This window comes from Petromyzon marinus, chromosome 47 (genome assembly GCF_048934315.1).
Source record: "Petromyzon marinus isolate PM22_M1 ecotype Great Lakes invasive population chromosome 47, UKy_Petmar_22M1.pri1.0, whole genome shotgun sequence".
NCBI lineage: Eukaryota > Metazoa > Chordata > Hyperoartia > Petromyzontiformes > Petromyzontidae > Petromyzon > Petromyzon marinus.
Window position 1 is genome coordinate 3038702 of NC_133713.1, and position 72089 is coordinate 3110790.

Genomic DNA, 72089 nt, shown 5'->3' on the forward strand with positions numbered 1-72089 from the left:
TTTGGAGAGCTAAAAATTTGGTGTCAATGCCACCTACCACCGACCTGATTTTAAACAGCAGAGAGCCCGATTCTCCTAACATGTGAAGACAGTGCCACGCTAGTTGCTTCTTTTGGGTCAAGCAAACCTAGCGATCCATGAAGCCCACCGACATTGGCAGTAACCCAATTTTCATCACGAGAAGAACCAACCACAACAGCTCGCTGGTTCCCAACTTCACACGCACAATTCACCAAGACCAGGACCAGCTTGCCACCGATTGTATTATTCATCATATTTTTAAAGGGATTTATTTCGGTTTATCAGCAAAAATGGGCCGACCACAGGGCCCCTTGGTGAGGAACACGCACTCCTGGAACGGGGCATGGCCGGCCACGAGGATCCTCGTCCACGCAGCCATGAACGCTTGGAAGTCCACGCTGGCGCTTTGGTTCTCGTGAAGATCCCCCATGATCTTGCGCACTTCATCCGGGTCGCAGGCGCCCTGCAGTCGTGACAGCGAACAATTTCTGTTGTTACAGGCAATGCACCATCCCCTCTACTCAATGCTGCATCAACAGCAATCAACATGCTATGGTGGCCATCATCAGCCCAGTCGCAATAAACCTCTAGCAGTGGCTACACGCGCTCAGTTGTCCGAGCCACGGACCCAGCGCCGTCGAGGCTCCAGTCCGCGCGGGTTCCCGCAGTGCGCGGTCTCCGAGCAGTGACTGCGCGAGGAAAAGCGGTCACGGTGACGCGCACGGCTCGAGTAACGCGTGGGCAGTGCCAGCGCGGAGCCCGCAGGAAACCCACCGCCAGGTAGGGCCGCATGTGCTTCACGAGCAGATTCTGCAGCGCGTGCTTCCTCATGGAGACGCTCCCCGCGCCTCCTTCACAGTTGGCGCAGAACTCGCACACGAAGATGTCCATCACAGCGCTCAGATCCTCCATGGCGGTGGCAGACGAAGACGAGCACAAGATGCTTTGGGGGAAAGAACAATACGACCAGTTTTGACCTTGGACTTGGGACAAGTGCTGTTAGCGAGCACCTATTAATGCCAGCAAAACATGGGGGGGGGGGGGTAGCCAGCACTCGGGCTGAACGATTAATCGATGTCATATCCAAATCGCAATTTGAAACAATGCTGTTAGGAAATCGAAAATGCTGCAATTTTTTGCGATTTGAAAAGTCCTACTACTTTATTGGAATCGTTTTATTATTACAACTTTAGCAATTGTTCTATTTCCATTGAAACATTTTAATATTTACATGTTGGAAGCAATTCATATTTTTAAGTTCTCATACTTGCATTAGAATGTAGGAGCAGTTCATGTTTTGACGGTATCATGTGGTAATGCTCCACCACATGTTTATATCCATTTACACAGCGAATATTGAACTTAAGCTTGACTTTTAAAAATGCAATCGCAAGTCAAATCGCAATCGGTCAGAAAAATCCCATTAGATAATTTTCCCCAAATCGTTCAGCCCGAGCCAGCACTACACCCGGTCACCTTGGTTTCTTAAGCAGGCGAGGTTTAAAACCACACCACGTCTTTATTTTGCGGCAGTCGACCAAGGGAACGCCCAGGACTGGTTAATACTTTGCGGGTGTTGGCTCAAAGTGGGTATCCAACTCGAGTAGCCGGGTTCATGATCCCAGCGCGCCAACCACTACACTACCGCTCTCATCATTGCACACGCGTATACAGTACACTGCACACGGGCTAAACTCTACGCAGCAACCCTCCACAGGACACGAGTATTGCTTTCAGGAGACAACAGCCGCGAGACAAAACGGCTTTCTAACAGCTGCCTTCATCTCGCCCCAACGCTCGAGTAGAAGCAGCGCAGAGAAGATTCACAGCGAGAAATCCGCGGATGCCGTCTCCACGAGGCCCCCTCCGCATTCAAGATGCCAAGAGACGAAACTCACCGCGATGTAAAGGCGCAACAACAAAGACGACGATGAGCAACCACGGACTCCCTCTCGCGGGGGTGGGGGGGGGCGTTAAATCCTCACCTCTGCTGGTGACGTAACTCATCATTGTATACAGGTGTGCTGTTGACGTTAATAATAATAATAATTATATTGACCTATTGTGTTGATGTCACATGGCTCATCGAGTCTCCGTGTGCGAATCTAACCAATCCAGTGCATCCACTCATTCAGCCGAATCCTTTGGGCATGCGGGGTAATGATGATGATGACGAGAAGGTTGGCTTAGTTTGTCTTTCTCTGTGATTTTCACCATTGTCGTGAAGATGCCACTCACCGTTCTTTTACCGGGACGAGTTACGATTACTTTTAAATGTATCATCTACTTGAGCCGATTTAGGCAACAAATAACTCAGTCAATATTTATTTTAGTGGAATATTTTGCATTTCTCGTGACGCAGTTGTTTTTGTACAGATTGCTATTTGCTTTATTCTATAGTTTAATCATTTTTCTTGTCATTTCGGTGATCCAGGGCACTTGCAAATGAGACTTTATCCTGGTCTCTTGGAGTTTTCATCTCACCTGGTTAAACAAAATACATTTCACTTTTCTAACGTTTTGATTCGTGCTTGTTGATTGACCATACTTCACTGTGGTAAATCAGTGTTGGTGAATGGGATGAGGGGCGTGGGAGGCATGACCGTTTCAGTTGTTGCGTCATGCCCCTTCAATAGGAATACAGATCTCGCACTCTATAGCCCCTCTCATAGACACTGCACTGGGATTGACGCTTTGCGGCTACACTTCGAGTGGAAATAAAGCAGCGCTCTGAGCAGTGGAGCCACCGGTGTTGCGGGGAATATCGCAACCCGAGTGCGGCATTTGCTTTCCGCAACAAAATGTCGAAATCATTCGCCGGGAAACGAATGCCAATTCACACGCCAGATCCGCAATATCCAACCCATTTGCCCTTCGGTGTTATTATCACCATTCCTCACGAACATAGCAATGAGAACCCCGCGTGCATTAATTACAGACGCTCGTAAAAACAGTTTTGGGGTTAGATCGCGTAAGAACAAGCGGCCTGGAAGCGTATTATGAATTCATCTTACGATTACAATTCTTCATAGAGGAAACATACTAATTAACTGATTACTCATCTATTATATAATTGCAATAACCCCCCCCCCCCGCTCCGCTTCTGGTCTCTGCACCTGATTGGGTTCAGTGGTGACGTTGTCCTGCCTTATTTAAGATCGGAAGCAGGTGGATTGCTTCACTATTCCTTCAAATTGCCCGATGATGTTGGATGTAATTACCAGCGAAACGTCGCACTCAGATTGTAAACGTTGTGGATTTACTCTGCAACACATCGGTTGGCTGAAATAATAACTAATTGGCGTTTTGTTTACGTGACAAATCCCTTGCTAATTGGTTGTGTGGGGTGGTAGAGGACTACGACGCATCTATACTTACACGATCTAACCTAAAAGCCTTTATTATGAATCATATTGGTCGCGAAAGCCTCCATGTTAAATTAGACGCTGCTGGCACGATTTTTCTTTGATGCAGGACTCATTTACACTGCCACATTGGTTCGTTTTACCAAATTCAGTTTTCAAATAAACTCCACGTTCATTTAACCACCTCTATTTCACGAGTGACTTCGCTCCGCTTTCAATAACTAGCCGAGTTCCGTAAACATTCTGTGATGTTTCCCAGCTGTGTGCCTCGAGCGGAGCTCTCCAGGTGCATTGCGACCTTGTGCATGACTTTTTTCTTAGCTCGTTTACCACGAGCCCAGCTTTGGGGGCTTTCACTCCCGATTCTCGCGTTTTTCACATCAATTCCCACCGCACGTTAGATTGGATCACGAACTACTAGAGGTGGTCACCCCCCCCCCCCCCCCCCTATGCCTTTGTTTCTACCAAATGTTTGAGAAACATTATAATGCCCGGTGAATACCTTTGATTAAAGGGTGAATCCCTTCAAATATCAATGGAGCCTATATCTGCACGTCGGCATAGCCCCTATGAAGGCCTGTACTGCACAAGAGGGGGGTGGGTGGCTCGCACCACGCCCGGCCGCCTTTCTCTCCCCAGTGGCGACGTTAACACACCACACCGGGTACGGATTTGAGGCTGAGTCGACCTAGGGGAGGCCCAATGACCGGTTCAGATAATCGTCACTGGCGTTGGCCGTGAGCGGGTATCGAACTCGGGTCGCCGGGTTGGTAGCACAGCGTGCTAACCGCTACACTACCACTCCCCACACGCAGTGCAACAACAACCACCGCCATTCGCCAAGAAGTGGCGGTTACGTCACCACAGCGTTTGTGCCAGGCCATGTGCACGTTAAGGCCACGTGAAGTGTCGAATGCTCACTGGCGTCTGGCAGGTCACAGTGTACAAAGACAAATATTCCCCCGTATAGCCTTAGCAGACTGTGTCGGGGAGGCCGACCCCCGGCTCCGCGCTCACGTGGGATCCGCTGCTCCCCTCTTCCGTGTCCTGGGGAGGGTTACTGCTCACCGACTCCCCCCCCCCACCGCCGCAGCCCCTCGGGGCATGATTCGTGGCTGGCGCTTAGCCACCTGGGGTCAATTTACACAATCTCTGCGCACACTCACTCACACCCACTCACTCGAAATCCGACGTCACTCCTCTCACCAATCGCGCGCGCGGGACTGGGGGTCGGGGGTCAGAGGGACAGGGACGTCACTCGCACACGCGCCGCCGATTGGGGGGTTGTCTTGGAGATTTATTTAAAGGGTTGTATGAACAATCTCACGGGTACACCGCCCGTTCGCCTCACGCACACGCTAAACAAAGGCCGCACGAATAATCTCGCGTGTACGCCGCCCGTTTGCCTCACGCACACGTTAAACACAAGGGCGTATGAGTAATCTCACGTGCCCCTGTACGAGTCCGCCGCCGCTCACCACACGCACACGCTAACCACGAGCTACACGCATGGGCGAGCGCAAACACGTGGGTAAATACACACTCGTGCACAAACACAGGGTACAACGACGCACACCACCATGCGTCCGTTCCACCCTCGCAGAAACCACACGACAAGGTTCATTGATCACCAACAGTTTATTCTCAGCGAGTCCGAGGCTAGATTACCCGAGTCAGTTTGAGTCAGCAGGGCAGGTCTAACCTATCTCCCGATGGTCTAAGGCCTGATCTGTCCCGCCTCTTTCGAATCACTCTCCTAAGAGAATCTCACAATGACCTCAATATCTCACTCTCGGGTACTCACGGTTCGACTCGTACGGAGCTGCTGGGTCGGATCCTCGCTGCACTTCGACTCGTCACATGGACGTTCGAGTGGCTGGGAAGTCGACGATCCCGAGCGCTGGCTTGTATCTGTCCTACCAATCAGAGGACCGGCCCTGTTTTTCCCGCCGTTCGTGACTCCATCCCCCCCTACCTGCCTGCTGACCCGTGTTTGTTGTGTTTTCTACCCGCGGTGGCTCAGCAGCCCCGTCGTGACCAAGTCACGGCGCTGCGGTGCACGTTAGCCTCGGGGGAGATCGCCCAATTCCTTGGTCGCAGGAAACTGTGAAGTTTGGTCCCATGAGAGGGCTTCTGGGTGAAAACCTGTCGGCCAGGTGACCTCCCCTCGGGGCTCTATGTGGGTGTGTGTGTGTGTGTTCATATGGGGGCTCTATGTGGGGGTGTGTGTGTGTTCATGTGGGGGCTCTATGTGGGGGTGTGTGTGTGTTCATGTGGGGGCTCTATGCGGGTGTGTGTGTGTTCATGTGGGGGCTCTATGTGGGGGTGTGTGTGTGTTCATGTGGGGGCTCTATGTGGGTGTGTGTGTGTTCATGTGGGGGCTCTATGTGTGTGTGTGTGTTCATGTGGGGGGGTGGTGAGGGAAGAGCAGCGTCGGCAGGACGGCTTCGCTGCTGCGGCATCACAGTTGCAGGCACGGCTCCGACGGAGCGGCTTCGCTGCTGTGACACCACAACTGTAGGGGCAAGTTCTGTTAGCGAGCCCCTATGAAGGCCGGAACGGTACACGAGGGGGTGGGTGGTCAGCACCACACCCGACTGCCTTTGTCTCCCTAGTGGCAATGTTTACACACCGCACCAGGTACTCATTCGACCTAGGGAGGCCAGGACCGGGAATCGAACCCGGGTCACCAGTCGTGGTTTAGTGGTAAATTTTTGAAAGTGCACACACACGCGTGTACACACGTCTACACACGTCTACACAGTGCACACAAACACACGTGTACACACAAAGTGCACACGCACACACACAGTGTACACACACAGTGTACACACACGCAGTGTACACACACGCAGTGTACACACACACAAAGATCCCCCATATAGCCTTAACAGACTGTAGGGGCAAGTGCTGTTAGCGAGCACCTATGAAGGCCGGAACGGTACACGAGGGGGTGGGTGGCCAGCACCACGCTTGACCGCCTTTGTCTCCCTAGTGGCAATGTTTACACACCGCTCCAGGTACTCATTTGAGGCTGAGTCGACCTAGGGGAGGCCCGGGACCGGTTCAGATAATCGTCACTGGTGTTGGCCGTGAGCGGGAATCGAACCCGGGTGGCCAGGTTCATAGCGCAGCGTAGCGCTAACCGCTACACTACCGCTCCCCACACGCACGCACGCAGTGTACACGCACGCACACACACGCAGTGTACACACACACAGTGTACACACACACAGTGTACACACACACGCAGTGTACACACACAGTGTACACACACACACAGTGTACACACACACAGTGTACACACACAGTGTACACACACACACAGTGTACACACACAAGTGTACACACACACAGTGTACACACACACAGTCTACACACACACACAGTGTACACACACAGTGTACACACACACACAGTGTACACACACACAGTGTACACACACAGTGTACACACACACACGTGTACACACAGTGTACACACACAGTGTACACACACAGTGTACACACACACACAGTGTACACACACACAGTGTACACACACAGTGTACACACATACACACAGTGCACACACACACAGTGTACACACACAGTGCACACACACACAGTGTACACACACAGTGTACACACACACACACAGTGTACACACACAGTGTACACACACACACAGTGTACACACACACAGTGTACACACACAGTGTACACACACACAGTGTACACACACACACAGTGTACACACACAGTGTACACACACACGTGTACACACACAGTGTACACACACAGTGTACACACACACAGTGTACACACACAGTGTACACACACACAGTGTACACACACACAGTGTACACACACAGTGTACACACACACGTGTACACACACACACGTGTACACACACACAGTGTACACACAGTGTACACACACACATAGTGTACACACACGTGTACACACAGTGTACACACACACAGTGTACACACACACAGTGTACACACACACACACACAGTGTACACACAGTGTACACACAGTGTACACACACACAGTCTACACACGCGCACGCGCCGTAGAATTTTCCGTGGCGCGAGGCGGCGGCCATGGACGCGGAGCCGGCGGCTCTGCCCAGCAGGGAGGCGGCGATCTTCGGCCAAATCCTCGTGAGGCTCCCTCACACCCCCTCATCAAACCCTCCTCACCCTCATCAAACCCTCTTCACCCTCACACCTCCTCATCAAACCCTAACCTCACACCCCCTCATCAAACCCTCCTCACCCTCACATCCCCTCATCAAACCCTAACCTCACACCCCCTCATCAAACCCTCCTCACCCTCACACCCCCTCATCAAACCCTCCTCACCCTCACACCCCCTCATCAAACCCTCCTCACCCTCATCAAACCCTCCTCACCCTCACACCCCCTCATCAAACCCTCCTCACCCTCACACCCCCTCATCAAACCCTCATCAAACCCTCCTCACCCTCACACCCCCTCATCAAACCCTCCTCACCCTCATCAAACCCTCCTCACACCCCCTCATCAAACCCTCTTCACACTCACACCCCCTCATCAAACCCTCTTCACACTCACACCCCCTCATCAAACCCTCCTCACTCTCATCAAACCCTCTTTACCCTCACACCCCCTCATCAAACCCTCTTCACCCTCATCAAACCCTCCTCACCCTCACACCCCCTCATCAAACCCTCCTCACCCTCACATCCCCTCATCAAACCCTCGTCACCCTCACACCCCCTCATCAAACCCTCCTCACCCCCTCATCAAACCCTGCTCACCCTCACACCCCCTCATCAAACCCTCCTCACCCTCACACCCCCTCATCAAACCCTCCTCACCCTCACACCCCCTCATCAAACCCTCCTCACCCTCATCAAACCCTCCTCACCCTCATCAAACCCTCCTCACACCCCCTCATCGTCTTTCATAATCCCCCACCTCACTGCCGGTCTCGCGTTGCCTGTGTCCTCTCATAGAGCCGCGCTCTCTCCTCTCCCTCGTCATCCCTCAGTCGGCTCTCCTCTTCGTGCCTGATCTGTCCCTACGCACCCTTCATCTCACCTCGGCTCTGCTCATCTCTCTTCTATGACGCTAAGCTCTCTCCTCCTCCTCCTCGTCTCTCCCTCCGCCTCTCGTCTGCGTGCATGGTCACAGTTCGCGTGACGGTGTCGGCTGATGTGTGTGATGGTACAGGCTGGAATGTGATGGTGGCAGGCTAGTGTGAACAGGTCGTGGGCATCCCCTAGGTCGACTCAGACTTAAATGAGTTCCTCGTGCTGTCTGTAAACAGCACTGAGGAGACAAAGGCGGTCGGGCGTGCCACCTCCCCCACCCTCGTGTTACCGTAACGGCCTTCATCGGTAATCACACAAAGAGCACTTATCACAGCTGTGTTTTAAAGGCTACCCTGGGGATTTGTGTCTATTTTTGTAAATGGTAGCAAGTGATGTGTGTGTACACATTATGTGAACAAGGGCAGCGTGGCTTGCTGAAGGCCTGGAGCATAGACGTTGGGGCATAGAGGTAGAGTACAACAATGACGTTCGCTTGCACTGCCCAGCGCTGACAAACCTTGCCCAGGAAATCCGAGAATTCGCACCGCAGCTTCTCTCAGATGCGTTTAGTACCGTGTCCTGACAAGGGTCTGTGGAGAACACGGATATCACGTGTGGGGTGGTTACTGCAGACACTTATATGTAAAAGTTATATTTAAAAATATATTTTTAATGATAGACTACAGTGAGGGAAAAAAAGTATTTGTTCCCCTGCTGATTTTGTACGTTTGCCCACTGACAAAGAAATGATCAGTCTATAAATTTAATGGTAGGTTTATTTGAACAGTGAGAGACAGAATAACAACAAAAACATCCAGAAAAACGCGTCAAAAATGTTATTAATTGATTTGCATTTTAATGAGGGAAATAAGTATTTGACCCCTCTGCAAAACATCACTTAGTACTTGCTGGCAAACCCCTTGTTGGCAATCACAGAGGTCAGACGTTTCTTGTAGTTGGCCACCAGGTTTGCACACATCTCAGGAGGGATTTTGTCCCACTCATCTTTGCAGATCTTCTCCAAGTCATTAAGGTTTCGAGGCTGACGTTTGGCAACTCGAACCTTCAGCTCCCTCCACAGATTTTCTATGGGATTGAGGTCTGGAGACTGGCTAGGCCACTCCAGGACCTTAATGTGCTTCTTCTTGAGCCACTCCTTTGTTGCCTTGGCCGGGTGTTTTGGGTCATTGTCATGCTGGAATACCCATCCATGACCCATTTTCAATGCCCTGGCTGAGGGAAGGAGGTTCTTACCCAAGATTTGATGGTACATGCCCCGTCCATCGTCCCTTTGATGCGGTGAAGTTGTCCTGTCCCCTTAGCAGAAAAACACCCCCAAAGCATAATGTTTCCACCTCCATGTTTGACGGTGGGGATGGTGTTCTTGGGGTCATAGGCAGTATTCCTCCTCCTCCAAACACGGCGAGTTGAGTTGATGCCAAAGAGCTCCATTTTGGTCTCGTCTGACCACAACACTTTCACCCAGTTGTCCTCTGAATCATTCAGATGTTCATTGGAAAACTTCAGACGGTCATGTATATGTGCTTTCTTGAGCAGGGGGAGCTTGCGGGCACTGCAGGATATCAGTCCTTCACGGCGTAGTGTGTTACCAAATGTGTTCTTGGTACTATGGTCCCAGCTGCCTTGAGATCATTGACAAGATCCTCCCGTGTAGTTCTGGGTTGATTCCTCACCGTTCTCATGATCATTGCAACTCCACGAGGTGAGATCTTGCATGGAGCCCCAGACCGAGGGATATTAACAGTTCTTTTCTGTTTCTTCCATTTGCGAATAATCACACCAACTGTTGTCACCTTCTCACCAAGCTGCTTGGCAATGGACTTGTAGCCCATTCCAGCCTTGTGTAGGTCTACAATCTTGTCCCTGATATCCTTGGAGAGCTCTTTGGTCTTGGCCATGGTGGATAGTTTGGAATCTTGATTGATTGCTTGCTTCTGTGGACAGGTGTCTTTTATACAGGTAACAAGCTGAGATTAGGAGCACTCCCTTTCAGAGTATGCTCCTAATCTCAGACACCTGGGAGCCAGAAATCTTTCTGATTGAGAGGGGGTCAAATACTTATTTCCCTCATTAAAATGCAAATCAATTAATAACATTTTTGACATGCGTTTTTCTGGATGTTTTTGTTATTCTGTCTCTCACTGTTCAAATAAACCTACCATTAAAATTATAGACTGATCATTTCTTTGTCAGTGGGCACACGTACAAAATCAGCAGGGGATCAAATACTGTTTTCTTTCACTGTATAGTACTGTATTGTCATCAGTAAGACATAAGTATACGCAGTTTGCAGTCCATATCACATTGGGAAGTGGGTTAAAATTGAGTTACAAGATTTGAGGATACGACAACAACAGAGTGAGTTAATATAAAGCGTTTAATAATAATAAAAGAGTGTTACCCCTGGCACCCCACCACTGCAAGGGCAGCAGGCAATGGAGGTAAGGTTTTCTATTTCCGTACGGCTTATGTAGATGCAGAGCAACAACAACAATTTCACATTCAGGTGGTCAAGCCCAGATAACGGCGTCAGGAGCAGAGGAGAGTATTGCTGTGACGATGTCTCCCTCAAATTTGTGTATCGGGTATTGCGTCGTTAATAGTTGTACGAGCTTGTTTGCCCGTCCTAATATTTACGAAAAAAATATTGAGCAGAGTATAATTGTATCTTGTGTAAATTAAATGGCAGTGAATCTTGCACGAAAGTATGTCATCAAACACTTCACTGAATTTCACTGTAGCACTGTATATAACTGACTTTCAATTTCTTCAAATTCACTTCTCTGATACTTTATTCTCTTCTGCTTTCGGTCGCTTCAGTTGAAATAAATAGAAATTCGATACGATATCTGGAAAATCACCGAGAGATGTCTATTTTACCATAATGTAGAAGCATTCATTAGGCTTTCCTTTTGTCTCAAGTGCTGAAGAGATAAATAAAGACACCAAATCCACTTTGTTGCTGCGTAGAATTATTAATTAGATTCACTTTTTCTTCTTTGGTTCTTTCGGTAAAGTCACGTAGAATGAGAATAAAATAATAAATTGATAAAATAAAATAACACAATCGAAATTTAGATTCACTTTCAATAAAGAAACGTCAAACTTAAAGCGAATTTGCGAAAAAAATTATATCCACTCGCCCTTCTGCGTGAGTGTAAAAATCCACCCACTCATGAATATTCATGATGGGGGGGGGTGCGGCATGTGGAGTGACGTCACGCGCGTTACACACAGACATTCTTGGCTCATAGTAGTAATGTTTTGGATGGCCATCCCGATGAGTGGGGCAGGGAATGGCTTCCGGGAGGGAAGTCCCCAGGACGAACAAAGAAGAGCAGAAGGAGGAGTACTGGGCAGGAAGTGGAGGAAAAGGGGGAGACGGAATGACAGTGCCAAGATGTCAGAGATGAGAGGATGATGAGAGGGAAAAGAGAGAAGGCAGGAGTGATCAAAGTGAGCTGAATGATGCACAGAGGTTGGGGAGAGGGAAGATTCAGAGTCGGTGTGGCCACACAAGTCACGTGCTGTCCAGAAGCCTTGATATGAGTTAGAAATACAGTATAGAAGTGTGTTTCATTGATAACATCCGTCACTGTGGTGGATCATGTTTCATTGGCATCACAGCACTCACGGCTCACGGTCTTTGTGTCTCCCTGTTCGCATCTCCTTATCCGCATCTCGCTCTCTGCGTCTCCCTCACTGTGTCTTCCTCTCCGTGTCTCGCAGAAATGCTACGAGAAGACCCAGTACAGGCTTGGTCTTAAGTTCTGCAACCAGATCCTGGCGAAGCCACAGCTCGCTGAGCACGGAGGTGACCTGGGTTCTACAATGGCGATCCACACAGCTTTAACATTGAAAATCATCGTAACATGTGGAGAGATTTTTTTTTTACCTAATCGGCAAACTTGCTGGGAAAATACAATGAATGAAGCGTTTGTTAGTTTTGTTCGTACAATCAATGTTTCACAGTAAAATTATGTTTTAAGGGGTTGACTGCAGTGTTTCCTGTGACAGCATAATTTAAGTTGGGGTTGATGTGTATGATAGATGCTGGAAATGTTTATAGATGTGTGTATATCCGTATCTCTGTGTGTCTCTGTCTATCCGAGAAACTGAAGAGACAGACGCACGGAGAAGCACAGAGATATGGTGATACAGACACGCAAGGACAAAGATTTTTCGTATAACCTTAACATATACTGTTTGGGCAAGTGCTGTTAGTAAGCACTTATGTCGACTGTCAAGGCGCACTAAGGGGATGGGTGGCCAGCACCCCATGCATCATCGATCGGCTGAAAACATCCTGAAATAAAAAGCAAATGTAGCAGCAGGAACCTTCTGAAAACCAGAGCTGTCTCTATGGTATGGCGAATTTGGGGAGACCGCGCTGGGCTACATGCTTTTGGGGGGGCGGGGGGGGTGGTGCTTTGACATCACGGCCTCAGATGTCATACTTCCGGTTGAGTTTGAAGGTGTGGGGGGGGGCCCACATGGTGTGATTTTCGCAGGGAGCCGCACCCCTCTATGTATGCTGATGAGTTTCAGTTGTACCCACGTCCCTTGCAGAGACGCTGGCTCTCAAAGCGCTGGCGCTCAGCAAGCTGGGCCGGCGTGACGAGGCTCGCGAGTGCGTCCGCCGGGGCCTCCGCAACAACCTGGAGAGTCATGTGTGTATCCTCCGCATGCAGCGTGACCCTGGCGTCGAGTCACCGCCACCCAGCGCTGGCCGGCATCAACGGCCCGTACGCTGCTGCCACCCTGCGAGGCCGCGTCGTACCGAAGTCGCGAAAGGCCCGCCGTGATCGCCCACGGCTCTTCCTCTTAACTCATCTGGCTGATCGTCCAATACCATTGGCTGTGAGGCAGGAGCTATGGGTTGAGCCTGTTCGCTGCACGTGCCTTGGTGTTACGACTGTGCCACTGATTTACCATGTCACCATGTTACTGTGTGTCTCTGGCTGGACAGTTCATATTGTATGCACACTTTAGTGTCACTGTGTCACTCACCATATCATTGTGTGTCTGATTGTACAGTTCGTATTGTATGCGCACCTTAGTGTCACCACTGTGTTACCACTGTGTCACCACATCAGCGCGTCTCTCTGGCAGCATGTGTCATGTCGCTACGTGTCTCTGCGCTGAACATGTTCCCTTGGACCCCTCGGCATTGCTCTGCCGGCGCGCGCCATGTGTCCATCTCCGTCCGTGACCAAACCCCACCTTCGGCTGATGCCCCCTTAGCGGCATGTCCCGGCAGGCTGGCGCGTATATGGCTCACTGCAGCGTGCCGACGGGCACTACGTGGAGGCGGCTGCCTGCGTACGAAGGGCGCTGGGCGGGTGTGGCCAGGAGGGCGAAACGCGGCTCCTCGAGGAGCTCGCCACCCTGCAGCTGCTCGCCTCCGACCTGGCCGGGTTCAGGGTGAGCGCTGCTCTTTCCCATGGCTCGTGGTCCGAATGTTGTCGTTGCAGCGGTGGGTGTTGTAAGTTGGCCAGGCGGTTAAGGGCTTGAAGGACTGAGCTAGTGTCACTGAGAGCCTGTGTTCAAATCTGGGGGTTCTTCTGGGGGTTCAGCCATCTGTGATTAATAATAATAATTTTGCACTTTTGGTGTTTGTACCTTTCTTATAGCAGAGGGCTATCACGAAGGCATTGTTTCACAAACGCAGTCAGCAATATTTTTGCAGGAGGTGGCGATGCTGCAGCTTCTGCTGCTCTGTCTAATCCTAGCGTAGTAATTTGCAGTGTAGTTTTTAAACATCTATATAAATAAAGCAGCCTTTGCATGTGCAAGGAGGGGTGGTGGGTGCAGGTTGCTGTGGAGATGGAATCTGCCTTAATATCCCGCAATCACAAATCACTATTTAATTCCATCAAAAAAATAACTTGCAGCGCCTCACCTATCACCACCCTTAAGGGAAATAATGGTCATCCGATCTCCGACCCCCAGGAACAGGTCTGCAAGTTTGCAGACTATTTTTGTAAGGTCTTGGGGGAGAGGAATTCCGCTTAGCCCAGACAACATAATGGAGCTAGGTGGGGATGACCCTGCTAGGGCTGCCAAGTCTCAAATATTGTCAGAAATAGCCACCCCTTCTGAATGGTTGGCAGATGTGCCATCTGTGAAGGTAGTGCGAGGGGCGATTCGGAGTCTGAGACGATCTCCCAAGCGAAATGCTGAAGGAGGGTGGCATCTGTGTGTAGACTGCCCTACATGACTTCATCACAACTATCTGGACCACAGTACGGGTTCCGCAGAATTGGAAGGAGATTGTAACAACTATAGGGGGATCTCTCTTCTTAGTGTACTGGGAAAGGTCCTGGCAAAGATTATTCAACATTGCCTTGCCAAGCACGCTAAGGAGAGGCTTGCGGAGCCCCAATGTGCTTTCAGACCAGGGCGGTCCTGCACGGATACCATATTCTCTGTATGTCTGCTACAGAAGAGGTATCGGGAATTCCAGCAAGACCTACATCTCTGCTTTATTGACCTGGTCAAGGCCTATGATACCATCAACAGGCTAATGCTGTGGGCAGTTCTTTGTACTTTTGGAGTCCCTGACTCTCTGCTCACAATCATTAAGGGCCTTCATGATGGTGGGCAGGCCCGGGTAAAGCTACGTGGCCAGGAGTCGGAGCCATTCCCCGTTCACCTTGGGGTGCGACAACGATGTCCTCTGGCTCCCACATTATTTAACATCATCTTTGACCACGTAGTTCGAGAAGCTTTCCATGGCTGTACCGGAGGAATATCCATCTGGTACAGATACAATGGGAGGCTGATCGATGCCTGGATGCGGTCAAGGGATGGCTCCCTGTTGGTCAACCATGTTATGTATGCTGATGATCTGGTGATTGATGCTCACTCAGAGGAGGAGTTGGAGGTGCTGCTGTGCACCTTGGAGTGTGCCACCAAGAGGTGGGGTCTTACCATCAGTCCCACCAAAACTAAGAACCTGCCTAGGTATTTTGTGCCATCAAACACTCCACCCCCTTAGTTGCCCATTGGTGATGGAGCATTGTGAAGAGAGTGGAGAGTTTCCCATACCTGGGCAGTGTGCTTATGACCAGTTTTGGTTTGACAGCAGAGGTCTCACTCCAAATCAGTCGGGCGGCATTATCTTTTCATCGGCTGCGTAATGCTGTGTGGAAGCTACCTGGTCTGTCACTCCGAATGAAGCTTCAGGTCTTCTAGGCCACAGTCATGCCCTCTCTTCCCTATGCTTGTGTAGTGGGTTCAACTGAGTCGTAGATGTAAACTTTGGAGGCAGCGCATGTATTTAGTTCCAACACACGGGGTACACTTCCCCTTAACACAATAACAACCTTGGGTGGTGGCCACCCGGCTAAGTAAACTAGTTACCACTTAACTGTTACTACGGACCCGGAACCAACAGCATCTGCCCGGGTACACGTGCTGGAAGACTCTCAAGACTCGGCTTATATTCTCTGCGGCGTGGCCGGTTTCGCCCTTGGCCACGTCCCCCTTCCAGAACCATCGGGAAGGACCTGGGTCCCAATTACGTGACCCCCCTAGCCCCCTCTTGGGGGCCTCCCTGTCATCTTAACCGGTCACGTGTCCTCCCGGGTCAACCAGAATGCCATGGCCTCACGCGACTTTCGGCTTAGGTCGGCACCCACACACCGTGTCCTGTAGGGCCGGCACTGCATTTACAGCATGGTGACATCCAGCGATGTCACTACACTTGTGTAGTCAACGACATCCGAGACACGTCGTGTAGAAGGCTTCATATTTATTCTCACACTTTAAGCATTACACTGGGCATCTATGTAACGTTTCGACGTAGCTACACATAGCCGACCCTTCTACACAACCCCATCATCAGCATCTAACTACACAGCTGTCTGACGAGCGCAGCGACGGCGATGATGAGAGCCTTGCAAGAGATGGGCCACGTGGCCGGACGACGAAGAGAGATTACGGCGAGCAGCAACGCAACCAGGACCCAGGACCTCTGGTTCGGTCTCTCTTGTATACACCCTGGCGCGGCCAAGCCCCTCCTCCGCCCACGCCCCCTTCCATAACCTTTGAGCTGGTTCCCGGAGCTTCCCGACTGACTCCGCCTTTCACCTTTACCCCAGATACACCTCCCTCATAATAAGATATTACTTAACTTGCCCATAACCGCGATTACCCCTTCAGACCAACAGGTCATTAGACTTGTGAAACGTGGATCCCTCTGGTGGAACATCTGCACCAGTTAGAAACATTCAGGCTGGCCTGCCTACAATCCTTCCTGGGTTTAACCAGGCTGGATTGTGTGAGGAGCTCACAAATCCTTGAAAGATCGGGACACATTCCCGTGAGTGAGCTCCTCCAGCAGGCAAGGCTGCGTTGGCTGGGTCATGTAGCCCGTATGCCCAGCCACTGCATACCGAAGGAGCTTCTATTTGGTTGCATAGAGGAGGCTAAATGGGCATGACATGGCCTGGAGAAGAGATGGACTGATGCGGTATGGGAGGATGTGGAGCTGAGTTGACTTGCCGAAGACTGGTACCAGTGGTGTCAAGATCGGCCTTTGTGGAGGAGGCTCGTGAACGATGCTACTGGGCAGTTGGAGGCAGCCACTCTCCAACAACAACTGAGGGCAGAGGAGTGACGCTCACAACAACGAAAAGCAGCCAGTTGGCACAGTAGCTGGTGCATCTACCAGTCATCTCAGTCAGCCAACCCTGGGTCTGTCCTATCAGCAAGCCTTCGACACTTCACGTGGCCTCAAATTGCACATAGCCTGGCATAGACGCCGTGGTGACATCACTGTCACTTGGTAGCGAATGGCGGGTATTTCTATTGGAACCAAATTGCGCCAACACCATGAAATCTACACACCCAAATGCTCCATGTGTAATGACGGGTCAGTTAGTGTGTCTTTCGGCATATATTTAGCTTACCTGCTCACCTTAAACACCTCCAAAGACCTGCACACTCTGTCTTTGATCCGCTGCGTGGCCTCTGTCGCCCCACCTCTCGCCGCCCCTCCACCTCTCGCCGCCCCTCCCCCCCACTGCTCGTCCCCCCCACCACTCTCTCGCCATTCCACACACTCACAATATCATAAGTATCTGCACTGTACTGTTATTTTTTTCTGCAATTTAATATGTTATCTATCCTTATCAGCCCTGCATCATTCCCGCCAAATTCATCCACTTTACCACGTTCACCTGCAATCCTTCCTGGGAGGAAGTGTCTCATGAAGTCATAGAAGGCCAAAACCACATTACCACCATGATTTACTGGCCAGAATATTCAGACAAAAAATACAGTTTTGATGAATGCCATCAACAAGGCAAATATTTTTTGGCACAACCCGATGCTACATGTACACAATTGAGTGGCTAAAGCATGGCCTTCCACTTGCATATATTATGCTGTGGCTTCAAGATCAACTTAAGGTGCGCTGAACTTCCAGACCCACACGTTGATCCTCTTCTTCACAACACTTTCAAAACACACATGGTGCATTGTCCCTGTGGAGCCATCAATCCCAAATCACCATGCATGAAAGGCTGCACAAGATGGATACCCACTGTATCGTCGCAGAACACCCGAATATGGCGGCTTTACAACTTTCAGAGTTCGTGATTCTCACTTTTAAATTAACAACAGGTGGATTATTCCATACTGTCCACTTCTCTCACACCTCTTCAATGCACACATCAATGTTTAGTACTGCCACTCTGTCATATTCATAAAATATGTGTGCGAGTATGTCAACAAAGGATCTGACAATGCTATATTTGGCCTCACAATAGATGGCGCAGTGCATGATTGAGGTTCAAGAATGAATTGGGCAGATACATCAGCACCAATGAAGCCATTTGGAGAATCCTCAACTTCTCCATTCACAAGCGATGCACCTTGAGAATGACCAAAGAGTCTACTTCATGGACACATGCACATACGCGAGCCCAAGTCCCACAACACACAACTCTCACGCTTTTCATCCTTCTCTGTAGAGATGATGCTTTTGCTCAGACACTGTTTTAGCATCTGGTACCCAAGTACTATAAATGAAATGTTGGCAGCTAAAAGTGGGTACGCCACAAAGTTGGACAAAACGTGCCAAATTACCCTCAAATTTATGCACTTGGCTGTGTTTAGACGATACATCCCAACACATTTGAATGCTTTCACCTCTGACTGCTTTTATTTGAGGCCAAAAGTCCTAAGTTATTTGAAGACATGTGAACAGTTGATGGCACTACCTGCGATAATTACCAACACGCTTGCCAACTCCGAGGTCTGCTAGAGGATGTTGCGCAGTGGTAGAGTATTTTGGACGAGGCAGCTGCAACTCAGTCGGCAGAAATGATGTAAAACCTGTTTGCCATCATGCTGCACATATGTGCCATGTCTAATCCTGTGCAACTATGGCACAACCACAAGGAGAACCTGGCAGAGGATATTCTGCACCAGGCACAAGTGCTAAATCCAAACCTGTTACAGCATTACAATGATACCATCTTCAATCAGGCTCTCATCATTGCAGACAAGATTCATGCTTTAGGTGGCTCTGGCGTCGAAACTTTCCCCTTTCCTGAACCAGGACGAAACACTGATAATGGCATGCCCCATGACCTTTTGAAAGAAACCAACTACAACATGCAGCAGCTTACTGAATACATCCAACTACATGAGCCAAGTCTGCTTCCAAGCCAAAGAGAAGCTTTCTACAAGATTACTGCTGCTGTTTTCATGGGCAGTGGTGCTATTTTCTTTCTTAATGCTCTGGGTGGAACTGGCAAAACTTTCTTCATCAATCTTTTTTTTTCTGAAATCCACCAGAGCAACATATATTGCCCTTAAATTTTGCTAACGCAGAGGCACCTACCTGCAACATTGCCAGGCCCATTAGCAAAGCCAAGGTCCTGCAGCAGTGCCACCTCATTGTCTGGGATTAGTGTACAATGTCTCACAAAGCTGCCTTAGAGGCTGTTGATCGCACGCCTGCCTCAAAGCATACATTTTGAAAGGCATTCAGCAGCTCAGCCTAAACATCAATATGCGAGTACATTTCATGCAGAGTTTGCTGCAAGTTTGGTAAAAATGGGTAATGGAGCCATACGACCTGACAATGCAGATCAAAGTATCCGTATAACTAGCATTGACACAACAGTTGTAACATTTCACAAACTTAAAGAAGCTGTCTTTGGTGATGTTGCATGCCACTTCCTTGACCACAAGTGGCTATGCGAAAGAGCCATCCTCACACCAAAAATAATGCTGTCAATATCACTAACAACAACCTTTCTAATTTGCCAGGCACTCACTCATTCAAGTCAATTGCCACTGTACTGGACACTAATGAGGCAGTCAACTACCCTACATAATTTCTAAACTCTCCGCAACCACTTGCTGTGCCTCCACGCAAACTCAATCTCAAGATTGGTGCACCCATCATGCTTCTCAGGGATCTAGACCCACTAACACTTTGCCATGGTACATGATTTGCTGTGAAGACAATGATGCCCCATGTAATTGAAGCTACCATCATGACTGGCCATACAGCAGGACACCATGTCTTCATTCCACTCATTCCCTCTGACCTGCTCTGATATTCAAATGCCTTCAATTCCTTGTCCACCTCAGTTTCATAATGAGCATCAACAAAGCACAGGGTCAATCACTCAAAGTTGTTGGCCTCAAGCTGCTAAGCCCATGCTTCTCTCATGACCAACTCTTTGTTGGTTGCTTCAGAGTTGGTAATGCGAAAAACCTTTTCATTTTTTGATTTAAAGCTTTCGTGACTGCAGTGATTCATATTCTTGGTTCTTTCGGTAAAGTCACGTTGAAGGGAAACAATAAAATAATAAGTCACGTTGAAGGGAAACAATAAAATAATAAGTCACGTTGAAGGGAAACAATAAAATAATAAAATATATTATTTTATTCCAATAAAATAATAAAATATATTGTTTTATTATATATTTTATTGTTTCCCTTCAATGTGACTTTACCGAAAGAACCAAGAATATAAACCTTTTTATATTAGTATCAGATGACAATACATCCAACATTGTCTATACTGAAGCTCTATAAGGGTAACACATTTAAAATGTCATATCAAGCAAACAATCCCTGTGACTGTATCAGACAACCAAAATGCCTTAACAAAATACACAGATTTACCGACTTCATTTGCAGCATTCAATTATTCTAAGAGGACAGCATGGCAATACATTACTCTTACCACTTGATTACTGCGACCTGTGTGAAGCCGGGTAACTTAGCTAGTTTATTATAATAGCCCATTATTTCGTTTATTCGTCTGTTTGTCCATCCACTAAATTATAAGTGCCTTTCAGAATTCCTGAATGAAATAAAAAATGAAAAGTGGAGCCCCCAGATGTGGGGGTAAAAAGTTGAACTGACAGGTTTCCAAAAATTATCGACCCCCCCCAAATGTTTTTAAGCACCCCCCCCCAAAAGTCTTTTGTAGGCCTACACACCCTACATACAATAACGTCAGTAGTATCTGCAGACATTGGGAGAGGGGGGGGCATCAGTGGGGGTGACGGGCGAGGCGCTGAGAAGCCCTCCGCAGGAGCTAGAATAAGGCTGCCGAAATTCTCGTCCCATCAAATTTGGATCGTAATGCTGGCACACAGTGGCCCGCTTTGCTCGCTTCCAATGGTGCCAGGAGAACTTTAAACGACGAATGTGCCACCGCCGGCCTGTGTCACCACCCCACTATTACAGTTGCTTGTTGCCGGGAGTTGATGGTCTCAGCCCCAGTCACCAATGGCTGCACAAAAACATGAGCATCACATAAAATGTGGTTCTTATATCTTATATATATTGATATAGCACACTAATCCACGGCTGTTTGCAACCATCATACAATTGTACATTAGATGGCAGTGGTTGAGATTATAAGGAGTGGGGTTGTTACTGTATGAATGTTGAACTTCTTTCGCACCGTACCTAGACAACTGTGCTAATCAGAGGTTCAATTGTGCTATTAAATGTGGTGGTGTATTTGTGGTGAAAGGAAAACAGGCGGGAGTGGTTAAGGAGGGGTTTGGGTAGTAATAGGGGTAGTCAAAGTGGTCGGGGTAGTGATAGGTGCAAGGGTGGTAATAGGGTAGTGGTTGGGGTAGGCCTGGTCGTAGCAGTTGGGCGGGAAAGAGCAGGAGGATGGGTGAGGGGAGAAGAGATGATGGGTTTGATTTTTATGAAATCCAGTTGTGAGAATGCATTATGTCGGCATGATAACCACGCGGTGGTCGTACAGCGGTGCGTGTGTGTGGGAGATTGTGTGCCCTACGGTGAAAAAGGTACGAGGTCCACTGGCACGGAATTATTTGTGAGAAATTCTGTGGACAGAATCTCTTTAGCCATTCTCTGCCATGCACGGTGCACGGCCATGCGGAATTCCAAGCGCAATTGGTATATCCAGGGTTGCCCGAAAGTTTATTCTTTAAGTTACTATTTTTTCTATCATCATCATTGATATCTATTTTTGTTCTTCCTGTGAAGTCAACTCATATCCGTCGTTTACAAAACTTGATCAAGAACCCTAAATGAATTAATTGAGGTGAAACAATTTATAAATGTTAAAAGATTACACCTCTCATCTCAAAAAAAGTCCAAAATTCATTTCAAAAGATAATTCATACAACGTACATGCATGTTAATGGGAGTCATTTGGAAGATGTACTGAAATAAATTAAATAACCGTTTTTATTTTAACCTTATGGTGGCACCCCGAGGTCCCGAATAAACAGAAGTCAAAATCGTAATTAATTAATTTAATTTTTGATTTAAAGCTTTCGTGACTGCAGTAATTCATATTCTTAGTTTTTTCGGTAAAGTCACGTTGAAGAGAAACAACAAAATAACAAAATATATATAAAACAATAAAAAATTCTCACGACGTTTCGACCATAACTCAAACGGTCATCATCAGGTGTGTCGGTTTGCATAAATTTATTTTGAAAACGGCATATTTATTTATATATATAAAAATAACGTTTGCGTCACGCGCAACGATTGGCTGTTTGCCAGGACAAGTCCATCTATTTTTTGAAAAGAGGAGGGGGGAGACGAAATTTGTTTTTATGTATGCTGTCTGAAAGCCACTGTAAGCGTGAACAATCAATCAAGAACTGAAATGATTTATCAAATCTTTCCAATGATTGCTAAGATAGAATCCATCTTCTCGGTTGAAATTGTCTCTGTGCTTGTATATGTGGATAGCCTCATGAACGAATCTCTCATGGAAGCCAGATGGCTTACAAAGAACCTCCGTCTTGGAAAAGTCAATGGCATGTGAGCCTACTGAATTAGAACAATGATCTGCTACGGCCGAGGTGTTGGTCCTACCGTGTTTAAGGTCTGCTTTATGTTCACGAATGCGGTCCGAGATATGGCGTTTGGTTTCTCCAATGTAACTACTACCAAATGTAAGGAAAACCTGATTTCCAAATTTAACCTCCTCTTCAACAAAAGACCGGACCCATACACCAAAAAGTTAGACGTTAATAAAGTCGTAATTAATCGCAGTAACAGTTCTATTTCCGATGGTCTGAAATCCGTTTTAGCTAAAGGTCTAAACTTTGCAGTCACACCTAAACACATACCAGTTAATGATATAATTGCCCAAGTAGACGTTGCTCTCAGGGGCCTGGGTCACATCGCTGCAGACGTAGCAAGATCTGAAATCGCTGCAACCCTCAAAAACGCTAAGATGCCAGCTAGCAACCTCAGCAAAGATGAGCGTTTTGAATTATATAAATTAAAAAAGAGGAATGATATTGTAGTTCTCTCAGCTGACAAAGGCAATGCTACTGGTATCATGGATAAAATAGAATACAACAACAAAATTAAAGAATTACTCGACGATGGTAGTTATACAAAAATAAAAAGAGATCCCACCAACAGCCTCGTCACACAAACCAACAAAATAATTTCTGATTCAACCGCATTAATTGATCAATCTAAACAGTTTTCGTTGAAACCTTCTGCTGCCAGGCCACCAAGATTATACGGCTTACCAAAAATACATAAAGTTGATACACCTCTTCGTCCCATAGTCTCTACTATCAGCTCCCCCACCTACAAACTAGCTCGTTTTTTGTCTGAAATCCTGCGTCCTTTCACTGGAAAAACCACCTCTGCGGTACAAAATTCTACTCACCTGGTATCAACAATCAAGGGTATTTCCCTGTCCCCAGACGACCTGCTTGTAAGTTTTGATGTAGTTTCCTTATTCACCAAGGTTCCTGTACTTGACACCATTGCAATCATTGAAGACTTGGTTCATCAAGGACTAAACACTGAGGTACCCCCCCTGGTGAGACACTGTTTAACCAATACATACTTCACTTGGAATGGAACTTTCTACAAACAAACTGAGGGCACCCCAATGGGCTCCCCCCTTTCTCCAGTTATAGCTAACATTTTCATGGAGAAATTTGAGACTGACGCCATCCAGACTGCCACTCTGCGCCCAACCTTATGGAAGAGGTACGTGGATGACACTTTTGTCATCTGGCCACATGGCCGGCCTGCTCTAGACCAATTCTTCGACCACATCAATTCCATACACCCAGCTATCAGATTTACCATGGAAGTCGAAATAGATGGCAAGATACCTTTTTTGGATGTCCTAATTAAAAAGAGACCTGATGGTTCAATGAGCCACTCTGTCTACAGGAAAGCTACCCATACGGATGCTTATCTGAAACCGGATTCCCACCACCATCCATCACAGAAGAATTCTCTCATCAAGACTCTGTATCATAGAGCCCAATGCATATCCGACCAGGAACACATAAGCAGTGAACTCAAGCACGTACACCAAGCTCTTAGGGCTAATGGTTACTCCGACTATACAATCCGCAAAGCTATCACTCAAACCATGAAGAAGAACCCTCTTGAGGAGCCTTTCAAAACCATCACTTTACCCTACATTGCTGGGATCACAAAAAAGATCTCCAAAATCTTGAATAAACACAAGATCCAGGTCCGTTTCAACACATTACATAAAATCCGTGATCTGGTTCCGTCTGTAAAAGATGTGATTCCGGACATACAATACCCTGGTGTCTACAAACTAAGTTGCCTCTGTGGTAGTAGTTACATTGGAGAAACCAAACGCCATATCTCGGACCGCATTCGTGAACATAAAGCAGACCTTAAACACGGTAGGACCAACACCTCGGCCGTAGCAGATCATTGTTCTAATTCAGTAGGCTCACATGCCATTGACTTTTCCAAGACGGAGGTTCTTTGTAAGCCATCTGGCTTCCATGAGAGATTCGTTCATGAGGCTATCCACATATACAAGCACAGAGACAATTTCAACCGAGAAGATGGATTCTATCTTAGCAATCATTGGAAAGATTTGATAAATCATTTCAGTTCTTGATTGATTGTTCACGCTTACAGTGGCTTTCAGACAGCATACATAAAAACAAATTTCGTCTCCCCCCTCCTCTTTTCAAAAAATAGATGGACTAGTCCTGGGCAAACTGCCAATCGTTGCGCGTGACGCAAACGTTAGTTTTTTATATATAAATAAATAAATACATATGCCGTTTTCAAAATAAATTTATGCAAACCGACACACCTGATGATGACCGTTTGAGTTATGGTCGAAACGTCGTGAGAATTTTTTATTGTTTTATATATATTTTGTTATTTTGTTGTTTCTCTTCAACGTGACTTTACCGAAAAAACTAAGAATATAATTAATTTAACTTTGGCGACTCTGTCCCACCGTGCGCACAAACGCCATGACCCACCAGAAATCAATTCTCTCGTTCTTCACCAAGCACCCGTCGTTGCCAAAATTGCCATAGTCATAAACAAAACTTTGAAACTTTGATTAGCGCATCGTGTAGAGCTCGTCAAGAGGAATAGACTACCGTACCGTTCGTCTTCAACAGACACAAAATGACGTCGCAACGTAGTTTATGTGAGACCCCGGGGTCTCGGCATAAGGTTCCTTTGTTAAATAGAATAATCTTATGTTTCCTGACTTTTGGGCCAACCTGTATAGGAGTTTTGGCTACCAAAAAAGACTATGTTTGAAAACATTATTTACTCCAGTAATGTAATATCAAAGGTGGGGGGGGGGGGGAGTGCAATGGACACAAGCTCTGTGGTCATTTAAATACGATGATGTTTTCAGCCAATGAATTAGTGTTTACTTGTGGGAGAAAACTGGAGCATCCGGAGAAATCCATGCATGTGAGGGGGGTAACACTCCTCTCCCCCCCTACTCCTTCCCCCCGGATCCGCCTCTACTGCACTCCTGCTACGCCGACTCGACCCGGCAGGAGTCTCAGGCGCGGCTCCTGCACTCGCTGCCCTCGGTGCCCGCGTCATGGCTGGGCTACGCTGTTGCATGCCACCTGTTGGGGGAGCCGGCGGCGGCTCTGCAGGCGCTGCAGGATCTGCTCACGAGACACCCGGTACCGCGGCACAGCACACACGCATGCACACACGCACACACATAGACACACATGTACCCACGCACACAACAACAACAACCGCCATTCGCCACTAAGTGGCGGTGACGTCACCACGACACTTGTGCCAGGCTATGCCACCTTGAGGCCACGTGAAGTGTCGAACGCTCGCTGGCAGGAGGTCACGGGGCAGACCCAGGTGCCACGAGTCGACTGACTGAGATGACTGGTTGATACACCATCTGTGCCCCCTACTGTGCCAACTTGCTGTGCTTGAGCCACCCGGCGCTCTGCTCGTTGTTGTGAACATCGCTCCTCTGCCCTCCGTTGTTGTTGGGGGGCGACTGCCTCCAAACTGCCCAGTAGCGTCCTTCACGAGCCTCCTCCACAGAGGCCGATCTTGACACCGCTGGTACCAGTCATTGGCACGTCCACTCAGCTCCACATCCTCCTGGACCACATCATTCCATCTCTTCTCTAGCCCGTGCCATGCCCATTTAACCCCTCGATCCGGCCGAACAAAAGCTGTTTGGGCATGCGGTGATTGGGCATGCGGTGATTGGGCATGCGAGCTACATGGCCCAGCCAACGCAGCCTTGCCTGCCGGAGGAGCTCACCGATGGGACTTTGTCCAGATCTTTCGAGGATTTGTGAGCTCCTCACACAATCCAGCCTGGTTAAACCCAGGATTGATTGTTGGCAGGCCAGCCAAAATGTTTCAAACCGGCGAAGATGTTCCATTAGGGGGGCCCACGTTTCGCAAGCGTAGAGAAGGGAGGGAATGACTGTGGCCGAGAAGACACGAAGCTTCGTGCGGAGCGACAGACCAGGTAGCTTCCACACAGCGTTACGCAACCGATGAAAAGATAATTCCGCTCAACTGATTCGGAATGAACCCTCTGCTGTTAAACCGGAGCCGGTCATGAGCACACTGCCCAGGTATGGGAAACTCTCCACTCTCTCCACAACTGCCCCATCACCGATTGGGAGTTGTGGGGGTGGAGTGCCCAATGGTACAATATACCCAGGCAGGTGCTTCGTTTTGGTGTGGCTGATGGTAAGGCTCCACCTCTTAGTGGCACACTCCAGTTTCAGCAGCAGCGCCTCCAACTCCTCCTCTGAGTGAGCCGCAATTACCAGGTCATCGGCATACATAACGTGGTTGACCAATAGGGAGCCATCCCTTGACCGCACCCGGGCATCGATCAGCCTCCCATTGTATCTGTACCAGATGAAAAATCCTCCGGTACAGCTACTGAAAGCTTCATGAACTACGTGGTCGAAATAGATGTTAAATAATGTTGGAGCCAGAGGACAACCCTGTCGCACCCCAAGATGCCCGCTCACCATCATGAAGGTGCTTAATGATTGTGAACAGTGGGTCAGGGACTCCGAAAGCACGAAGAACAACCCAGAGCCTAGGCCTACTGATGGTATCATAGGTCAATAAAGCAGAGATGTAGGTCTTGTTGTAAAATATGGCATCTGTGCAGGACCGCCCTTTCCTGAAACCACATTGGGGCTCCACAAGCCTCTCCTCAGCGTGCCTGGCACGGCAGTGTTGAACAATCCTTGCCAGGACCTTTCCCGGCACACTGAGGAGTGAGATGCCCCTGTCATTGTTACAGTCTGTGCGGTCTCCCTTCTTAAAGATGGGGACCACCAGGACATCCTTCCAGTCCTGCAGAACCCATTCAGTGGTCCAGACTGTTGATATTATGTCATGTAGGGCAGTCTGTGCACAAACGCCACCCTCCCTCAGCATTTTGCTTCGGAGATCATCTCTGCCCGGTGCCTTTCCTGGTCTTCAGTACTTCCTCAACAGATGGCACCTCAGACAGCCACTCACAGGGGGTGACTTCCTCTTCCAATATTTGAGGCACTGCAGCCTCAGCAGGGTCTTCTCCACTTTGTACCACAATGTTTTCCATGTGGAGGGATTTCCCCTCCCCCAAGACTTCACGGAAATGCTCAGCAAATCTGCAAACCTGTTCCTGGGGGTCGGAGATTGGATCACCGTTTTTTCCCCTAATGATGGTAATAGGTGTGGCGCTGCATGTTACTTTTTTGATGGAATTAAATAGGGATTTGTGATCGCGGGCCATTGAGGCAGACTCCATCTCTTTAACAACCCGCGACCACCACCCATCCTTGCAGCGCCTCACGGCTCTCCAAACCTCCGAGCGAAGGCTGCGGTAAGCCTCCTCATTCTCCTACGTGGGATACTGTAGCCGATGAGAGTGGGCCTATTGCTTTTTCTCAGCCACCCTGAACACCTCTTCTGTCAGCCAGGGTCTCTGGGGAGGTCTGTACCGTGTACCCAAAGTAGCCATTGCAGCTGCATGAGCCACAGTCCTAAACCTCACCCATTTCCCCTCGACATCAGGAGCAGTGGCAGACGATGCCAACCCCAGCCGCAAGCGATGATTAAATTATCGCTTGCAACTTTCATCAGCTAGCTGAGACCATGAATGGGGTCCTGGGTGTACACCCACCACCGGAGTGGAAGAATGGCAGGCGCATCTTACAGATGACAAGTCGATGGTTAGTGGGCAGATTAGCTCCACGGTTGGTCCTGTTGTCAAGGACATGGGCCCGCACCCGCTATTCCGTCACTATGTAGTCCAGCAAATGTTCTTACTTGGACCCGGGATGCATCCATGATGGTGTGTGGATGCGCCGATGCCGGAACAGCGTGTTGGTAATTACAAGCCCATGGGCTGCACAAAAAACTAGCAGCCTCCTACCATTGTTATTGAGCTGATCTGACCCATGCCTTCCAATCACTCCAGACCAAGTGCCAGCATCATGACCAACTCGGGAATTGAAGTCACCTAACAAGATGACTATATCCCGAGGGGCCACTTTAGCTAGCATCTGTGACAGGAGGTCATAGAAGGCATCTGACTCATCGGCCTTGCCTGCATCCCTCCCCGGATGTTCGTCTTCGGTGGGGGCATAAATAACCACCATCACCACTCCTCGCCTCTGGTTGATGGGATGGTGAGCCCATAGTAGCCTGGGGCTTACAGCTTCCCACACCTCACCGCCATGCTCCCGGGCCCCCTTCATTCTTTTGTTCAGAAGAAGAGCCACTCCCTGTTATTTGGCAGTCTCCTGCCCTGAGAAGAGGACTGTCCACCCCTCATGGTGGCAGGAGCCAGAGCCGGTCCACCGGACCTCCTGAATACCAGAGAGATCCAGGCGGTACCGGTCCAGCTCCCGACAGAGAAGTGGCAACCTCTCCTCCACAGTGAGCGTTCGAATATTCCACGTGGCCATCCATAGTGGCTTTTTGTTGTTTCTGGAGGAGCCCTGAGGGTAAAGATTAATCTCCTGGCTCCGCTAAATTGGGTTTGGCCAGGAGACGTTATAGACGCCTGTCCCCCCGGGGCCTCCGGCACAAGCGTGTTAATAAAAATTTTCGGTGGTAGTTTAGTGGTAGTTAATTGAAGGTGGAGGGGTTACCAGCCCCTCGCACCCGTCCAGAGCCCTCATTTAGCCGCTGTGGTGGTCACAGACGCCATGAGGGAAAAGACCAATCGGAATTGGCCCTCCCTCCCACAGCACTGTCCACGACAGCATTGCCCATCCGGCACCACGAGGAAGGGGGTTGTTTTACCGACCACGCACACACATATTCACGCACACTTGCACCCACGCACACTCGCAAGCACCCATGCGCATACACACTCGCACGCACCCACACACGCACACACCCACACATGCACCCACGTACACACAACAACAACCGGCATTCTCCACGAAGTGGCGATGATGTTAGCAGGCCACCTGTGCCAGGCCAGGTGCACTTTCAGGTCATGTGAAGTGTCGAAGGTTCACTGATAAGAGGTCCCAGGACAAACCCAGGTGCCATGGATTGACTGATTGGGATGGCTGGCAGATACACCAGCTGTGCCCCCTCTTGTGTGCATGTGTGTATGTGTGGCGGCGTAGTTGTCGAGTACGCAGGTGGTGCAACTGGACTGGCACCCATTTTCCAGCCGCACGACGCTAGTGTCACCACGTTTGCAGTCTTTCCCATTGTGCTCTCACGCCTCCGTCCGTTTTTTCTACCCTTAAGCTCTGCGGTCCTCTATATATTAAGGTGTGATTGACCAATTAATGATTGTTTATTTGTGGGAGGAAACTGGAGCGGTAGTGATGGCAGTGGTGGCAGTGGTAGTGATGGTGGTAGGTGGCAGTAGTGGTGATATGTGGCTGTAGTAGTGGTGGCGGCGGGAGTGGTGGTGGTGGCGAGTGGGTTATAATGCGGCTGCGTGGCTTTCACAGGTGATGGGTGACGCACGAGGCAATCAGCACAGCGAGCTCATGCTGTACCAGGCGGAGCTGATGGCTGAGGCCGGCATGCGGAGGGAAGCTCTCACGCACCTCGCCCAGTACAGCGAGCGAATCTGCGACAAGCAGGCGCTGGACGAGCACAGAGGTGCTTAACTATAACACTAAAACAGAACGTGCCAATCAGCGTATTGCTTCTTCAGCACCATCGCTGTGCGTTAGAGAGCAAACCCACAACATTTATTATTGTATACAGGTATCCCTCGATTTATTAATTTCCAGTTTACAAAATTTCGTGTTAGTCTGGTGCTCAGTAGGTACTAATTGTGCAACTATTAATGTGCTCATATTATTTTGGTCTTTCGGTAAAGTCACGTAGATGGTTCAAAGAAAATAACAAAAAACTATGACGTTTCGATCACAACACAAGCGATCGTCATCAAGAGAGTGAGGAGGATGACGATCGCTTGTGTTGCGATCGAAACGTCGTAATTTTTTATTTTCTTTGAATTATCTACGTGACTTTACCGAAAGACCCAAAGAATATGAATTCCTGCAGTCACGAAAGCTTTAAGTCAATATTTATTCATGTGCTCGTTTATAAAACTGCTAATCAGAATTTTGTTTTTTAATGTAAATCTACCAGACCCACATAGTGTCAACAAGTGGTCTCCAACTCTTATCATCCACTCTATATATCCCTCTTCTGGGTTCTCTATTTACATGTCATGAAGAAGGGCCATTCCCCGAAATGTCGCCTATTACATATTTCTTCTTTCAAGGCCATGCACACACAGTGTTATTGGTGAACGTGTTGAGTGATAGTGTTGTTTACTGTGCTTGTTCAGAACGACTGCCAATATAATTAGTTGGAAGGTAAACGTAGTCGCATTGTATTTGCTGAACGGTGCTTGCCGCGGCCAGGAGAGCTTTTGCTGGCTCTGGGATGTTTGGAAGAGGCGGCCGAGCTGTTCCACGGCCTCGTGATGAGGAATCCCGAGAACTGGACCTACTACCAGAGGTTGGAGCAGGCCACGCACGCGGGTAGGTGCCAATAGGTGCGTTGACGAGTGTGGGTGGATGCCGATCGGCGCGTTGACGCGTGGGGGTGGGTGCCGACTGGTGTATTGACGAGTGCGGGTGGGTGCCGATCGGTGTGTTGATGAGTGTGGGTGGGTGCCGATCGGCGCGTTGACGCGTGGGGGTGGGTGCCGATCGGTGTGTTGACGTATGGGGTGGGTGCCAATCGGTGCGTTGATGAGTGCAGAACCACGCAAGAGATTCTTGACGAGATCGGGGCATTGACGCGTGACACCCAGCAGTTATCGCGTTCGGCTATTCTTGCAGAGGTTTGCGGTTCGAATGGGGTATGCCGCCCTGGTTAATATTGTGGATGCATTAACTGTAAAGCGGACGTTAAAGATGCCTCGATGTCATTCCTAATGTGCCGACTTCATGATAGAAATTTACTAAATTCGATTTGTTATACGGTCGCACCTCGATGTACGTGCATCCATAGCTTAGCCAGATGCCTGTGATGATGATCACGTGAGTTTTAGAGCTATGAGGCACTCCCCAAACTGTTTCCCGGTAACTTTTCAGAGTAGCCGACCCTTTTAAAGTGGAATATATGGATTCGGTGATCACTTGCTCAATGTCATTTTCAACAGAGTCGGAGGAAGATCGGTGGAAGATCTATCAACATGTCATGAAGATACACCCGAGTGCCAGTGCTCCTCAAAGGCTTCCCCTTAATTTCCTCACCGGTGTGTGTGCACGCTAACGTGTGTCCTGCTGGCCACCCACCCCCTTGTGTGCCATGTCCTGCTTGCCTTCATAATAGGTTGAACGATTTGGGGAAAATAGCTAATTGCGATTTTTCTGACATTGCGATTTGATTTGCGATTACATTTTTTTGAAGTCAAGCTTCAGTTCAATATTCACTGTGTAATAGATGTAAAACATGTGATGGAGCATTACCACACGATTCCATCAAAATATTAACTGCTCTATATATTCTAATGCAAGGATGAGAACTTAAGAGATATGAATTGCTTCCAACATGTATTTATTAAAATGTTTTGATGGAAATTGTTTAGTGAAATACAGTTATAATAATAAACAATAAAAAATTCCAATAAAAAGTAATATGACTTTTCAAATCGCAAAAAATCGCAACCTTTGCGATTTGCTAATCGCATTTTTCAAATTACGATTTCGATTTGAAATCGATTAATTGTTCAGCCCTACTTCGAACAGCACTTGGCCCAAAAAGTCTGTTAAGGCTATATGGGAGATCTTTGTCATTGCGTGTGTGGGGAGCGGTAGCGTAGTGCTTAGCGTACCGCCCTACGAACCTGCCGACCCGAGTTCCATTCACGCTCACCGGTCCTGGGCCTCCCCTAGGTCGACTCAGCCTTAAATGAATACCTGGTGCTGAGACAGAAGGGTTGGTGACAGACAAAGGCAGCTGGGCGTATTGCTCGCCACCTCCACCCTGGTGTGCCATGCCCACCTTCATAGGTGCTCGCTAACAGCACTTACCTCGAGTCTGTTAAGGCTATACGGGGGATCTGTGCCATGTTTATGTGTGTGCGTATCCAAGCGTGCTTTTTGGGTGGACCGGCTGTGTAGTGGTACGCACACCGCAACTACGAACCAAATTCACCTAAGTTTGATTCCCGAACACGGCTAACATCAGTGGAAAGATATTTCAACCCAGCCCTGGGCCCTCCCCTAAGTTGACTCGGCCTTAAATGTAAGCATTGAAATGTAAATATTTAAAGCATCGTGTGATTTGATGTGCTATGTAAACGATCAGCACTGGGAAGACAAAAGATGACCAGGCACACAGCTAATGGGCCGGCCTTCATAAGAGCCCAGTATCAGCACTTAACCCTACCATGTGGCTATAGGGGAATATTTGTCTTCGTTTTGACCACTGGTTGTCTCTATAATAACGTTATCACTGTGTACAATTATAATGTTAACTGAGTATGAGGATGCCATGGTGACGAGCTGTTAACTTCCTTGTCTGGTTTACAGGAGGTCGTGGGTTCAATCCCGACTGATGCCTGTATATTTAGAGTTTCCATGTTCTCCCTGTGGTCGTGTGGATTTTTCTCCAGGTCCTCTGGTTTTTCCCTTCACATTTATAATCATGCTTTTAGAGTATTCGGCTGCTATAAATTTCCATATGATAAGGAACTTCTGCATCTCTGATTAGCCAGGTTGGCTATATGTGGTGCGAAAGAAGTTCACCATACATACACTTCGTTGAGCTATCATTTTGTGGCCAGGTCCCTTCTGAAAAAAAGAGAATTAGATAAGTGGGCCTTGCCTGTTAAAATACAAATAGTTTATTGTTTAGTGAATCATTTCAACTCGGAACGCTACGCCGCCACACAGGATTCGCTCGAACTCGCAAAGAGAGAACGACTTGAAGGCGCCAGAAGGAACCACCGGCAGGAATGGCCATAGTAGTAGTCGCAGCAACAGCCACGTGGTGAGCTGCCACCAAATTTCCCCCCAAGCTCTGCGGTACTGTCTATATTGAGGTGTTATTGGCCAATTAATGAGTGTTTACATATGGGAGGAAACAGGAGTACACGGATAAAATCCTCGCATGCAAAGGGGGCAACACTTTATCCCTTACACATGAAACAGGTGGGGTTCATATTTTTACTGTCCTACCATCTCCTGGCAGAGCCAGGCTATGGCTCCTACATTTGTGCGGCGATCATCCAACCCTTGAGGCTGGCTCCACAGGGCTGGATTAGATGCGATTATAGGCCACATATGGTACGATTAGTCCACCAATCGTTGGGTTTTTCCGACTAATAACTCCAAGAATATTTGTTTAAAGTGACAAACTGTGAACTGGTTTTAATTATATTAGTGCATCTTGTTGAACAAATGTTCTTGCTCAATTGGCTGATAGTATTGGCAAGAGCTCTGTGAACACTATAGGACCCGTTCATTTTGATCCTTATAGCCCACAGGCAGATGGATGCATTTTTTTTATTTAGTGAACATTTCTGATCGTTGTGAATGAATTAGTTGCGATACAACTTTCCGGCCCCTTAATACATTTTGCATTATTGATTCATTGGTGTCAGTGATGTTTATTTAACTTTTAATATGAATTAGTGTATTCAGGAGCAACACATTTTGATTATCAAAGGCTTTCTCTGTTACCTAACAGAAGCTAATAATGTAACTATATAAATGCCAGTTTAAAAACCGGTCATGAGAAAACATTGTTAAAATGTAATTCTCATCAGGCCCCCATGGTATAAACACTCCTCCTGGCCTCTCTAGTTAAGGGCCATTGCTCAAAACGTAATTTCTTAAATACTTTTTCTTTTTAAGGCTGTGGTGTTTATGTCAGTTTTGTTGTTTGTGCTTGTGCACCACTGCCAAAGCAGCAGCATCGGCAGCATAATCAGACATTCTCATATATTAAAAACAAAGTATTATATGGTTCCAGGGACTTACATCCTAGTCGGTACGCGTGCCCCGGTGGATACGCGTGCCCTGGTTAGTGCACGTGTTTTCAACAGCTGCTGAGCTTGGAGGCCGTCTCGTCTTGTTGGTGCGGGATTGGCAGGAACGCGCTTTCGAGACTCGATGGACCGATTCCTGCGCCAGCATCTGAGCGTCTGCTGCCCGCCGCTCTTCACCACCATCAAGGGGCTTTACAGGGACCCCGACAAGGTGCTCCAGCAAAGCGTGGGGGCTGCGAGGAGTGGTGTGCGCCACCCAGAGAAGGCTCGTGCTGCGCTGTACTGGCGGTCCCCCGATTTTACGACGTTACAACGCACTCCTGGAAACCCTGTCGTCGTAAATCGGCACCTATTTTATCTTAGACAGTAGAAACAGCAGAAACACCACTTGAGAATAACAAAATCTCCACGCCAAGTCGCATCGGAAACTGGACCAACTATTCAAATGTGTTCCGAGTCATGTCGGAAGATGTCGTAAATCAAGTTTCTGCGTCGTCGCAAAGCGACCCGTGGTGGCATTATATAAATGTCGTAAATGTGGATCGTTGTAAACCGGAGGCCCTTTCTCATTTATTATTTCGGGTTAGGTCGTGCAAGTATAGATGTGTTGTTTAAAAGTGTCACGTCAATCAAACATGGGCAATTTATCACCACTTCAGCAGCACCACTGGCATTGTTGTTCCAGAGTGATCCACACCACGTTTAACATTTGGTATGGATTATTCTCTGCAGATCACATCCAGCATACTCAGGTTGTGAACAGAAGCTCGGATCTCGAGTGAAAGCGCTTCCCGATCCAAGCCCTTGAGTAGATGCTGTGTTGACTGAACCACATGATAATTCACTGTTACAAAAACATTTTTTTTTGTTCCTGGGTAGTGTTATTTTCTAATTGCTTATGCCTCAAAAGTACAGAAAATGGCTATTATTCCCCACAAACTTTGCTTTTGTGACCAGGACAGTGATATTTTGAAATTTACCTATTTTCAATGAGAAAACATGGTGCATTTGTGTCTTTCCTTCACATAAAGTCCTGGTCACAAAAGCCAAGTTTGTGGGGAATAATATCCATTTTATATACTTTTGAGGCATAAGCAATTATAAAACAACACTTACTACCCAGGAACAAAATCGTGTTACATAATGTACCGTAATGTCGAATTCTTCACTGGTCACATGAAATCCACAAACGTTTAAGCACAGTTGCATGCCCCTGAAGTGGGCTACGAAGTGGTGCAATGCTTCGCTCGCTGGACTTGATATCCAGAGGTCGCTGGTTCATATCGATTTTCCTGGCATGGCATCTAAAACAATGGAGGCAAGTTTCTTAAAATCTCCCCCCTGCCTCCATCTACCCAGCGGGGTTCCACGGTGGCGAGATGTTAACTACCTCGCCTGTATACAGGAGGTCGTGAGTTCGATCACGACCCTGACACCTGTATATTTAGAGTTTGCATGTTCTCCCTGTTGTCGCATGGATTTTTCTTTGGGTCCTCTGGTTTTCCCCTGCCACATTTAGAATCAACATACTTTAGAGTATTTGGCTGCTATAAATTTCCACGTGAATATCCACTCCATTGAGTTTCGTTTGTGGGCTGGTCGCTTCTAAAAAAGAGCTATACAGCTCAGTGGGCCTTACCTGGTAAAATAAAAAGTGTTAATCGTAAATAAATGGGTTCACCACAGTTAGTCAATCGGCAGGTTGCGTGCGGTGGGGTAAAGTGTGGGTACTCCCACTTCTTCCAAGACGTCGGACCATTGTGGAAGAGTAGGCCAAATTTACCATCTTCGAATGGGCGTTCTAGAGCTCCTTTCAGCTGGACGGCCCTTACGCCGGTGCAATTGCAAGGATGCGGCCGTACTTCTCGTACCGTAACCGTGATCAGTAAAGTGAAGCACTCATTTGTTTTAAAGGTGCTTGCCATCGAGGAGCTTGCGGTGGCGTATGAGACATCGCTGGAAAACTACGGCCTCTTTCACCGTGACGGTGAGCACCGCTGCCGCCCCCCTCACATCGCCTACGGTCACGGGACATGCGAGCGCCCGACGCGTGCACCTCGCGTCGGGCGGCAGGGTTTGTGCGGTAGTGACACTCGCAGCGAGAAAAGGGGCGCCTGAGTGCGGTTCTCGACTCAGGCGCCTCTGTGTGGAGTTTGGAGATTCTCTCTCCCTGTTCTGTAGAGTGAATAAGTGAGTGGAGTTTGTATGTTCTGTCCCGCTGTTCTGTAGTGTGTGAGTGAATGAGTGGAGTGGGGAATGGTAGTGTGGCGGTTAGTGCACTGTGCTATGAATCAGGCGGCCCGAGTTCGATTCCCGTCCACGACCAATGCCGGTGACGAATGTATGAACCAGTCCTGGGCCTTTCCTCGGTTGACTCAGCCTCAAGTGAGTACCTGGTGTGATGTGTAAAACATCGCCATTAGGAATGCAAAGGCGGCTGGGCTTGGTGCTGGCCACCCACCGCCTCATAACTACTACACTGCTTTTAATAACCCCACTTTTTACTTTAACCACTATCATCTTGTGCACAATATAATTATTAGAAAGCACGTTGGATTAAGGCGCTATTAAAATCTATAAAAGAATAAATTATTTGCTCAGTAACATCACAGTAAGCACCTGTGTTCCCACCACTCACGCTGTAATACAGAGTGAGCTGTCGTGTTCTCACCGCTCACTGTGCACTAAGACACAGCTCTCGTGTCCTCACCACTCACTAAGCTCTCGTGTCCTCACCACTCACTAAGCTCTCGTGTCCTCACCACTCACTAAACTCTCGTGTCATCACCACTCACTAAGATCTCGTGTCCTCACCACTCACTAAACTCTCGTGTCATCACCACTCACTAAGCTCTCGTGTCATCACCACTCACTAAGCTCTCGTGTCCTCACCACTCACTAAGCTCTCGTGTCATCACCACTCACTAAACTCTCGTGTCCTCACCACTCACTAAGCTCTCGTGTCATCACCACTCACTAAACTCTCGTGTCCTCACCACTCACTAAGCTCTCGTGTCCTCACCACTCACTAAACTCTCGTGTCCTCACCACTCACTAAACTCTCGTGTCCTCACCACTCACTAAGCTCTCGTGTCCTCACCACTCACTAAACTCTCGTGTCCTCACCACTCACTGTGCACTAAGACACAGTGAGATCTCGTGTCCTCACCACTCACTAAGCTCTCGTGTCCTCACCACTCACTAAACTCTCGTGTCCTCACCACTCACTAAACTCTCGTGTCCTCACCACTCACTGTGCACTAAGACACAGTGAGATCTCGTGTCCTCACCACTCACTAAGATCTCGTGTTCTTACCACTCGCTGCACGCTGTAAGATGATGGCGAGCCGCAGCACGAGCCCACCCTGTTGTGGGTGCGCTTCCTGCTGGCTCAGCACTACGACTTGGTGGGTCAGTCGAGCCTGGCGTTCGACTACATCAACGGCTGCCTCGCAGCCTTCCCCTGCTCCCCGGAGTTGCTCGTTGCCAAGGCCAGCATCTACAAGGTGCGTGGACCACCACGCATTGGCGCTTGTGGGAGCCACGCTCGCGTGACCCACGTTCGCGCATGGTGACGCGCTTAACAGTGGCGATGATTTCGAGTCCAGGACAAACGAGCGGCGTGCGAGAGTTTGGGGCAGACGCAACAAAACAAGCGCTTTTCACACGCTTTCATTTAACTCACTCTGTCTGTTGTTGTTGTATCCTCAAATCTTGCAACTCACTTTTAACCCACATCCCAATGTGGTATCGACTGCAAACTTGGTATACTTATGTCATACTGATGACAATGCTATATTCTATCATAAAAAAAATAAAAAGTATACATTTTTAAACATTCTATTTTATATGTTATGTTTCGGCTGGGTCTAATTGTCCACGGTCAACTGACGTTGGCTGTAATTGGCCACAGTCCCTTACGTTATGGCAAGCTTCAGGGCCACTTCCTGGAGTCGTGGAGTTCTGCCATTACTAGTACATTTCATAAAAGCGTGTTTCTTAAAAAGATTTTTTAAATGTAACTTATTTACCTGCAGGTAAAGTCAACGAATAAGGAGCTCGGTTAATTGCCGGCGTGCCATCACGTTATTGGCATTGGGTAGGATTCGCTGGCAACCTTTGTACCCTCCGTTGCTACACACCACGGAAAGGGGAGTAGAGTCAAGGATGTAATACATGCGGGGAGGGAAAAGACTGGAACGGGAAAGACCAGAGAAACATTGGGGAAAGGAACAGAGAATCATCGGGAGTACAGGGTCAGGAGAGATGAGGATAGAGAGGAGGAAGAGGCTACATCAGGACCTTGATGCTGCTTCATAGAGGAGGAGCGGCGTCTGTTCTCACAGTGGGCGGGTAGAGGGGAAGTTTCAGAGTGGAAGTGGCCACACAAGTCTACGGGAGGCTTGATCTGAGTTAGAGATGTAACTTACGTTGTTTTAATTCGATGAGGACAAAAAACGCATTGTGCTTTATTACACACGGCCCCATGTGACGTCACATGAACACTTTTTTCATGTGAACAATGATTTACAGCCCTCTGACACTCCACTGCTGGACGAAGGCCTCCCTACTCATATAACCCTCGACACGCACACAAAACTAGTGGCCTGCAGTGTGAATCTCTGCGAATAATGGAAACGAACAAATGAATGGATCTACTGATGAGAATAGTGGAAGAGGTTTGCTCCACATTTAGAATCAACATGCGTTTAAGGTATTTGGCTGCTATAAATTTTCACATTATAAGCTTCTTCATTCAGCTATCATTTGTGGCCAGGGCTATATATCTCAGTGGACCTTACTTACCTGGTTAAAATAAAAAAATATATAAATCCATTAGTTTTAGTTGAGTAAACGGCATATGCTTAGTGGGTCTCTTGCGGGGAGGGAGGGCCGTGAATGATCATGGTGGGGGTGTCGCACAGCACGCCGGAGACGCTGTGGCCGCGGCCGAATGCCTAAGGCAGGCCCTGGGCCTGGAGCCAGGTGACCGCTTCCTGCAGGTGAAGCGCATCAAGTACCTACTGCGCGCGGGGCTCGTCACGCAAGCACTGCTGGTGAGTCCCTTGCGTGAGTCATCGTGAGCCTAGCGGCGACTCGTTCATACCGACGTTCGTACCTACGTTGTTTGGCTCGACGTTGTTTGGCTCAATGTATGAGTTCACAAGGGGGCCGAGCCTCCTGCAGGGAGGCTCAAGGCAGGAAAGGTCTGCGAGGTTGCTCTCTTGCTTCATTACTGTTGTTTACATTTTTATAAGCCGCAGCAGTCCCAACAAAGGGCAGCAGAGCACCATACAGTAAATTGTATCCAAAAATAAATAAAAACATCTCCAGTTTACCTAACACAGGGGTCAGCAACTTACGGCTCTGGAGCCGCGTGTGGCTTTTTAAAGACTGCACCGTAACGTTATTTATTAAGGACCACTGTTTCCTATTCACGTGCATTGCGGCTCTTGAAATATTGAGTTTTATTTACCGAATTCTAAAATAATGGTTCTTTTTGTTATTTTGGTTGCCGACCCCTTACCTAACATATCCTAGGAAATGAGTAGGATTTGAATATTTTTCTAAATTGGAGAATCTCAACGGTCAGGTGCAATTTTACAGGCAGAGTATTCCAAATATGGGGGCCACGGACCAGAGATACTGTGTCAGAAATGTTGCACCGTTGTAGCAGAAGCAGCAGCAGTAGCAGAAGGATCCATCCATTCAGCTTCGGCTGAAGCCACCACGTGGCTTCCAAACCCCCGACAGAGAGCTTAGCGTTACTCTTCACTAAACCACGGGTGAGTGGAAGAGCAAGTCGATCGAACGGTGCTCGCTGCAACGTTCTCTGCCACAACCACGTGGGGAATCTGTCGCATTTGTTTTTTTCTGCCGGTGGCAGGAGAGCGGCTTCGTGCAGGAGGGCCCCGGGGAGCCGCAGCCCCTGTGGTTCCTACTGGCGTTGGCGGAGGCATACTGGCGGCAGGGCCGCCACCGCGACGCGCTCCGCGTGTGCCGCCAGGTGGAGAAGGTCGGCGCTCGCAAACCGGCGTTGCCGCTCCGATCACACGCCCCGCTCCACACGGCATAGCAAACTTTTTTCTTTACAGATGTAGTGACATCGCGGGATGTCACTGTGTAGTGCCGGCCTGAGAGAGGCATGGGGTGCGGTGTATTGACATCGCGGATACCACTATGGTGTGAGTGTAGTACCGGCTCTAGAGGGGCTCGGTCAGCGCTGATTGATAGCGCTGGATGGCACCATGCTTGGCGTGCAGTGCCGGCCCTACAGGATAGAGTGTGGGAGTGCCGGCCGTAGGAATGAGGTTACTAAAGGCCATGGCACTCTGTTTGACCCGAGAGGACAAGTGACCAGTTAAGTCCTCAAAGAGGCCCCAGGTGGGGGCTAGGAGTGGTCACGTGGTCGGGGTCCAGATCCTGCTCGAGGATTCTGGAAGGTGGTCGTGGCCAAGAGCGGAGCCAGCCACGCCGCAGAGAATATAAGCCGGGTCCCCCAGAGGGACCAGCGTTGTTGTTCATTCTGAAGAAACCTTCGTCTACGTTCTACGAGTCTCCAACACGTGGAATGTGGAGGGATAAAAACCGGAGGACTCTGAGAAAAATCCACACGATCGCGGTGAGAGAGACACGCTAACTTAAATTATACAGTAGGCATCAGGGTCGGGATCGAACCCACAACTTTCTGTATACCAGGCGAGCGAGTTAACATCTCGCTACCTCAACATGAGTGGTTTGTTAGAGGCAACCTGGCCGCACGTGATCAGAATCGGCATCAGAAGTTTATATCCCACTGAGTAAAGCCCATTGAGCTAAGAGGCTCTCTTTCAAGGGTGACTTGACCGGCAGACAACATCAAAGCACAATTACAGATTTTAAAAAACACAAACTTAATAACAATCTCCGCACCTTCGATTAGCATGGTTGGCTATGTAGGGTATGAAAGAAGTTCAACATACATGGAAAATTACATTCACATGTAAACTTTAGTGAATGTAACTCGAAATAATCATGCTTTAAAGTACGGGGGGGGAAAGTAAATCTTATGACCTGGAGAATACAATAGTATTAACGAGACAGCAATCAACACATAATATAGTTCTAGAGCGCAACCGCACATCCCAGATCGTTACAATTTGCTGGATCGTCGCCAAGGGTGCAAATCATCCGCGCCACTGGCGCTGTGTGCCTTCCGAACAGCACTTCAACGACGTGGCCGCGTCCCAGCTGGACTTCCACACCTACTGCCTGCGCCGGGCCACGCTGCGCGCATACGCGGGGATGCTGCGCACGTCCACCGCGCTGCGCGGCCATCCCGCGTCAGTGCGTGCGGCCCGCACGGCCGTGCGCTGCTGCCTTGGCCTTCATGACCGGCCCTCCGCACCCATCCGGCACGCAGAGGACGGGGGCCGCCAAGCGCGCGATGTCGGCGGTGAGTTTCGATGTCGTGCGCGCGGAGTTTTTTTTCCAAGCTTGCGGCACGATGCTTGTACGCACATTGAACTTCGGTATGCTCTGTACTTAACCAATCGTACTAATCGGAGGTGCTGAGGAGGAAGGACAAGAAACTGTACGCAACAATCAGTTCTAAAGAAATTAGTTTTCAATTTATATTTAAAAGTGCATAGCTCCAGTGGCTTCCTAATATCGGAATGAGTGCTTCTGAAAGTGCGTGATGCAATAACCGTCTTTGTTCGATGGGTGGTGGTGGCCACGCTGCACATGGTTGCCTGTTAGTGGTCCAGCACTGTGGAGGCAGCAGTGAGGGTTTTTGGATCACTGGACGTCTCTGAATTCCTACAGGACATCTGTGAAAAGAGCTTCATAGCTCATTGGATTCCCCAAGTCTAAATAAAGATTCTGATACAAAAATATTCTGGTCACCGCACAGATGTTGTGCAACTCCCTTCCCGTGACTGTCGAAAAATCATACCCTGGCTCTTATCAGGAGAAGTCGGTACATCAACATGTGGATTCCACCAGTTTCGTCTGTATGGGTTAGTGTTGCGTGGGTTTTTTCTGGGTGTTCCGGTTTCCTACCACATGTATAAACACTCATTAATTGGCCGATAAACCACAATCTAGAGAGGACCGCAGAGCTTGGGGGTGGGGGAAATTGACACCGTTCGTGTCTGTGGTCTTCATGCCTCTCAAGCCATGCGGTGGCGGCAGCGGTGCGTTGATGTGTCTCTTTTTCCACTCTCTGCTCGTCGGTGCCATCGGCGCGTATTGTCCCCTTGCTGGGTGTCGCTCTATCCTTTCCCGGGGGGTCCGGCAGCCGTTTCGTACCGGATCTCTTTTGCTTAGGCTCGGCACCGGCTGCCGAGCAGCGCAAGCAGCAGAGCAAGCGGCGCAAGGCGGTAGCACGCATCCTGCGTGGTGACGGAGGAGGTGGAGGCAGAGCGGGAAGCGGGCCGGACCCTGACGTGCGCGACGGCAAGGAGCTACACGACTTCATGGAGGAACTCGGCGTGCAGGTGAAGCGTGTCCCCGCGCAAGACAAGTGTAGTCCCACGGTCACCGGTACCGGCGTCGTGGTGCAGCTGGTACTGTGGATCTGCAGAGTCGATGTTTTTTTGCGTGGCAGTGGCTCCACGTGACATAGCTCTTAGGGTCACTGGAACACACAAACCCCACCACTATGATAAGAGAAAAGTTAAGCAAGGCAAAAAAAATGCATATAGATAAAGCTTGGAAGTATAAATTGCATGAGTATACAGTAAAAAAAAATGCAGATTTGTCAAGATCAAATGTAAGCTGGGGCAATGCAACAAAAGAACAACGATTCAAAACCATACCAATACACCACAGTCCCACGATCACATTGCACTTTATGACCGAATTATAGACCACACGCAGTGTCAATGAGTTTTTCGTGTTTCTGCGGTTTTCCACGTCGTGCGTTTCGCCTGCATTCTGCGTCTTCTGTGCAGTGATCCCTGACAGGCTACGGCGCCCCCCCTCAACCCCCCACTCCTCAAGCCCCCCCCACCCTCTCACCCCTAACACCTCTCTCACCCCTCCCACCCCCCCACCACTCGCGTGGCCAGGATGCCGACGACCCACTCTCTGAAGCCGTGAGCTTCTTGGCTCCTCTTGAAAACTTTGCAGCGAACGACATCGCGACGCACCTGCTCGCCTTCGAAATACATCTGCGAAGAGGTAAGCGATCATGTGATCCATCAAGCAGGTATACGGCACCTCATCCTCCTCAATGCCCACGGGGAAGGGATTTTCACAACATTAGCGTGATGATCCACCAACCCTCACTGCTGCTGCCTCCAACAGTGCAGGATTACGGGCAGCCACGTGCAGCAGCAGTATAGCCACCACCACCGCCACACAGCAGAAAGCACTTACCTGCCCTTCAGAATGCTCGCCTGCCCGAGTGAACGCCATCATCGAGCAGTGCAACCTTGGTCATGCGGTTAGAATTTTTGTTACTCTTACTAAGTTTGAAAGTCATGAGTGTGTTTTTTTTATACCGACTCGGTCGTGGTTTTCCGCTGGGGAAGTCTGCATCGGTTGCGATTTGTGTTCTTCAATCACCTTGCAGCTGCCGACTGTACCAATAATGAACGCATTCTCTGGATTATAGGAGGCTCCGGAAAGTGAGATGTATTTCCAAATGCGTGTCCGCTGTCAAGAAACTGCTGCCGAGCCATTAACTATTCCAGAACACGTTCTGTAAAAAGCACTGAAATGAATCGAACTTAACTTATTACATAATTGATATATTTCACAACGAAATTTGTATTTTCAAGTACGTAAAACGAACAATAACAATGAAGATTTAACCGCGTATTTTATGTTACGATGCTCGTGGTTTCTATATCGTACCAATAATATTGTGGTACCCGCCACATTGCGGAGACGTGAGTGATGGATAATTACAACAATTCAGTATGACCGCTGCGAGTGAGCGAGAAAGTGCAGCGGCCATTTGTGTCTGTGCAGGTAAACCTCTCCTGATGCTATGCTCTGTGAGGCGCGCCGCCACGATTGACCCCCACGACCCCTGGCTGCACACCTGCCTGGTGCGGCTCTGCACAGCCGGTGAGTCACAGTGGCGGGATGTTAACTACCTCACCTGGTATACAGGAGGTCGTGAGTTCCACCCTGATACCTGACACTTGTATATTTGGAGTTTGCGTGTCTCTCTCTCTTCCCGTGGTCACATAGATTTTTCTTCGGGTCCTCCAGTTTTTCCCTCCACATTTAGAAACAACGGGCGTTCACAGTATTTGGCTACAATTAATGTCTACGTGATAAGACACTTCGTTGAGCTACCATTTGTGGCCAGGTAGCCCCTGAAAAAGAGCTACATAGCTCAGTGGGCCATGCCTGGTTAAATCAAAAAAGTTTAGTTTTGTTTGAGTTGGGTACGGCGAGCGGTGTGGCTGGGGCCGCAGGGAGTGCGGAGTGGGGAGGGAGCGGCGGCGCAGTGGTTATCGCACTGTGCTACGAACACGGGCCGGCTAGCCGAGTTCGATTCTCGGTCACGGACAATATTGGAGAATGTCTAAAATGATCCTGGGGGCCTCCCTCAAGTCAATTCTGTCTTAGTAAATGCGAATCACACACGAGCAGAGAACTCGTATGGAGTTTGAGCAAGAAAAGTCAGTGGGTTTTTGCAGAACACGTCATTAGAGAGGATATGCTGGTCGATCCTCGGGACTAATGTAGAGTTGCAGCCAAAGGAGGGAACATTCCCGATAGGACATCCACTGCAGGAATGTAGAGATTAAATCCGCCCCTGTTAATATTATTAAACAATTATTATATTCAAATTGACATTAATAATTGTGTATCCAGGAAAGCCATGCTTAGTTATAGGCCTTGCTTTCAGGATGTCATGTATTTGGTTTTAATTTTGAGATGTTTTCAGCCAATTAATGATGAGTGTGTTAATTATACACGTGGGAGGAAACCGGAGCACCCAGAGGAAACCCACGCTTGCGAGGGGACGCAACGCTCTATCCCCATCCAGATGGAGCAGATGAATATTAGTTGACATTTGCTGTACTGCCTTCTGGGCGAGCCAGGGTATGGGCTCCTCGACACCCATGGGAAGGGAGTTTCATAAGGTGTGTGTGTGATCTACCAACCCTCGCTGCTGCCTCCACAATGCTGGATTACAGGCAGCCACGTGCGTAGCCATCGCCAAGCGGCCAACTCTTTAAGTTGCTCAGTGGATTAACATTAAATTGTAGAATCATAAGATGATATCGCATCAGCTTGGGGAGGCCTTCATCCAGCAGTGGATTAATCTTAGATGCTGCTGAAGATGATGATGACGACGACGAGCCGTGTGTCGTGCCGAGTGTAGCGGAGGGCGTGCTGAGCACGACGGCACCCGTGGCCGAGGTTCTGCGTCAGGAACTGCCCCCCTTGCTCGGCGCCGGCAGCCTGGAGCAGATGAATGGGGACTTCCTGCAGCGCAATGCCACCTCGCTCCGGCACTCGCTCGCCGGTGAGTCTGCTGGCAGCCAGGCCTCGTTGTGGCGCATGCTCGCCACACTCTCCTGTACGCCGCACTCTCCTGTACGTCACATTCTCCTGTACGCCACACTCTACTGTACGCCACACTCTCCTGTACGTCCCACTCTACTGTACATCCCACTCTACTGTACGTCACACTCTCCTGTACGTCACACTCTCCTGTACGTCACACTGTCCTGTACGCTGGATTCTCTTGTACACCTGAGCAGTAGCGCGCTCGTTTGCCGCTTGCTGCAGAGGTTCACGGTTCGAGTCCAGCTGCCATAACTGCAGTAACCGATGTAAATGACTGCTATGACTGCTACGAGCTGTCCACTTCACTCTCAGTGGACAACGTCACTAGAGATCCCGTGAGATCGCTTGCAAGAGCAGGACAACGTGCGCCACCGGTGTCATGGTTTGGATTTGGCAAGTTTGAAAAAATTACCCCATTAAATTACTTAATTGGGATCATGCACAGCAGCAATCATCGCCCCACGACTGTGAAAGTCTGGCAGCACTCTTCGTTGATATGAGTCACGAGACTCAACTTTCTTGGGTAAACTCGCTTAATACAGGTACTCCTTTACTTACGAACGAGTTAGGTTCCAAAGGTCTGTTTGTAAGTCGGTTTGTTCGTAAGTTCAACTTTACTCCTGTCGATTCCAAACATATTGTACGGCACGTACACTAAACACCGGGAATGATTTAAAAAGCTGTATAATCTCCTGTAGATGTAGATACCACTGGTTGTTCATGTTCTACAGATGTAGATGACACTGGTTCTTTATGTTCTACAGATGTAGATGACACTGGTTCTTTATGTTCTGCAGATGTAGATGACACTAGTTCTTTATGTTCTGCAGATGTAGATGTGAATTACCTTTGGTGCTCCTGTTTCCTCTCCTCGCTTGAAAAACTTACTTAAGACATGTCTGAAACGTTGGTCTCTTCTTCTCTTCATCAACTACTAACAACAATTGCATAATGGACAGCTGCTGACACCATCATAACCCTTTCAGTATTTGGGTCCTGAGACTCAAAACAGCCAATGATTGACACCAAACAATTAACTTACGACTCTCAGTCTGAACATGCAACTGGACATGCGGTCAGGTTTGTTAGTATCTCTGAAAGCTAGAAAGTCGAATGTTCGTAAGTAGAGGAGTCTCTGTATGAATAATTTCTGCTTGCCTGTCCTATACAACATTTACCTTCCCTATTAAACATTTTCTATTACTATAGAAGGCCTATAATAGAGTGTTTTGGGGTTATTGGTCGCGAAAGCCTACGTGTTAAACTCCTATAGAAGGCTTTCTTATCCTAGAATAATAAACAGTGTTTATAGATATTAGCTTCTTCATGCAAACTGCAACTTACAAAGCTGCACAATCCGCAACACACAGAGGCACAATTATAGATTTCAGCCAATTAGTGAGTGTTTACATGTGGGAGGAAACGAAAGCACCTGGGGAAAACCCATGCATGCGAGGGGAAAACACGATCTCATTCAGATGGAATGGATGGGTATTAGCCCACACTTTGCTGTACCACCTTCTGGTGAGACAGGGTATGGCTTCTCCACGACATCCACGGGAAGGGAGTTTCGCAATGTCTATCTGTGATCCACCAACCCTCCCTGCTGCCTCCACAGCACTGGATTACAGACCATGTGCAGTGGAGCCACCACCACCACCGGTCGGAGAGCACTTCCTCTATCCTACGGAGCGCTTGTCTGAGTGAATGCCATCATTGTCCACAGGCAGCAAATGGACCACTAAACCACATGTTGCGTGATGTTTTGTCAGATTTACAAATGTAGTGTATGCAGTGCAGAGGTGATTACTTGGGGGGACTTGGGGGTATAGTTGAATAGTTCCCCCCTAATGAACGACAGTGCTGTCTTCAGAAAAAAATGTGACTCTGTCCCCATCCTGAACGTACCATTCACGTTGTGCCCTGGAGAGAATAACGTGGGTGTTTGTTTTTTCGCAGGGGCACGGATGCTGTTTTTCCTAGATAAGGCTCACCAGGAGAAGGCCCTCACCATCGCCACCAACCTTGACGAAGCGTTGACAGACAGGAATGTCGCGGTGAGGACTCCCACTCTCTCTCTCTCTGTTGCACAGCACTATTTTGCTGATGTAAATGACCATGACTCCTGAGGTGCCAGAGCCAAGCTCATTGTTGCTTGAAAGCAATCGAGGAGATGAAGCCTCTAGGTGTCACTTAAGTCTTTGTGGATTTATCGTTTCTGCTGCTCCTGTAAATGCGCAGCGCCAGCTCGGGATGATGATGGTTGCGGTCCTGATGGCGGGGGCTGCCACAGAGAAACGATGCCCGGCAGTGGCCATGATGCTGCTCCTTGGTGTAGAGAGAGGAGGGGATTGTGAGTCGCGCTGCTGCTGCGGTGCAGTGGCACAGGCAGTAGGCGATATTGTAATATTATTATTACAATTGTTAGAGCGAGGAATTACTAAGTTACTGAATCACATTCGCACGGTAAATTCGGCCTGCAGCGATCCCATGGCGGGACAAAGAGCTGAGATGAGGGTACAGTGAGGGAAAAAAGTATTTGATCCCCTGCTGATTTTGTACGTTTGCCCACTGACAAAGAAATGATCAGTCTATAATTTTAATGGTAGGTTTATTTGAACAGTGAGAGACAGAATAACAACAAAAACATCCAGAAAAACGCATGTCAAAAATATTATAAAGTGATTTGCATTTTAATTAGGGAAATAAGTATTTGACCCCTCTGCAAAACATCACTTAGTACTTGCTGGCAAAACCCTTGTTGGCAATCACAGAGGTCAGACGTTTCTTGTAGTTGGCCACCAGGTTTGCACACATCTCAGGAGGGATTTTGTCCCACTCCTTTTTGCAGATCTTCTCCAAGTGATTAAGTTTTCGAGGCTGAGCTTTGGCAACTCGAACCTTCAGCTCCCTCCACAGATTTTCTATGGGATTAAGGTCTGGAGACTGGCTAGGCCACTCCAGGACCTTAATGTGCTTCTTCTTGAGCCACTCCTTTGTTGCCTTGGCCGTGTGTTTTGGGTCATTGTCATGCTGGAATACCCATCCACGACCCATCTTAAATGCCATGGCTGAGGGAAGGAGGTTCTCACCCAAGATGTGACGTACATGGCCCCGTCCATCATCCCTTTGATGCGGTGAAGTTGTCCTGTCCCCTTATCAGAAAAACACCCCCAAAGCATAATGTTTCCACCTCCATGTTTGACGGTGGGGATGGTGTTCTTGGGGTCATAGGCAGCATTCCTCCTCCTCCAAACACGGCGAGTTGAGTTGATGCCAAAGAGCTCCATTTTGGTCTCATCTGACCAGAATACTTTCACCCAGTTGTCCTCCGAATCATTCAGATATTCATTGGCTTCAGACGGGCATGTATATGTGCTTTCTTGAGCAGGGGGACCTTGCGGGCGCTGCAGGATTTCAGTCCTTTACGGCGTAGTGTGTTACCAATTGTTTTCTTGGTGACTATGGTCCCAGCTGCCTTGAGATCATTGACAAGATCCTCCTGTGTAGCTCTGGGCTGATTCCTCACCGTTCTCATGATCATTGCAACTCCACGAGGTGAGATCTTGCATGGAGCCCCAGGCCGAGGGAGATTGACAGTTCTTTTGTGTTTCTTCCATTTGCGAATAATCGCACCAACTGTTGTCACCTTCTAACCAAGCTGCTTGGCAATGGTCATGTAGCCCATTCCAGCCTTGTGTAGGTCTACAATTTTGTCCCTGACATCCTTGGAGAGCTCTTTGGTCTTGGCCATGGTGGAGAGTTTGGAATCTGATTGATTGATTGCTTCTGTGGAAAGGTGTCTTTATACAGCTAACAAGCTGAGATTAGGAGCACTCCCTTTAAGAGTGTGCTCCTATCTCAGCTCGTTACTTGTATAAAAGACACCTGGCAGCCAGAAATCTTTCTCATTGAGAGGGGGTCAAATACTTATTTCCCTCATTAAAATGCAAATCAATTTATAACATTTTTGACATGCGTTTTTCTGGATTTTTGTTGTTATTCTGTCTCTCACTGTTCAAATAAACCTACCATTAAAATTATAGACTGATCATTTCTTTGTCAGTGGGCAAACGTACAAAATCAGCAGGGGATCAAATACTTTTTTCCCTCACTGTATGCTGCTGCGTACTGTCTCATTACGCATACTGTATCACTCCAATACTGTGTCATACCACTCAGCAGTGCAGCTCAAGAAAGTATTTCATTGTTGACCGCTCAGAAGCTGCGTTATAATGGTGGGCATTCCGTGTTATTGTAACGGTGCTTGTTCAGCGTTGTGCGTGATAGATAAAACGCATTTTGTGAACACCATGATGATTTATAGAATTGCTATTTGTGTCCCTTGTGTGACCTTTCCCAGACTTGTACATCTGTACTGGAGGCCCTGAGAGATGGCAGCCTGGGCTGCGCGGAGGCTCAAGCAGAGACGTACAGAGCAACGTGCCACAAGCTCTTTCCATTCGCCAGTGCCTTCCGGCCTTAGTGCGCACCTGGATTTAAACACCCGAGTACCTTTTATTCAGGTTTTATTTACGCTTGTTTACCCAGGATAGCCTCACTGAGTCTCAAGACTCTTTTGCAGGACGGTCCTGCCAAGTTTTTTTGCAGTAAGGGGCCGATGTTGATGTGTAAAATCCCAATTATGTAATTTGCAGGTCATTTTTCAGCATTGGCATGTTTTGTCCACTTCCAGTTACATTGTGTTTGGGTATTTTAAGCTATGGGAGGAATCTGGAGAACTCGGAGAAACCCCAAACAGAACAGGCGGAGAGAACATACAAACTCCACTCACTCTGCAGATCTCGGAGAACATCCAAACTCCACTCACACAAAAACAAAGTATAGCCTCAAAAGACTTTTGGGACCACCTATGAAAGCCGACACGACACACGAGAGAATGGCTAGCATCATGCCCAGCCACCTGGTACTCATTTGAGGCTGAGTCGACCTAGAGGAAGCCCAAGATTGTTTAAGGTAATCATCGCTAGTGTTGGCCGTGAGAGGGAATCAAACACGGGTCGTTGGGTTTGTAGCGCAGCACAAAGATCAAAGATAAAGATCCCCCGTGTAGCCTTAACAGACTGTAGGGGCAAGTGCTGTTAGCGAGCACCTATGAAGGCCGGAACGGTACACGAGGGGGTGGGTGGCCAGCACCACGCCCGACCGCCTTTGTCTCCCGAGTGGCAATGTTTACACACCGCACCAGGTACTCATTTGAGGCTGAGTCGACCTAGGGGAGGCCCGGGACCGGTTCAGATAATCGTCACTGGTGTTGGCCGTGAGCGGGAATCGAACCCGGGTCGCCAGGTTCATAGCGCAGTGCGCTAACCGCTACACTACCGCTGTGCAAGAGTGAGCGCAGCACGCTCACTCTTGCACACACACTCTGCAGAACAGGTGGAGAACATACAAACGCCACTCATTTATTTACTATACATAACAGGGGGAGAACATACAATCGCCACTCACTTATTTACTCTTCAGAACAGGGAGAGAACATACAAATTACACTCACTTATTCACTGTACAGAACATGTAGAGAACATACAAACTCCACTCACTCAATTTATGAATTGAACCCTGTGCCGCATCCTTGCCACCAAAAAAATTCTTTAAAGGTTTCTTTTTTATGCGACATTCCATATGCACATTTGATTTGTGATCTGAAGAAGGGCCCATGGCCTGACACAACGCTTATGAATATTATGTTTTTATTTTAAGAGCACACAGTGTTGTTGACGAACGTGTTGCGTTGCTTGCTTTGAGAGTGCATGCTCACTTGAGAGAGACAGCTGTCGCGTCCGTGTTACACACATCTCAGAAATATAGATATTTTTTTCCCAAAAAAAATTCCTTGCGATAAACATTACTCCTTTGAACCTGGTAGTTTACCAAATGTACTTGCTGAATGTATCATTCCAATCATTCCTACGTGGCTTTTTGCTAGAGATTTCAGGAAGTGGCCACATACAAATAAATATAAATACAATATCCTGATGTGTTGGGTCATGACCTTTCTCGCGCAATCCCCTTGGTGATGCTGCGTGTCATAGCGGTACTTGCGGACCCTACTTCTCTGGGCCTCTATGTGCTATGAAGAAGGACCGTCGCCTCTTCGATACTGCTGTCTTTTCATGCTCCACTGTTATCGACAAATGCGTTGAGTTTTTGTTTTTTTGATTGAAATTATAGATGCAGCTAGCACTTTCGTGATCATCATCGTGATAATGCGATTTGTAGCCTGCACAATATTTCACAAAATTGACCGTGGACTACGAGGCGCGTGGAGCCAAAAGCCCCACCAGAAGCTGGGTTGACCTGGTGCCACCACTTGACTCTTTGCCCTCACAGGGGGCACCACAGGGTATTAGTTTTAGGCCAACACTGCATACTTTTGTAGCACCACCACAGGTTGGCCAGCTCCATCTGGCTGACACCAACGCACCTTTTTTTTCCCGCACCTCCGATTAGCACGGCTGGGTGCGTAAGGCGTAAAAGAACTTTAACATATAGGGTACAGTTTTAGTCAGGAGCCACGGTGTAAATTGTAGTATAGTGTCTCATTTATTTAAGGTTTCCCCTCTTGAAGAGCCATTGTTTCACTGGTCAACCTATCATACGATTACATTTTCTGTGATAAGGCAATGCCACTGATGAGTTATTCTTTTTAATTCATGCTTGTGCAACACCGCGTACACGGTGGTGTTAATGTTCCGTTTTTTTTTATTTTGACCACGAGAGAAGGTGCTTCGACATGGATCTCGTATTGAAAAGTCCGTTCAAGCCCGTATTGAACTATCCCCTCAGCGTGGATCAGACGATCCTGCCGAAAGGTGTGCAATCGTTTTGTTACTTGTGGCTCGGCTCTTTCGCCATCGCGTCCGGTCAAAATGTAGGCGATAAAGTAGTGAAAATGTAGCCAGCTCAATCTGGCTGTCACCAACAATACATGCAGCAAACAACTACATGTGTCGTCGCAAGAGTAATGTGACAATTGTATAGAAATATATTGTGTGTATAGTGCGTGTATATATTGTGTGTATAGTGCGTGTATATTTTGTGTATATATCGTGTATATATTGTCTATATTGTGTACGTATTGTGTGTGTGTAGTATTTTAGCCTAGAATATATTTTCCTTTGAAGGCCGCAATATTATTGATGGAAGGAATGGAGTTTTGTTTTTTTGCACCACTGCCAATGCAGCAGCATCAACATAATTTTGTAAACTTATTCAACATCACTTAAGTCGAAACGATACAGCGATAAAAATGTCTTGCCTATACTAAGTCACGACCCGACGGCCATGCTGGATTACACTACACCCGAGTACAAATAGTGTTACTCGTGTTACTGGTAGTAATAGAATCTGTCTAAATCAGCTCAAGCCTCCCCTAAATGATGTGGCTTCTGTATGGCCACCCCTAAGCTGAACCCCCTCCCTGCCTCTTCCTCCTCCCTCTCATCTCTCCTGAACTCTTGGCTCCCGTGTCTTTGTTCCTTTTATAATTTAACTTTTGATTTCCCATTGTTTCTCTTTTTTCCCTATTCAGTATTTTTGTTTTTCCCATACATTCTATCTTTGACTTTTCTCCCTTTCCCATGGTGTGGCACGGGTACAAAGTTGCTCTTAACTAATAGTCACACCAGTGTTATTAGTGGTTTTCTCACACTCGGAAGCAGTCATATCAGATGTAGCCAAAAACTATAGGGCCATATGAAGGCAATATGCAATACCCACAGGTGGAATGGTAGCGCAGTGGTTAATGCACTAGACTATGAACCTGGCAACTCGAGTTTGATTTTTGTGGCCATGGATAAGATCGGTGGCGAGTGGTGTTTGTCGTGCGTACAAAAAAACAACACATGATGAACAAGTGTAGCCTTTTTTTGTTTATGAGGTTTTCATAGTTTCAACAAAATCTTACAGAAGCCACAGAGCTTTTGACTTTACGTACAAGTGCACTTTCACGATAGATTGAGTCTCGGGAAGCTGAATTTTGAAGCTCATTGGGCACTCCTCATACCCAGTAAACATGGAACGTTGGGTCAACGTTAGGCCAACGTTGGTCTGATGGTTCCCAACATATGCCAACATTGGCCCAACGTTGCATATTTTCCGGGTCTCTACCTTTAACTCCTACAGTACTACATTGATCAGCAGCGGACTCTGGGAAAAAACCTCGTCAGTTTAAGTTTGCAAATTACGAGTAAACGATTTGTCAACCTAGGAAACTTATCGGACTTTGGATAAGGCGTCAATTTTCCGACAGTTTGGGCTGCAGCAAATTCTGTATCTGTTTAGACTTGTGGGCTAAGGGCAGGTGGTCCCCGCCACTGTACATGGTCCAGCCTACGAAACTAAACTCCTGCAGGCCAGGCAACCGCATGGAGGGCGCTGAAGAGTGCGCCCACAATTTTAAAGCACTTTGTCTCGGCCATGATTACAGCGCACTCGTGTTCCCTTTCGCAGCTAATGTCTCACTTGAACAGCACGACTTTCAAAACATTGAAGAAGCACACCTCACCAGCGTTGGTTAAAAACATAATCGCACTGCCATATAAACGTTCATGCCCTCGCTCGTGGTGCCCACCTGGGTGGGGCAATGCACCAATTATCCCCCTTTACTCGGCCCTACCGCATCCAATTCGGGTTGCTGTTTTTGTTCGTGGAATTTTTGTTCCTCCTCCGTTCTGTGATCAGCGCTTTGTACCGGGCTCGCGTTGGGTTTTAATAAAAAAAATTATATATTAAAAAAAACCTCACCGCACTAATGTATGGCATAGCCCAAGGCCCATTAGTTATCGGCAGTAATTATATAACAAACAAAAAACTGTTGATAATGCTGTGGTGGAAACGTACCAGTGTATGCCGGTACACCATACCGCCACTTCTCTCAAGACCAAGCGCGCGTGTGTCACCAGCACTATTCAGAACGGTTCCGATTCCTGTACCGCGATGTTTACGCGTTAGAGGAAACGGTCAGTGGTCAGGAGCTGTCGCAGCACGCTCGGGTGTCATCACTGACACCTACACAATACCGTACATTTCGACCACCGTTGTTGATATGTGAGAACCTACATAATTTGTTAAATAAAAATAGTTCGACCTGCTAAAACAAGCGCGACGGAATTTGCAAATTAAATATAAGCTCATTCGTGATTGCGTTTCGGGCGAGATAGCGCGAGTAAAACGCTGATGTGTGTCATACGCTCTCTGCCAACCAACATGCTTTGGAATTTTAACTCGCGCGACGATCTTTGTGTGAATCATATTGGTCACCAGAGCCCACTCGCGTTGAATATAGGTTGATATACTTTATATACATACACTGTACACGTATACCATTACAAGCAGCTCTACGTGACCACGACAATATGCACCGCAGTTTGTCGAAGAATTCCTCACAACACTTTGAGTCACAGGAAGTAAATACAGCACCTGTCGGCAAAGAGGGCACACGTGGAAAGCACACATCTCAAAAGACAAAACTCCAGCTTTACGTTTGGCGCAATTACCCACTGCACAATACTTTATAACCCGTGGCACGCAGCACGGGAAGTGGATGAGAGTCAAGGATAGAATTCGTGGGAAAATAAATCTAGGGGAAAAAGGAAAAGAGCAGAGAAGGAATGGGATTCATAATAAAGGTTTTTTTGGGTTGGATCGTGTTATTTATAAATGTGTCGTAACCCTCCACCACCCAACACGGCCAATCAGCAAAAAAGTGTCACGTTGACAAAAAACAAATAATTCACTACTTTAGCCCACCGGTGTGTTGAAGAGTGAATCCACAACATTTACAGTCGTACTCAAACTGCAAATGTTGTGGATTCACTCTTCAACACACCGGTGGGCTAAAGTAGTGAATTATTTGTCTTTTGTCAAATAAAATTCGCGAATTGCCCGATGATGCTGGATGTAAATTACCAGCGAAACGTCGTACTCAAACTGTAAATGTTGTGGATTCACTCTTCAACACACCGGTGGGCTAAAGTAGTGAATTATTTGTCTTTTGTCAACGTGACACTTTTTTTGCTGATTGGCCGTGTCGGGTGGTGGAGGGTTACGACACATTTATAAATAACGCGATCTAACCCAAAAACCTTTAATATGAATAATATTGGTCGCGAAAGCCTACGTGTTAAACTGAGGAATGGGATCGAGAGAAAAAGGATCGAAGAAACGGGAGCCAAGGGTTCAGGAGAGATGAGAGGGAGGAGGAGGAGGCTACATCAGGGTCTCGCACGCCGCTGCTGCATGAAGGAAGAGTGGCACCTGTTCTCACAGCAAGCGGTGGGGAGAGGTTCAGAGTGGGGCTGACCACACACAAATCACGTGGTTTATGGGAGGCTTAAGCTGATGGCTAGATTACTGCACGCACACACATCTAGTTTAGCAAACCATAATTGGGGGAAAATGCATTCTGGACAGAACGCTCATTCTTCAGGCAGGGGAAAGCAATGCATTATTTCCAGGTTTGTACTTTGGTGTCTGTTAGCTGAGTGTAGCTAGCTTCTGCAGGCTGGTGCAGTTCAACATCAACATTTCCCGCAGGCGGTCCAGCAGCGCCTTAAAGCAGCGGTAACCAATGCACAAAGCATTGCGACGATCCGTTCCGGTGGATCTCAAATTGCTCCTCCGCGATGATCCACCACCACCAGAAATCTACGACGAATAAGCGGGTGGATTTAACCCTGTGATATACGACAGACGTAGCAAGTAGGGGCACCTTGCGTTGGTGCAAGTTATCATACTTTGAACGTAGTAATTACTGTAGTAATTTTTATTGGCGAATTTTTACTTGCCGTCGGCTGTAGCGGAAACTGTTGTGCGCTAACGATGTCGGTGTTTGTTCTGATCTGTCACGAGACCCACAACAGAATCTCTAGTGATCCACTGGTGAGTCGCAGTACATGTTCCAGCCAAAAAGTACTGCTGGTCGCCCTTGCAGGAGGTAAAGTATCGTGTGTCTCAACGGGTCGACTACACGACAGTACTTCTGTCCTCCATTGACGCTCATTAATTATAATTTCACTTGGAGCTGTGATATTTTTTTTTTATAAATCAGTCTCTTTGTTCTGCATAAACAATGGTAAACCTTTCTTGCCAGGCAAACAATATAAGAGGGGATGATCACCGGTGCTAACGAATGTACGTGTAGGTGTGCGATGGTGTCGAGTTGTGGTGTCTGAGATTTGGGACGTTGTCCTGGACTGTGTTACTGCATTTCCCAGAACAAATATATGTAATCTTCGATGTACGATGGTCCACATTTACGTTTATATAATGCCACCATTGATTTACGACACAGGAACTTTATTTACGATGCATCTTCCGACACCACTTCAAACATATTTGACCATAGTCTGGTTATAAGTGTTTTTGTGGATGTTTACCTGTTAAACCCTGTTAATTATGGCCTATAAAAGGAAAAACAAATCGGCAAGTGGTGTTTCTACTGGTTACCATCTATGGGAAAATAGTGGTTAGATTTACGACGGGGTTACCATTGTGATATCGTAAAAGCAGGGACCGCCTATATACGTTTGTCTTTACTGTTGCCGAGCTCGGCACCACAGGCCCAAAACACTAAGCGGCTGGCAAAAATAGTCCTATTAAAGTTGTGAAGGATAAGAGCCCAATACACATGCAACGTTGGGCCAACATTGGCATGTGTTTGGCCCAACGATGCCATGTGGTTGGCCCAAAGTTCCATGTTAACTGGGAAACTGGTATGATCCGGTAACATGGTTCTCTTGATCATCCATCTGCTTGATTTACCTCTAAATCTTTGAAGGCATCCGTTCTCGAGCTGCACAAACGGGAATCACAATTCGACAGTTCCACATTTGCCACGACACGCTGGCAAACTGTCATCCAGAGAGATTGCAGATTCTGACTCGTACAGTGCCATTTGGGGAAAGGCTGTGACACCCGCTGCGCAAACAGTTAAACACATTACCTGTCAGTGATGCATAAGAACAAATAATAAGAAATATATTGTGACGTTTTGGGCAATGGCCCTTCATAAATGGTGCTATGAAAAAGCCATTACCGTGACGTTATTTGTGACACTCGGCCATCATGTGCTGTTGTCCAGATCAAAATTTTTCCAAATGTGAGGATGACACCGCAAATTACTAAACTGGGACTTACACAGCAGCAATGATCACCCCCTCTTGGCAGACTAATGCCGCATGTCACTGTTGCAAATTAGACTCAGTAATACCTCGGTTAACGAATCCTCTGGGAACGAATTTTCTTGATAACGAAGTCGGCCGTGGAGGGGGTTCCTTCGACCCCCCCTATTGTTGCCAAAAAAATAATAGAAAAAATATATTCAGAAATGATGCAAATAAATTTAAAAGAGTGACGCTTTAAATCCGTATTCACACATTTGCAGAGGGGGGCCACTTTCGCCGATAAGATACCAGTGTGAGGGCCGCCACTCATTCTCAGATTTGTGTATTGTCGGGGGCCCGACGTTGGAGGCCGCACTAAAGGCCACCAGGGGCCACCTTAGGCCCGCAGGCCTTGCAACAAAGAACACTTTTAAATTCTGCGTGTGTCCTGTAGACACAACCGAGTGGGGTTTATGTCCTGTACATGATCAGCAGCCAATCGGCGAAGAGCTTCGGAAATCCCCCCTCACGAGGCGCAATTAGCGGCGCGCTTCCCGCTCTTCCCTCCGCCATTGCTCAAGCTCCTTGCGTTGGTGAAACGTTATCGTGGTTTTTACAGTTTTAAAGTGATTTTACTAACCCCATTGTCATCCAAACAACGAAAATCTCGTGCTAGTGGCCTTACTGGGCAAGAAGTGCAGCGTGGAAATCCATTTCTTTGACCTTTGGTAACGAGTTTCTGATAACGAAGTGACATCATGGAATGCATCTACATCGTTAACCGAGGTATTACTGTATCCCAATCTCTTAAATTGTCACCTGGTTATACAAAACGAACTTGAACTCACCTGGTTAAACAATAGCTATATTTGAAACTTCCACTGATAAATTGGTCCAAATTTGAGTTATTACTAACATTTCTCAATTTGGGTTACACATAGCAACACTGCCTCCCTACTATGTGGAACGTAGCGCCTTTGTCACGACAGTCGCCTTGCTCTTTAAATAGCGTCACGAAATAGCAAATGTGCCCGATTGTTATCGTCGTTAATACACGCGTCGTAAAGTAGCCTGGAGATGGTCTGAGAGTAGCGGTGGGTACGAGCGTGGCCTATCTGGAGGCCGCGACGCGGCTGGCGGTGGCAACGCTCGGCCAACTCTACACCTGGAAGTCGAAGGTGAGGTCCGACTTGCCCAGCTTCTGGCGGTAGACGCTGTCGAAGCGTTCGTTCATGGAGACGGTGAAGATGTCCTTCCAGAGACCCACGCGGCCTGCACGCAAGCCCGCCGGGGGGAGACGCGCGAAGACTACAATCGCATCAACCAAGCCGACGTCGGACCTACGTTGGCATGCGGTTTGGAACCTTGGACCAACGTTAACTCAAACGATTTCACGTTCACTTGAGGGGATGGCACCTGGTGCCACTCGGCCAGTGGAACTTGTTTTAATTGTAACACCCACCACGGCCTTTTGTGGCTGTTTGCAAACATCCATTTAGGCTCCAACATGCTTAAATACTCATTCATTCATAATATAGTGTGTTTTCGGGTTAGATCGCGTAAATGTGTGTCGTTAAACCCGACACCACCCGACACCACTCGACACAACCAATTAGTCAGGTTTTTCACATAAACGGAACATGCCAATTCATTACTGGTGTACTGACATAAAATTGGTCACTAAGTAGCATAGCGCTGGCTGCTGGCAGGGAAGGGGATCTGCAGCTTGAAGCAGCCCTGACTGACAGCAGGCCACGTGATAGACCCGAGAGGGATCTAGGGTAAAAGTTATGGAAGGGACACGTCGAGAGCCCGCTAGTAGTTCCAGAAGGGGGGCGTGGCCGGGGTGGAGTGAGGCCACGCTAACAGAATAAAAGGGGACTCCGAGCGGGAGCTCGGGGCAGTTGTTTGGAGTGGGATCCTTGTCGTTGCTGCTGAAGGTCGTCACCATCGCCGCTGTCGTCTCCACTTGATAATTGCGCTGCTAGACGTAGTTGGCTGTCTTAGTTTAGCGCCGTCAGTGTCGGACGGCTCGCGTTGTCTGTAGGCTAGCAACCATTGTAGAGTTGCGTATAAGCTAGAGACAGAGTGTGCAACAGTGTAGGGCAGGGGTCGGGAACCTATGGCTCGCGAGCCAGATGTGGCTCTTTTGATGATTGCATATGGCTCGCAGATAAAACAAAATATTCTCACTTGTTTTAATCCATCCATCGATTTTTCACTGCGCATGTCCTGTTCAGGGCTGCAGGAGCAATTGTCCATTATTTTAATTGGATGATACTGGCCTACGTTTGCCGTTGCTGGGTAAAACAGGTAAACGCCCCCTTTTGAATCAATCTGAGACTGCGTCTGCTCGGTCATTAGCTCAAAGCTAACCCTTCGACGAAGAAGATGGCGAAAAGAAAAAAAGACGACGAGTATCGTACATTTCAGGACGAATGGACCGAAGAATTCGCCTTTGTGGAGAGAGCGGGTTCTGCGGTGTGTCTAATTTGCAATGACAAAATTACATCGTTGAAACGGTCGAATGTAAAGCGGCACTTCGACACGCACCACGCTACCTTTGCATCAAAATACCCTGCGGGAGACAGCAGAAAGAAAGCGTGCCAAGAGCTTCTGAGCAGGGTGCAAGCTAGCCAGCAGCAACTCCGCGTATGGACCCGGCAAGGTGACTATAATTCGGCTAGCGTTGCTGGTTCTTTAGCAATAGTGAGGAACGGAAAACCATTCACAGATGGCGAGTATGCTAAAACGTTCATGCTGGATGTAGCCAATGAACTTTTTGATGATCTTCCGAACAAAGACAAGATAATCAAACGGATACAAGACATGCCTCTGTCGGCAAGAACTGTTCATGATCGTACCATCGTGATGGCAAACAAAGTGGAGGAAACGCAAGTGAAGGACATAAATGCAGCGCCGTTCTTTTCTCTGGCTTTGGATGAGTCAACAGACGTGAGCCATTTGTCGCAGTTCAGCGTGATTGCAAGATATGCTGTTGGTGACACACTGCGCGAAGAAAGTCTTGCTGTTCTGCCATTAAAAGGGTCCACAAGAGGTGAGGATTTATTCAAGTCTTTCATGGAGTTTGCTCAAGAAAAAAGTCTACCTATGGATAAACTTCTCACAGTGTGTACTGATGGTGCTCCGTGTATGGTGGGGAAAAACAAAGGATTTGTGGCGCTTCTCCGTGAACATGAAAATAGACCCATCCTAAGTTTCCATTGCATTATACACCAGGAGGCACTTTGTGCTCAGATGTGTGACAGGCAGTTTGGCGAAGTGATGTCGCTGGTCATTCGTGTGATCAACTTTATTGTTGCCCGAGCCTTAAATGATCGCCAGTTTAAAACACTGCTGGATGAAGTTGTAAATAACTATCCTGGTCTGCTTTTGCACAGCAATGTGCGTTGGTTGTCAAGAGGGAAGGTGCTTAGCCGTTTTGCGGCTTGCCTGAACGAAATCCGGACTTTCCTTGAAATGAAAGGCGTCGGGCATCCTGAGCTAGCCGACACCGAGTGGCTCCTCAAGTTTTACTATCTCGTAGATCTGACTGAACATCTGAACCAGCTCAACGTGAAAATGCAAGGCATTGGAAATACAGTGTTATCCCTTCAACAAGCTGTATTTGCTTTTGAAAACAAGCTGGAGCTTTTCATCACGGATCTTGAAACAGGTCGTTTACTACATTTTGAAAAACTGAGCCAATTTAAAGATGCATGCACAGCAAGTGAGCCCATTCAAAACCTTGATCTCCACCAGCTAGCTGGCTGCACATCCAGTCTCCTACAGTCCTTCAAAGCACGCTTTGGATAATTTCGTGAGCACACTCGTCTTTTTAAGTTCATCACCCATCCAAACGAGTGTTCACTGAACACAGCCGACCTGAATTACATCCCTGGTGTCTCCGTCAGAGATTTTGAAGCAGAAGTGGCTGACCTGAAGGCCTCAGACATGTGGGTGAATAAGTTCAAGTCACTGAATGAAGATTTGGAAAGAATCACACGACAGAAAGCGGAGTTGGCGAGCAAGCACATGTGGACAGAAATGAAAAAACTCCAACCCGAAGACCAGCTGATTCTCAAAACTTGGAACGCGCTTCCTGTCACATACCACACACTGCAGCGTGTGAGTATTGCTGTATTGACCATGTTTGGATCTACGTATGCATGTGAGCAGTCATTCTCACATCTTAAAAACATCAAGTCCAACCTACGATCACGTTTAACGGATGAAAGCCTCAACGCTTGCATGAAGCTTAACCTCACCAAGTACCAACCCGACTACAAAGACATTAGCAAATCCATGCAGCACCAGAAGTCGCATTAATGGTGAGTGTTATAACAACATTATTTAAAAGAATAAATTCAGAGGCTTATTATACTGACATTTAGTTGAATTCACTTTTAAAATATATTATATGGCTCTCACTGAAATAAATTTCCAAATTTTTTGCTTTCATGGCTCTCTTAGTCAAAAAGGTTCCCGACCCCTGGTGTAGGGTGTGTATTGTATATAGTGTACAAGGTGTGCTCGGTGTTTGATTAACGAATTGCCTCCAAGAAGTTACGTCTCCAAGTCGGTCACAACACGAGTACAGCACACCGGGGTGTTGGAGAGCAAATCCACAACATTTACAATATGAGTACACATTTACAATCTGTGCTCAGATTTACACGATATAACCCCCCAAAAAACGATATTATTAATGATATTGGTAGCGAAAGCCTACGTGTTATACTAATTAATTGGCTGAAAACATCTTCATGTATAGAGGACTGCAGAGCTTGGGAAATTGACGGTAGCGCCGGCTCACCACCATGGCTGCTGCCTTGCTGCTTTGGCTGTGGTTTCTCGGCGATTGTAAGATATTCTGTACAGTATATAAAACTACAGTACATATAATTACTATTACTGTATTCTCCGGATTATAAGACGCTTCTGAAAGTCAGATGCACTTAACGCTTGTGCCTGGTGTTAATAAAGTTATACAGATCCGGTCACACACACGTACATGAATATAAGCAGCACCCCTGAACTCTGCTTTAAATAATATGGTTAGTAGGAGGAGAGTGCATCTTTGAAAAGTTTAAGTTGATGTCGGTTGCGTTGCTGATGAAATCGAACATAGGGAGACGTGTCGCCGTACCTTGCTGCAGGCTTCCGACTGCAAAGTGGAGAAACAAAACAAAAATGGTTCAGTTAAAAGGGTTTAAACTTGGGAAAATTACAAAATAGGTGAATAGACTATATATATCTGTCTCTCCATGCAAAAAAATGAAAGGACTGCTCCTGAAACAACCCAACCTGAAAGTGATTAATATCAGCAGCATTGATTCAAGACAAGCAAAACACTGATGACCGTATGCACAACCATAACGCCATGCGGCTGATGGGTTGTGTGAGGACAAATACTTTAAAAATAGATTGTGGGGAGAGGCATATGCAGGAGATATTGTCTGCTTATTTTGTTTTGTATATTCCACAATGATACACAATGATTGTGAAAATAAACGAATCTTACAAACTCCGGGAATGTTAAAGACTACTTCATCGACCTGAACTTGACCCAAAGTAATTACTCGGTCCAAAAACCAATACTGAGGTTGTGTTCTGCTTGTGTATCATTTTGTACAACTACGGTCGATGTCACGCAGAGGGGTTTGTAATGATATTTTTTATCAACCACAGTGGAGAACTGGCCTCGCTTGCTCAGACGTGGCGCAAGCACTCAATTGTTTAAAAAACATTAAGTTAATACAATAAACTATATACAAAATATTTTACCAGGTAAAGCCCACTAAGCTATATAGCTATTTTTTCAGAAGCGACCTGGCCACAGATGATAGCTCAACGAAGTGGCTTACGTGGGAATGTTTATCAGCCAAATACTTTAAACGCACGTTGTTTCTACATGTGGAGGGGAAAACCGGAGGACCTGGAGAAAAATCCACGTGACTATGGGGAGAGTGACATGCAAAAGCCGCTGTTGGTACTCGGGCGAAAAAAATATGAGAGGATCGAGTGTGGCGGTCGCAGACTCCAGGATTCAGTATTCTACTCATCTAAAGAGCCTTGGCACCATACTCGACCAAAATGTCGTTTTATCACCACGTGAAAAATATCGTTAGGTCCTGAAACTTTCATATCAGGGATCTACGACACATTTGACGACTATTGACTCGTGACATAGCCACCGCGGTGTCGTGTAGTAGCATAGTAACGACAAGGCTCAATTATTGCAACTCACTACTCTGGGACGTCTGCCAAAAACATTACCAAACTGCAGCATATACAAAATTACTTGGCACGTATAGCGACGTACTGCAAGATCCAACCGTCTCCGTCTAGTGCTCGCCGAGTCACATTGGCTTCCGGTTGCCGAATGTATATGTTATAAGATAGTGGTCATTACACACAAAGTGCTTGCCACAAATGAATCAAAATAGCCTGCTGATCTCGTCAGAGAACATAAACCATCACGCAAACTCTGGTCATCCTCACAGCGTCTGGAGCACTCTTCCTTCTGATATTACGAAGCCACTGGAGCTATGCACTTTTAAATCTAGATTGAAAAATTATTTATTTAAAACTGCTTTTTGTGTTTAGTTTGTTTTCCTCCCCTGCACCTCCGAGCAACACGGTTGGCTACGTACGGTGCGAAACAAGCTCCACATACATTTATGCATGCAAACTCACACTATACAGGCATCGTCAGGATCACCGTGGCGCCTACCCACCCCCCCCCCCCGTCCGAAGATGTTCAAACACCAAATGGATACCTATTACAAGGCACCACATCTGCATTAACCACACATACTCCATAGTGTGAATGTTTTGTGTAAAAAAATATGTTGTTGTTCATTGTGAGTTGGTACATTCAGAATCAGAATATTATTTATATTGGAGAAATCTGATGAGCTATCAAGCTCTTTTTCACGGATGTCCAGTAGGGGCGGGTGAACATGTTACAACAACAATTAACACAAAAACACGATAGGAGTGCAAAGTGCAAGCAAGGTAAACAAATCACTAAAACTTACAAATAAAACAACCATCCACATCCTGTATGTGTATGAATTTTTAACTTGTTTCATACTGTACACAGCCAAACATTCTAGTCGGAGATGCTGGGGAAGGACAAAAAACTAAACAGAAAGCATATCTAAAGAAATTTGTTTTCAATTTATGTGATTTAAAAGTGCATGTGGCTTCCTAATATTGGAAAAAACTGAAAGCGTGCAATGCGGTGACCGTCTTTGTTCCATGGCTAGCCAAAAGCGTCTGCGAGTTCACGTGATTGGCTTATGTCCCTTGACATCTGAGCCATGTCCCTGTAGCTCCTGCCAATGTTGACAGTCCTAGGCTGTGGTGGTCATTGTAACAGAGCTGCTAGGCTCAACAATGGGGTCAAGCAAGGTTGCGTGCTGGCACATACACCCTTCGCCATATTCTTCAGCCTAATGCTCCAGGAAGAAAAGGAGGAGCTGACATAAAGCTTCTACATCCGATTGTAATAAGAGGGTGAATGAGAGACGTTTTAGGAGATGTCTGTGTGTATGGATGTTGAAATTTGTTTGCACCATACGTAACCAACCGTGCTAATGGTAGGTGCTACGCAGTCTGCGTGTTCCGGCTTGGGGTCAAGGGCGGGGGGGCAGGGGGCGAGGGCGAGGAGGGGTGGAGGGGGGTCGGGGCGGCACCTCGGCTGATGGGCAGTGCGTCGGTGTTGCAGCAGTGGTCGATGATTTGCTGGCAGTAGGCGACCATGCCCTCCAGGTGCGCTCGCTCATAGGAGACGCCCAGGAAGGAGGAGAGCCTCCCGAGGACCCTGGGCAGGTCCTGCAGTACCGACAGCAGTAAACGGTCAAATTCCGATGCTCCTCCTCCCCCTCCTCCTCCTGAAATACTTCCCCACGGATGGCACGCAACGAACGGTCGTGTGCCGCGGCGGTCGGAATTGCAAACAAGCCCAGAAATCGGTCGTCATTACCGAATCATGATTGGTCTCTCTTGGGCTTAGACCTTCGTGTGGGTGTCATATCAGAGCGAGAACCCTCCACCACCTGAAACAGGCTAACTAATGTGACGATTTAATGCGTTTTTTTCCAGCAAATCTGGTTACGTTGAAAAGCGAGCATTATGTTGAGGATTTTGGAGATTATGCGCAGCGTCATCAGGCGTCGGCAGGAGCTCGGCGCTGGAGCGAATGTGCTTTCCGATCCGGGCCCTTGAGCAGATGCCGACGTGCGTTGCAACATGACGATCCGCCAGGTGCGCTGACAAGCGATATCACGTGACCACTCGATTTGCCCGGCCGTGTCGGGAAGTACAGGGTTCTCGCTGTAGTTGACATCTTATGCCCACGACCCAACCCCAACAGGAGTGGGTGGGTAGGTAAGGAGGTGGGTGTGAATCGCTGGGTTCATACACCGCAGTGCGTGAACCACTGTGCCACCGCTCAACCTACAAGTTGCTTACCCTATCTTCCACTCTACACGCGTGTCCCACCCAGAACAACTTCTTTCTCATTGCATCTACAATGCTGTATTCCCATATTGTATTCTAAACATCCAAGTCTGAATTCCTAGCATCGTCCGCATGCATCTACACTGAATTACCAGAAGCACCATTTTTAGCCGCTTAAAGTCTCACTCTGTGACAGGTGTGGTGGAGAAAAATCCACGTGATCACAGGGAGAACATGCAAACTCCAAATATCCAGGTGTCAGGGTCGGGATTGAACCCACGACCCTCCTGCATACCAGGCGAGTGGAAGCCTTCACCACCACCGCCCGGCTATTTTGCCGCGCAACGCGAAGACAACGTGCGCTTGGGCGCTGCAGCACAAACCATGTGCAAGTCCTCGTATTTCACGAAGAGGATGTTTTCATCATTGCGGTGCGCCCAGAAGTCCTGCACGTGCTCGAACCACGATCCGTAGCCCACTGGCAGCAGCAGCAGGAGGTGGTGGTGGTGGTGGTGCCGGCAGAGGGAAAGCAAGGACGAAAGAGAGAAGGAGACAGCAGATAGTTAATATGCCTCTTTGTTAATTGAACACAAAGCATTGTACATACAACAGCTGTACCAAGATAGCTTTCTGGCTTGTTTGAATGGTATTCGCTTTCCATCATTGTCATCGGCCATGGTTATTCTGCAGTTGAATGAAGGCCTCCCCAAGGCAACGGCCTCCCGAAATACGACTTGCGGAGTATTTGTCATGAAGAAATTAAATGCACATGAAGCCCAATTTGCGTCCCATCAAAATCTGCTCTCGCCGTACGTTCTTCTGCTCACACGAAATATTTTGGGGCATTTTCAATGGGGAAATTTCTAATTGCCAAAAAGTTGATTGCGCTATTAAGGCTTTTGACAAGAGTATTGCCGCCGCATTTACAGAGCTCCAGGATGTGAATTGTGAGCGAGGCATGAGACGCAGAAGGGAATGCCGTGGCGTTGGGCCCACGCCAACCGGGAGAGAGAGTGGGCGCTCCGTTCACGTTGCTGTAAGGCCGCGGGTGGCATGGCCACCAGGGGAGGGCGCAGCTGCCAAGGGACGGCTTCAGCGGTGACCCCCCAGAGTTCGACCCGGATTTGATGTTAGCACGGTCGTTGGACCCTAGAGCCAACACTGCCAGGGACTGCCAAAATCTCAGCCTCGAGAAGAGATTCACAACGGATTTGACGAGCCTGTGATCTCCTTCATGGATGGACTGCAGGCAAGGGATACCGAGTCACAGATATAGTATAAGTATGTATATCGGTTGAACGTTTTTCGCACCTCTGATTTGCACGATTGGCTATATATGGTGCAAAAGAAGATACATACAACCATGCTAATTAGTTGTGCGCAGGAAGGACAACAAACTAAACACAAAAGCAGTTCTGAAGAAATTCGTTTTCAATTTAGATTTTAAAATGCACAGCTCCAGTGGCTTTGCTAATATCGGAAGTACGCGCGTTCCAGACGGCCGCAGGCAAGCATCTGAAAGTGCGCGATTGCTGTGACCATTATCGTTTGATGGTCAGCCAAAAGAGTTGTGCCGGGACAGCAACTAAAGGAGGCAGCGATGGTGCAGGCAAAGTGGGGAGGCGGGGAGTAATAAGGGGAGCGGTGGTGTTGTTGCGGTTAGCGCGCTGCGCTATGTACCTGGCGTCCCGAGTTCGAATCCCGCTCATGGACAAGACCAGCGACGTTCATCGTTCATCTGAACCAGTCCTGGGCCTCCTCTAGGTCGACTCAGCCTCAAATGAGTACCTGGTGCAGTGTGTAAATATTTCCACTGGGGAGACAAAGGCTGCCGGGCGTGGTGTTGGCCACCAACGCCCTCATGCGAAGTGCCGGCCTTCATAGCTGCTCGCTAACAGCACTTGCCCCGACAGTCTGATAAGGCTACATGGGGGATATTTTCTCTTTGCGAGGGAGGTATCGGCAGGGGATCATAGACAAACGCTTCCGGAGCTTGGCGGCACAGGCGCAGCGGATCGTGGGTGGGTGAGAGGCGGCATGGCGGCTCTCACGTTTGTCGTAGATGAAACGGCGGCAGAAGTCCTGGAAGGTGCCCCGGTAGCTCATGGAGCGCAGCGAGCGGTGGAACTGGTAGTAGGAGACCACCAGGTCCTTGGGGTTCCTGGCCATGTACACGAGCTGCAGCGCCACGGGCACGTGCCGACATTACCGCGCGTCACCGCCGACTAGCCGTGGGACGCATAAATAGACGGACGTCAGGCGAACGTTGGCATGTGGTTAGATCAACGTTGGTCCAACGTTGGCATGTGGTTAGTTCAACGTTGGCCCAACGTTGGCATGTCGTTGGAACCATTGGGCTCACAGCCCAAGTTCCACGTTTAATAGGGAAGCACAGAACGTCGTAGTTGGAGGAGATCTACGCATTAGTACGCGTGGCAACGCCGTTCAATATTGATACGTGCCGGGCTGTGGATACCCACGTATTGTCACGGCAAGGGGTCGGGTGACTTAGCTCAATGAAGAGCACGCATTTCCCACAGGAGTATTCAACAGAGACCTGCAGCTCTGGGTTTCCTGCTGTAAACATACAATTACAACCCTGGGAAATAAACCCCTCCCAAAATTCGGGCTAAGCCGGTTAAGATTACCGAAATAATGAAAATTATTTGCAAAAAAAACTTTGAGCGCTAAGCTGCTTGCTGTAGGATGGTGTTCTTCGCTAATCCTCAAAGGGGGGGCACTTTGGCCGATAAGGGGCCGTCCTTAAATGACGTCACGAGGGGGGGAGGGGGTTGGTTTGAGAAATGTGACGTTACATAAAAATGCGCAACTTTAAATAAACAATTAAATTGAATTGTTATAACAAAACAAATTTTTATTAATTTTTATTATTAACTACTTTATTATTCAAATTTACTAAGGTTACCAATAATTTTTTCCATGAAGGAGCATTTTGCTTCTCCATGGGAGAATTGAGAAGCATAAATTTTGTAAATTTTTTGAATTATTGTTATTATACATTTTAATTCTAACGATTCTACCAGGGCTTTTCATTCTGTGAAATGAATATGTGATTGTTATAAGTGTACTCTCCATTTTGCTTCGTTCTACTACAAAGTTTCAAGTATTTTTTAATAGTTATTACTTTTAATATTTTATAAATATAAGAGAATTTCAACATAATATTCTGAACATCTGCAGTTTTAGTTAGACATGGATTTTTTTCAAGTAAAATGTATGCTAAATTTCAGCTTTCCATGCTTCCTTTTTAATAAATGTTTTCTCCTACAACATCAGTGTACAGCACCACATTAAATACGCACTACAATGACAATAGTTTAAAGTTATTTGAAGCACGTTTTATTTTCAAAATGGAAATATGGTTTTAGGGGGGGGGCAGAGCTGTGTGACGTCATATTTGAGGGGGGTCTGACTTTTTGTGACGCCGTGTGACGAGGGGAGGAGAGGGGGGGTCAAAAATCGGCCAAAATCGCATGACGTCATTTATGGACGGCCCCTAAGACGTCATCAGTATGAGGGCCGCCACACATTTGAAACCGCTATGGTTTGACAGCAGCACGATAATGGATGGTGTTTTCACATTCATGTATTGTCAGGCACCGCAGTAAAGGCCACAAGGTGGCCACCAGTGGCCACCGTGGGGCCTTGCAATGAAGAACACCGCTTTCGGAGATGGTGCACTTATGTGCACTTTTAATTCTAGAGCTATTGCATTTGACCTATCCGTTGTATGGAATTCAGCGAGCATGAGCTTTGCTCGGGCTCTCTGTGTGCCGTATTTTTACATTTGTATTTTTATAAATATATTGCACAGCGCTCTTCAACAGCGCTCGTTGAAGCATCTCAACATCGCCTATCCTGGCGATGCTCCAAGCCCTTTGGAGGCCACGCTCGCCCTCAATTACCCGGGCCTTTCCGTCCTGCAGCTCCTTGGGCAGGAACTGGTAGGGCAGGTGGCTCTTGATGATGCGGGGAGATGGCAGCACCTGCAGCGCAGCAACGTTCACAAGCGTGCGAGCACAAGGTCACGATATTGATAACAATAATTATTCGAAGCTTTCGCGGCTGCAGGAATTACTCTTGGGTTCTGTCGGTAAAGTGACGTTCTTCGCCGAATTTATTTTCTTTTCTACGTGACGTTACCGAAAGAACCAAGGAGGATAATGATTTCAGCTTGTAACGCGCAGCATGGGATTTGCTCGCTCTCGCACAAGAGAACGACTCAGAAGCGTGCGAAGGAACTGTGGAGGGAAAGCAGCCACACGATTGAGCCGGCGCCAACAATTGCCCGAGCTCTGAGGTCATCTAGATATTAAAGGGCGTACAGGCCAATTAATGTGTTTACATGTGGGAGAAAACCGGAGGGCCCATAGAAAACCCCACGTGTGCGAGGGGGCAACGCTCGATCCACATACAGATGGAACCGATGGAGATTAGCCCGTGCTTTGTAATACTGCCTTTTGGCGAGCCAGGGCACGGCTCCTCCTCGACGCCCACGGGAAGCGAGTTTCGCAACCATCTTTGCGTGATCCACCAACCCTCGCTATTGCCTCCACAGCAGTGGGTCACAAGCCACGTGCATGGCCACAACGAACGATGAGGCACATGCGGCTGAGTGCACACACGGCATGACACCGGTCCAATTTTGCGTGTGTTTAGTTTGTTGTCCTTCCCAAGCACCTACGATTAGCACAGTTGGCTACGTACGGTGCGAAAGAAGTTCAACATACGTCCTATCGTCTCCACCATTAACTCACCCACCTACAAACTAGCCCGATTTCTGTCTGAGACCCTGCTTCCTTTCACGGGCAAGTCCACCTCAGCTGTACTTATCTCAGCTCACTTGGTTCCTCTAATCAAGGACATCTCACTGTCTCCAGATGATTTCCTTGTCAGTTTCGATGTAGTCTCTCTTTGTTTTCGATCAGAGGAAAACAGAAGATGCTCGGTGTAGTCAGCACTTTGCTTCGTTCATCATTTCGTTTTTTTTATTCTTTGCTTTATGTAACCCACCCCCCACCCCCCCCCCCCTTTTTAAATGAAATATTTAACAAAATATTTTTTGCTCTGCTCTCCTTACCCCTTCCCTCTCTCTCTACCCCCTCTCTGCCCCCCCCCCCCTCTCTCTCTACCCCCTCTCTTCCTGTAATCTCTCTGTTCACCAATGTACCTGTACTTTACACCATTGCAATCATTGAAGACTTGGTCCAACAAGGACTGAATCCAGATGTACCAAC

At 47.9% G+C, this 72089-nt stretch overlaps 2 protein-coding genes across 2 annotated transcripts in view; one reads left to right on the forward strand and one right to left on the reverse strand.

The window, feature by feature from the left end:
• Nucleotides 1-7399: 7399 nt before the first annotated feature.
• On the forward strand, nucleotides 7400-52228 carry LOC116952467 (N-alpha-acetyltransferase 15, NatA auxiliary subunit-like). Its single transcript, XM_032971842.2, has 20 exons — nucleotides 7400-7534; nucleotides 12199-12283; nucleotides 13039-13143; nucleotides 13730-13893; nucleotides 25779-25913; nucleotides 30204-30357; nucleotides 31134-31253; nucleotides 31880-31975; nucleotides 34819-34925; nucleotides 36629-36701; nucleotides 38051-38220; nucleotides 39640-39771; nucleotides 40602-40730; nucleotides 41918-42149; nucleotides 43025-43194; nucleotides 43768-43879; nucleotides 44675-44773; nucleotides 46047-46190; nucleotides 48194-48291; nucleotides 50598-52228. Exons 1-20 carry the CDS (start codon nucleotides 7475-7477, stop codon nucleotides 50718-50720), a joined length of 2508 nt encoding a protein of 835 aa, XP_032827733.2. The 5' UTR covers nucleotides 7400-7474; the 3' UTR covers nucleotides 50721-52228.
• A 1883-nt stretch (nucleotides 52229-54111) lies between these two features.
• The window catches only part of SULT4A1 (sulfotransferase family 4A member 1), a 25366-nt gene continuing 7388 nt past the window's right edge, over nucleotides 54112-72089 (reverse strand). Inside the window, exons 3-8 of the mRNA XM_032971834.2 lie at nucleotides 70758-70838; nucleotides 68883-69009; nucleotides 67215-67309; nucleotides 66066-66204; nucleotides 63512-63529; nucleotides 54112-59634 (exon numbers count right to left, since the gene is read on the reverse strand). Of these exons, the coding sequence (XP_032827725.1) occupies nucleotides 59522-59634; nucleotides 63512-63529; nucleotides 66066-66204; nucleotides 67215-67309; nucleotides 68883-69009; nucleotides 70758-70838 (573 nt within the window). The 3' untranslated portion in view covers nucleotides 54112-59521. The remainder of the gene's footprint in view (nucleotides 59635-63511; nucleotides 63530-66065; nucleotides 66205-67214; nucleotides 67310-68882; nucleotides 69010-70757; nucleotides 70839-72089) is intronic.

Coding starts and splice junctions, on each gene's coding strand:
- LOC116952467 (XM_032971842.2), top strand. CDS start 7,475: ATGGACGCGGAGCCGGCGGCTCTGCCCAGCAGGGAGGCGGCGATCTTC. Junction 34,926..36,628: donor TTTACAGGGACCCCGACAAG/GTGCTCCAGCAA, acceptor TTTGTTTTAAAG/GTGCTTGCCATCGAGGAGCT. Junction 36,702..38,050: donor CGGCCTCTTTCACCGTGACG/GTGAGCACCGCT, acceptor GCACGCTGTAAG/ATGATGGCGAGCCGCAGCAC.